This window comes from Neopsephotus bourkii, unplaced genomic scaffold (genome assembly GCF_033783945.1).
Source record: "Neopsephotus bourkii isolate Nb327-2 ecotype Australia unplaced genomic scaffold, CSIRO-AGI_Nbou_v1 NB_1615, whole genome shotgun sequence".
Taxonomy (NCBI): domain Eukaryota; kingdom Metazoa; phylum Chordata; class Aves; order Psittaciformes; family Psittacidae; genus Neopsephotus; species Neopsephotus bourkii.
In genome coordinates, this window is record NW_026902090.1 from 271,562 (window position 1) to 331,761 (window position 60,200).

Genomic DNA, 60,200 nt, shown 5'->3' on the forward strand with positions numbered 1-60,200 from the left:
TCTTCCTTATACCTAGCCTGAGCTTTCCCTGTTTAAGTCTGAACCCATATATATATGTATATAAACAAATATATAATAAATATACTAAGAGGATTCTATTAATAATTGTTTACCAACATGCAAATATTTTCATGGATTTAGTTGTGAGCAGGGGCAAATCTAACCCACACTGGTAATTTGCACTTTCTTTTCATATAACAGTGTTCTTCACAAGCAGCACACTGGTAGACAGGTATATCAAAAAATGTTAATAATAGGGGGGCTTTTTAATGCATTTTTATGTGTACAGTGTATTAGATAATCATAAATGCCAAGGTATACAGCCTATAAAAACACATATACGCATTTATACACATATATGCAACCCACATATATATTACAATCAGGAAAAAGGTATAATAATAAGTGCTTTAAAACTTCCAGACTGCAGTATAAGGAACAGGTTGCCATATCAATAACTCTTGCAATATCTGTCAGTGAAGTAACAACTCAGAAAAGTTGTTACGGTTTTCCATCAAGTGTAACAATTCTCTCATAAGGGTCATGATTTCCTCCATGTAGAAGTTTCCCTTTTTCATCAAGAGTTATTGCATAGCCAGGGTTTTCTCTTCAAGTCTTTATATGATTTTTTTAATGGCAAGTTAGGAAGAATTTGCTAAGCTGAAAATGAAGCATATCAAATATTTCCTCTGCATAATAGTTACCTGGGCAGTTGTGACTGAGCAGAGTACAGGCTATAAATATTGGGATAAATGGCAATATTCCTTCAAGGGTATGTCCTCACTTGGGAAGAGCATCCCTTGGGATCTAAATGTTTTGGACCTGGTCCATTTCTATATTCTGTCCTGCATTTACTTAAAAATGTCATCAATACCTACCACAGTTCTATCTAAAGATGTAGGAGAGATTCTCGATACATATTTGTGACCTTAGAAAGATATATATTGTTTGGCTTCTGTTGATAGCCCATGCCTTCAAAACTGTTTCTTACTGAAGCCAAACCACTTTGATCTGCAATTATACATTTTCTCATATAATCTGGAAAATTTATGCATTATTGACAAAGCTAGAAGGAGAAGCATAGCAGGAAAACAACACTTCATTATTTTTATTTTCAAATGTATTCAATGAAGTTCAGAAACAAGTATAATGTAATTCTCACTTTACAAAGTTGACAATTCAATTTTTTTTAAAGGACTTACTGCCCTTTGATAAGTAGTTTAATATGGGACATGCATGCTAATAGGAAAGTCAGTTTTGGGTGACAGTCATTTAACAGTGGAAAAGTGAGTTAGCAAGAAACTTTATCAAAATTCTTGAAAAGATGGCATGTCTTTTCATATCCCTTTATCCAAATGCAACTTCTTTCTTCTGCAACCTCCCCTCCCATATCCACTTCCTAAACTTTAAACTAATTTTATACATTAAAATATTTAAAAATACAAATAATATACCCAATATAACACATTAATTATGATGAATGATAATGGGAAAGAAAATCTGGCATAGTTGTCTATGTGGTAAGGATTCTTAACATGGAAGCAATCAAAGATACAGAAAAGTCTTTTCATTACTGACATCAGTGAAGCGTACCCACTGTGTTTACTTCCTTCCCTTTTTCTGTCAGTGTTGGTTTTGCTGCTTCTGTCTGAATTGATCTTGTTTATATTGTCAGGGGTACTGCAACTGTTAGTGACTGCTGCCAAGACTCCATTCCTCTCTTCTTCAGCCTCTTCATCATCATCCTTATAGGAAACAAAATAGCAGGTACTTAAGTGTGGGTTTCATTGCCTATTTATTTTAGATCTACAGCAAATAATAGGGGGTTTCTCATGACAACTCCTGTAGCTTGCTTCCTCATTTCAAGGGTGATCACCTGTGCACACCACAGAGCTCCTTTCAGCTTTCAAATCCTCCATTTACAGGAAAAACACTGACCTAAACAACATCTTACTGCAAAAGCTTTCCTAGGACTGTAAAGCAAAGCTAGATTTGTTCACCTATGGCCCACTAAGCTTTACTTAACTGTGCAGCAAATTCATGAAGTGCACAACATTAAGCTGTCTTCTGCTCAGGGGAAATACCAGCAAAGGCCAGTGTCTAGAACATGGGTAAAGCAAAGCCCAGTCTGGAAATGGAGAAGGTGGGATAGCTGCCAGACCACCTAGTCAAGCTGGTTGTACCCCAAATCAAGCACTCCAGAATATAAGATACTTTCCTTCTGTGCAGTTAGCTACTCTATTCCTAGGGTTTTGTGTTGAAAATCCAATCACTTAAAAAAAAAGGGGCACAAAAAAAGAGGATCATAAAGATGTAATTCAGTACTAAATAGTTCATGTATTTTCTTTCAAGCCCTGAAACCCATGATTTAAGTTCAAAGTTACATAAAGGTTAAGCATTTTAAGTGCTTCACTGCATCAAGACAGCTCTTTAGAGACTGCTGTATAAGCCTTCTGGTGAGTTTTGCTTCTTTGATTAGAAATGGCTCAGCGCCATGAAGTTCATGTATGAAATCTTCAGTCTTTGAAGTCAGCGGTTTTACTGTTACTGACTCAGAGGACACAGGATTAGACTTCAGCTGCAGCTTCAGCTCTAAACATAGACTTTCAAGAAATTTCAAGTATTTAGTTTTGTTTGGGATATTGTAGAGATACCAGCAGATCCAAAGCTACAAAGGCTGGCTCCAAGTATGTACTTAAACTAAATCTAGATTTATATAGTTGGAGGAGGGGGCATTTTAATTCAAAAAGGTGTCACATAATTTTAACTTTCTCCAAATCAGTCAGCGGTGTATAAGTAGAAAAAGGCTAAAATATTATCTGTGAAATGTGGAATGCAGAATCTCTTTCTTCTCACCAATCTGCTTTTCCATTTACATTATGAGACTAGACAAAGACAAACTTTAGAAAAGTTGAGATGTACAGCCCTATGTATAGCCACACAAAAAGCTCATTTAGAAATATCCCAGCTATTAAAGCCATAGAAAGCTCATTAAGCCACCTGAGTAATCTCCATGCCGTTGCAGAACTGCTCTTCTGCCCAGGGTACTTGTAGATGGCACAGTTCTTGAGCCTTTCATAATTTAAAATTAGCAACATCTTTGAAAATTAAAGAGGAGTCCGGACAATGCCCTCAGACTGCTCTGAATCAGTGAAACAGAACAGATGGAGCTAGAAAAATAGATTATTACTGCTTTTCACTTTCAATTTGCCAAAAAAAAACCAGTATATTTTATTTGAGAGAGATAAATGTAGCTCAACACAATGTATTATCCTAAAATTACTCTTGACTATAAAACCTTGTTCATTCTCTACCTGGCCTCCCATAGCTATGTGAGCATTTTGAAACCAAAGGCCAGGATAAAAATCTGCCTATAAAGCATTAAGAGGATCAATCCATAAAATTCCATTCTGAACCTTAAACAGTCTCCAGGGTAGTACTAAATCTCAAATTTGGAGTTTTACTTGGGGCCTACCTCTGTTACAAATACCTAGCTCTTCTGCTTCAAAAACTTCACACAGCTGAGGGAAACGCTGAGGATGGCAGAGAAGCCTTTGTCAGCAATGCCTGGCACTTGAAACAAGGCACCAGAGTGACAGCCTAATGAATGCACTCGGCGCTTCAAAAGTTAATAAAATAAAGAAACTTGACTTTTTTTCCCCCTGTTCTCATTTTTTTTAGAAAAGGAAAAAAGAGAAAAACAACATCTATATTTCAAAAACGACAGGATTTGGGGCATTATTCAGTGTAAAAGTCTATTTGTCTCTCAGGTAGGGCTGGCTAAAAGATGTACAGAATTAGTTTTACTGCAGAGCATGAAAGGACATTGCGTACGTGCCACTTTTCTTTTCACACAACCTCATGTGAACGATTCACAGGAGGCTGACCTTTATTAGGTTGTTCTTAACTCCTTTCAACTTCCCAAGAGGCAGCTAGTACTTAAGCAGAAAATACCGTACACGGTGTATATGCACTTGATTCTGCTTACAGTGATACAAGGCAGGGCTCTCGCATAACGGAGATAAATTTACAGCAAAAGTGCTGTATCACATTGTGTGAAAAGGAGAAAAGTAGTCTTGAGGAGAACTACAACTGTTAGATTATAAAAAACCTGCAGTTTTATAAACCTGGGCTATCAAGGGACTTTTCTAACTCGCTATGGAGAACTGAACGTGATAAAAAACTAGGCTGGCTTTGATTATTAAAATTAATAATAATAATTTGTGTTGCAGGTGTTCAACTGTGGCTCTAATTTGAAATGTCATACTAAGTTTTCCCTGGATTCCAGCTGACAATGAAAAACTGGGAACTGGCACTAACGAGGGTTCTGTCAGGATACCAAATCGCTAACATCCATTAAATGTACTGTACCTCACCTGAAAAGCACTATATGTGGCACCTGCAACTATGGCTGCTGTTTATAGTAACTGAAGTGTTTGCTCACATCTAACAGCCAACAGAATTGAGGAAAGTTGTCACTTCCACGGAACAATAAAGGTGCTCAAGCTTAAACATATTTCAACCTAGAGTGTTGCCCACCTGGAGCTTATGCAGTGTTCATAAAGGCTGCACATCGCTTGCACAGAAATGCCACATTGGCTGAACACTGCCCTTTATAACCTGATTTTCAGTTTTCAAACCTTTCTCCTTTCTGACCAAAATGCAGAGGTTTAGGTGAAAAACAGATGAAGTCCAAGGAGGAGTCCTCTGGTTTTTAAAAGGGCACAATTCACACAATTCACACCTTGGCAATACAAGGGAATAACTCAGGATTCTGGAGATGCAGCCTTTCTGTTTAGGCAGTCTGAAATGCATTTGATGAGAATGGAATATTCTGCCTGACCTTCCTTTCAGCAGGTGGTTCCTCTGCTTTTGCCATTAACTTTGAAGCTGTCTCTGTGGGTTCTGGTTCACATGATATGAGACACTGCAATAGTGTGGATATGATGAGCACTTTCACCAGGTTATATTAAAAACCAGAGATCCCAAGGGCTTCAAAGGGACCTGATATGCCAGAGCCCAACTGCTTTAAAGAGCAAACCGGAAAGCAAACCAGTGCAATTCCTGTATAAACCAGAGGTTACATTTATTTACATAATTCGGAGTGCAAATTCTGTATCAGTTCACATATGAGAATAACAAACTGGGAAGTGAGATTTCCAATTAACCTGCGTCTACAAGAGATTACGATAATGAGGAAAACACATGGTGATAACACACAGAAATTGTTAAGCACCTGCTAGACAATGACATGAGATTTTATATGGTACTTCTGTCCTTGTGATAGTCTGCTTTTTTACAGTGAGAAATAAGAAATGCAAGTCAGGTGTGCTCTCCATGGCACCCTGCTCAGTAAGCAATGCTTGTCCTTGGGTACAGTAGGAAAATGACATGACAGGCATTTTCCTTATTCTGCAGTGTCTGGAGTTGATCTAGGACAAACCAACTGCTCCTTCCCTTATACGCTTGTGTTTGTGTGGTCAGGGACTAGCTTGTTGACTCGTGATGCACAGCAGAAGGCAGCAAACATGCTTGAAGTAACAGACCATTCCTTCCAGTCATTAAGTCCATCACAAAAGCATAGCCTTAAGCCTTTCTTCCTTCCTCATTTTAGAGCTGTACCTCAACTTACTTCTATGCACATCTTTCAAATCCACAAGTTCCCATGTCTTCACCATCTGCAAGCACTAGCACCTGTGACCCAGATGAAAGGGAATCTGACACAGGTAGGTGAAGCAAGGACAGTTGTAAGTGCCCTTCACACATCTAAAGATGCTTAATCATCCAAGCACTTTCTTACCCAAACCTCCAATAAGCTGCCTTTTTGGGGTTTTTTTCTGCTCTATGAGCAAAATGACAATCATTTACTTCACAAGATGGATATGCTCAGAGGGAATTATCACTGATGCTTCCTTGCCAAGAAAAATTACTTTCAGGCTTTCCACACAAACCCTCATTGAGTGTTTGCCCATTTGCAGATATTCCCCCATCAAATGATGTCTTTTAAAATCCAGGGGAGTTAGCTTTGTGTTCTTTTTTCAGTACTTCTCCACACACCCAGATTTAATGACAGACCATCCAAACAGCCAAACCCCCATATTAACTGCTGAGCTACCTAGCCAGAAAAAAAAAACCCAAAACAAACAAAAAGATAAAAACCCAACAAAACAAAGGATCTTCATTGTTTTTAGGCTTCTCCACTTGGTTTGAACTTAATATCCTGTTTCTTGAACCTATTGAAGAGCTTTGCTTAGGCATTTGTGATGTTCTGTTATAGATTGGCCTAAATAGTTAACAGTCTTTCTTCTTCTGGCCATTTATCCACACAGTGCTCAACCACACTTCTTTCTGCCTTTTTTTTCCTGTTATTCTCACTTTCTATGTTTTACTTTTACCTATTCATCCAGAAATTTCATAAGCTGTTTAATTTTTTTTCCTATCATGTATACTAGATTCTGTCCCATCATTAAAGGCTGCAAGACAATCAGCTTTCAATTTGTGATTTCTTTTTCACTGCTTATGTGAAAATTAAACACTGAAGATGGAAGATGTGACAAAAATTCTTCATGAACCTGTCCTGATTATTTCAGAAGATGACAGCCACCAGGCTCAAAAATGCCTATGTTGATTTGATCCCTTTTTATTTTAAGTCTATTTCACAGTATCTCAGGGTTGTGAGAAGCTCATTAGAGCAGCAAAAAGTGCTGCTATAATAATGATGCAGAACAGAGAGTGAGTCCCAGTCTGAGCTTCAGCTGCAGATGTTGAAAGAGGAGGTGTAAGCTGAAGGCTATATACACTTAATAACTGAGGCTGACTGTTAGTAAACTGACCCATGTACCATGCATGCACAGAAGGTTTCATGAACAGAATGTGATATTGTTTTTTCTTTTTTGCTGTATTACAATAAGACTAAGTCACTAATCTCATTCTAATATTTAAACTGAAAATGTATGGCCATTGCAGGGAAGACAACAACTGCCTGTGATTTCTGAGATACATCTAGTACATCATTTGATAAATGGCCATAAAGTCCATACCCAAAGAAAAAATCATTATGGAAGTGTGTATCAGTTTGATCTCTTCTAAAAAAGTCCAGTTATACAGCTATTTTTTCTTAAGGATATTCTGATTTCACTGCCCTTATTCCAAAATAGAAAATTCCTTAAATACATTTACCATTAGTGCTAAGATAAATCATTCTGTTTAGCAGGTATCACTGAAGTCTGTTTTGCAGGATAACAATAAAAAAAATTAAAATACCTTTGGAATTTCCTTTGAACGGAGTCGATGCAAAGTGCAGAAATGAGCCACTGCATACTCTAACAGTGCTCCAAAAATGAAACTGAAGCAGATACCAAGGTAGACATCAATTGCCTTAATAAAGCAATTAGCATGTGGGAGCGAAGTTCTGGCTCCCATCATCAGTGTTGTCATAGTAAGTACTGTGGTAACACCTGTGGAATGCAAAAAATACAGGTTCTGATAAAACACAGATAGCAATGAGGGCCTCTACTGCAAGGGCCCTGTGCAAGACAGTTTTGGCTTTCTGAACGTCTAGTATGGCACAGCAATTAATGTGTCATGCTTTGGAAAGGAGACTTTCAAATGAACTTGTGATTCTCAAGTTAAATGCTTAAAAACACTTATGAGAAGTGTTTGTAAAGCTGAGAAGACTGTAAATTAAAATGAAAGATATTTTGGTGTCATACAATGTATATTTATGATTAACACATTACTACTGCAATACTGTGCAAATTCTCCTTTGAAAATATTCAGTTATGATTTTGCTCAGTGCAGTTGCCCATCTGATGTAAAATCTTTCTTTCTCCTGTATTCTGTAGGAGGGTTTTTCCCCACCCCACCTGCACTCTGATCAAAACTGATTTGCACTATTTCCCTTTCAGAATATCCTTTATTTGAAATTAATTATAATTAATCTCTTTTCATTCTCTTATTATTCATCTGTTAATTAGTATGTATCATTAAACGTCACAAAAGTCTCACATTTCTGTCTCTGCACACCATGTGGTTGCATATGTTGAAATTATTTCCAAAATGACTGAGGTTTTTTTCCTTTGCTTTTAGCAGCCTCCCCTGCCTCTAAATCTCCTGTAGTTCCTGAAGACATTTTCTTAGGAAAAGAATAGCAAGGTTTTAAGCGGAGTCTTCAGGATGTACTGAAGATGACAAACTAGAAAACTAGTTCCATAAAACTCAAGCATTTGCAACATTTGAAGTGGATGCCATGTACATGCAATAAAGAAAGCATCTTAATGATCCAACTCTTGGTTTGGTTTGCTGTGTTTTATCATCAGCTCCTCACCTATGCAGATTCTGGCTGGAACTGATGACTGGCTTATCCAAAATGATACCCAGGAGAGCACAACCAACAGGATTGATGGCACATATGTCTCTAGTATGAAATACAAGATGTTTCTCTTCAGTTCAAAGTGAAACACTAGTTTCGGGTAACGTCCTATGGAAAGAGCAGGAAAAAAAGATACTGTGAAGGTATAATTCATTAAAAGTTCTTTAAATTACCAACCTGTACTACGTTTGTGCATTACAATGCAGGAAAAGCCTAACAAACAAGCTTGAAAAAACACAGCTCTGAAAAATCCTATCATGAAGACTATAAATTGAACTGATGGATAAAACCAAAATATGTAGCACCCAGTCACCGTATCCAGAGTTTCATTAAAAACACCTTGAATTGGAAATTCAGTGAGAATTAGTGAAGGCAAAAATAAATTCACCAATGTGTGGAAAGGATGTTTCATTATATAAAACAAGGCAAGGAAATTTGAAATCACATATGTATTTAGATGTGACTATTCATAAAGAATGAGCTACTATATAAACTAGCATAAAAGTAACTGTCATTTCAAGGTAGCATGGGTCCTTACCTCACATCTCTGGTTTATTTTGCTTTTCTTTTCATTTACTATTGCTCAAGAAGTGGTTTAAAGGTACCTTCTCTGATACTGCTGACCTACCTCTTGCATTTCACTTAAAGCCAAACAATATCTTTGCATCTTCACTATCTGTTTTTTATTTTACATGAGTGCATGAGTGCATTGAAGTATTTGTGTTGGTCTGAGCAGTATCACTGTTCTGGCTTCTGAGTGAGTGATTTCCAGAAAATGAATATTTGGGCTCACAGAGTCAAATACGGAATTGGGTTTAATAAGGGGACAGCACATCGGTAAGCAAAGCCTTTGTTGTCCAGCTCAGTAACTGAGCAACATTTGGCTATGTTTGGGCAGCAGAAGCACAGGATCTGAAACTGCTACCAGTAAAACAGATCGCAGTAAGGAAAAAGCTTGCTTTGTGCTAACTTAAATGTGATTAAAAACTACTTAATCTGAAGTTCCCAGTTCAAAATCAAGTGTTAAAGTGTTTGCTTTTAATGACATCAGTTTTAACAACTTTCACAGCAGGTTATCAGCGAGAGCTTGAAAAGTTGTCGTCAGATAGGTTTGCCTTCATCTATATCAATCCAACAGATTATGGTCTCCAGGACCTATGCTCATTTCCAATGCTGCATGCTGTGAGATAGGACAGAACTATAGAATGGTGAATGCACTTTAGAAACAACAATATATGATCTGACAGCCTATTTGTGCATCCCTTAGGTGCACTGTGAGACATCAAGTCAAATAAAAGTACTTTTAAAAGCTTGAAGTGCAAGTAACAGATGTCAAGAAACATCTTATTGCTCCCAGTCTAGCAAATGGATGGTTAAATTTCCGTGTTTAAAAGTACTGTATAAATTTAATTGAGGGAACAACAAGGTTTCACAGGATTCTTAAAACCAGAATGATTTGACTATGTAGTCTGATTCTAATCACGGGCCTTTATATTTCCCCAATTGTGCCTTGCTTTGAGCTCAATCACTTTGGTTGAACAGAATTCACCTTTCACACAGACATCTAGACTTAATCTGAGGATATCCAGACATGCAGCATCCACCATTTCTCTTAGTAAACCATTCTGTGTGTTAAAAATTAATGCCTAATTACTTAGCTGACTTCAGTTTTCTGCTGCATTGACTCTGCCTCTTCACTAGTGGATTAAATAGTCCTTTGGTACTCAGTTCTTTCTCCTTCTGAATGTACAAATACCCTGTATTTAGTGTTCCTCTTTAAGTTCAACATACTGAGTTCCCCAAGTTTCTGACTGATAGAAAGATAGAAAGATGGACAGTAGACTTTATCTCCATGAGGCAGGAGGGACAAAGATGATTTACACCTTTATCATAATTTTTATGTGAAAAAAGTAACATTACATTACTGTACCTCTATCAGTACTGTGACTCTATCAATACTGTGATTTTTACCAATACAGTTGTTTCAGTAAAAGGCATTTTGCTTACCAAAACTGATTTTAAATGTAAGCAGACCGAAGTAAGGCACTCAAAATTTAGGACGTGAAAAACTTACAGTCCACTGTGCAACATTATTTCTGCTTCTGTTTGCATTCATCCTTGCACTAAATGAAGCACTACCACCGTGAAAAAAAAAACCTGTCTGTACCATGAAAGACTGTAGCATAAAGCATAATTAGGGAAAGAGAATTAGGGTTGTACAGACAATTGTAAATCTGTGGCTTCCTAGTATGGAAGAGCAATCATTTAAAACCTTATTAAAAACTGTTCAGGATTTTATGAATTTTGCTTGCAGTCTTCTGGGCTGCTATTTAACAAGAACTCAAAGCAGGTACCTTAAAATAGAAACAGAAGATTTTCTCTGCAGTGTTTGTACTGTCATTACTGCAGCATAGTATCTGCCAGCACACAGAAGGACAATGGCGCAGTCACTGCAAGTGAGGGAAGGCTGTCAACCCAGAGGTCAGGTGAGATTACAGAGGGTGCAAACCATCAACAATCCTCCACAAAAGTTGTCTTCTGTTTCTGTGCTGACCATAGGGCACGATGCGGTTCCATGTACGCAGCAAAGGGGAGTGAAGAGACTGGACTATGCTTCCTGTAGAGAATACCACAGGTACTTGGGGGTTTCTGTGGTTCAGCCTTCAAGCTTATCTTTAAGAAGGAAAACTCTGAAATAGATGATACACAATAGCCATGCAGAAATACCCTCTCCTCTTTAGCATCCTACAACTGTATCTCCATTCACCTTTGTATAAAAGCCAAGTGTGTTCATGGGAAGATAGTTCAAAATATCAAATGTTTTGCCACTTTGCTGCGATTTCCAAGTGTAGACAAGCTCTTTGAAAGTTCCTGTGCTTTTTCGTGTTATTTTTCCTGATGCCAGAAATTTCTGAAGTAATGTGAATAACAAAGAGAAACAGAGATGTAACAGCTTATAGCTGAGTGGCTTTTTGGGGAACAAAGAAAAGGCATTTCTCTAACCTTGAGGTTTTCTGCTTTCTGCAGAATCCAAAGACACATCATGGACATGACAATAATAGCACCAGCATTTCTCTAGATTTCAGAAGACCTTTTAAAATGGAAATTTTGAAGCAACCTTGTCGTGCTTTAAACCCAGACAGACAGCTCATTCACTCACTCCCCACTCCTTGCCCTCCCCCAACTCCCGAAGGGATGGAGAGGAGAATTGTAAAGAATGCAACTCCCACAGGTTGAGATAAGAACAGTTTAGTAACTAAGGTATAACACAAACCACTGCTGCTACCACCAATAACAATAATGATAAGGGAAATAACAAGGGAAGAGAATATAACACCTCACCACCCACCCAGCAACAACTTACCCCACCCCCCCCCCCCCGACCAACCGAGCACCGACCGATACCTAGTCCAACCCTGCAGAGAGCGAGCCCTTCCAGGTAACTCTCAGTTACCTCCTGGGCATGACATGCTGTGGTATTGAATACTTCTTTGGTCAGTTTGGGTCAGGTGTCCTGTCTGCTTCCCCCCAGCTTCCCCTCCTCCCTGGCAGAGCATGAGGCTCACAAAGTCCTTGGTCAGACTAAAACATCAGTGTTATCAGCTCTGTCCCCAGGTCGAAATTCAAAACACAGCACTGCACCAGCTACCAAGAAGGAGAAAAATGACTGCTACTGCTGAACTCAGGACAAACCTATATATAGAATTCATATGAACTTCTGTAATAAACTGAAGTAGTAATCAAGAAAAAGTATGCAATACATACTTAGCTTGCTAAAGAAAGGAGCAATGGGACAAAATGAACATAAGGAAGTATTACAGTCCTTTTTTCACTTACACTCAACAGGTACCAAAAGTTACCATCTTTAAAAAGAAACAAAACTGATACTCCTATTACATGAGTTGCATATGAGATAGTAATCTCATTGCCTTTGACATGCACATTTGAGACTATGCTGCCATCAGCGAGATCAAAAGTGAAACCAGTTCATGTTATCTTAGTCCTGGCTTTAATACAGTTAAGTACAGCTCAAGTTGACGCCTCAAAACTGTCAAGTTTACCCCTTGCTTGAGTCTTATTAACAGCAAAGTATCGCATAGCATCATAGAAACACAGGTTGGAAGGGACCTCAAGGATCATGTGGTCCTACCTTTCTAGGCAAATGAGAAGATGCTTTTTCCTGTAAGTTTCTGGCCTATGATGGATGTCACCTCAGTGTGCGACAGCTCTGATTTCAATTTGATAATGTGATGGAAATAATCACTGCAAATAGCTATCTATGAAGCAAAGGCATAATGTTAGCACTTACCCGCTTACAAAGTATCAAATTACTGTTTCTCAGATGAATCTGAACTTAAATGACTGATAGTATATATATGCTACACCTACTAGAAGGTAAGCTATTCTACTTATGACCTACTTAGGTCACCCCACAGCAAAAGAAGATTAAGCAGAGTTACTTGGGCTTTATAGAATTTACTAGATGGCAGAAGTACAAACCAGACAGTATCTATAGCTTGCACATAAGGAACAAATCTAGATAGCAGTCATAGTCTGCATACTTACTCCAACTCACAATACTAAAGTAGGCATGAAAGAAAGTGAATTTCAGTTGGTTCCAATTGGCTACTTTTGTTTCAGTATCATAAAAATTGTAACAGCATAGACTTTACCAGTAGCTGAGCAGGTCTAAAACAGATCTTTCTGAAAGCAAAACCTAGTGTATTCCTCTTTGTAACTTGCCTTTGAAGTTTGGATTTTGGCTTCTAAAAACAGCATTCTCATTTACAGTACTGCCTATCTGAAACTTTGTATAGATCTTGCCATAATACTGGTAACTTTATTAACACTGACTATTGCTGCACTGCCCAAGAAATTGATATAGACCTAAACAAACAGGCTTCCTTATCACCCTAGGTCATCCATTTTTTTTATTATCCCATTTTTCTATGGCGTCTCTTCCTGGCTGATGGCAGAACACTGCATCTCTGCTCTTTCCTGCTGCCCTCTGATCAGCAAATGGTCACAACAGAGGCACCTGAACAAAGGACTGATGCTGTATAAATGCTGTCAGCAGTTCCTAACTTCCACTCTAGTGTTACAGGATGGGAGCATCTTCCCCACAGTTACATCCTGTGGACTTTTTGATGAACTCTACTCCAGTAAAAGACTGCTCCATATCACTCTTTATGTAAGAAGCACTTTGGTATCCTGCACATGGATGTGCAGTCAGGCACAAAGGCACATTCTTCTCTATCATGAAATATGCATGCTAACCCCTTGGGTGCCAGATTAAATGTGCGATGTACATCTCACACAAATGCGTCAGTGTAACTCTACCAATGCATCATCATCTTCTCTTCTTAGAACTTTTAAGGGCACAGCACAGGAAAGCTTTAAATAGAATTTTACTGCTTTAACCATGTGCTGAAAATCTTGCTTTCAATATGCAATCTTTTATTGTTTGTTCATTTACAAAGGTGTGAGTAGTGTCCCACTCTTACCCGACAAATAAGTTGTGCAACTGAAATGCAATTCTCTGGGTGATGTAGTAAGATAAGTACCTTGATTGAAAAGTTTGATTATTATCTAATAAACCTCCTGAGCCTTGGGAAACTGCAGGTAGGCCTCTAGGACAAAACAAGGCAATGCCTGTATTTCAAGAGAAAGAGACTCTGACTGATGAACACACACTCTGTGTAAGAGTCTGTTATATTTATATACTTCTATACATCCTTTATAGTCTATATATATTTTGCATACTTTTTGATTTTCAGTTCACTAACTATCAGCTAGAGCAACTCACTACTGGCTTAGTACTGCCTCCACCTGAGAAGCAAATAACATGGAGTGGCCAGGGGCCAAATCAGTTTCAGCACTGCACATCTAAGCAAGGTCTGACAGCATCTAGCTCAAGGAGGCTAAAGCAGGATTTGTGACAGATGTCAAAACCCTGGCAGTGACTGCAGATAAGGAACAGCAGCCAGCTCCCTTTGCCTTTTCAAGAGGGCAAATGTCTTGTCTTTGTGCATCAAGCAGCAGAGACTGACTTTATGTTTCTGTCTCTTCTTTCCTTCTATTCTACCAAAATAATACCATCTGAATATGTCATTTTGCTGCCTTCACGCTTCTCTAAGTGGGGATGTGCACCAAGAGCCCTGACTACTTGACATAACTCTCCCTGCCTTCTGGGCTCAGGCAGAAGACAGTGTTAGACTAGACATGAGCAAGCTGAGCCTCTTCATTCCTGCTGCTGCTGAATACTTCCAGTAGTGAAAGCAAGACTTCAGGAAATTTGCAGACCAGAAGAAAAGCCATCAAGAGCCAATTAGCCTCAAGTATTAAATTACATTTTTGCTTTTTTCCCCAATTAAAAATGTTAACTGAGATTAATTAGCTATCACTTGCTTTGAACACAGGAACATTTATTGAGTGGGAATACATGGGGTCTGCCCAGTGCCCAGTACAGCTCACTGACAAACATGATGACATACCAGGGGTCTCTTAAGAGAAGAGTGTTACCACATTGGAGAACAAGATTAGAACTCAGAATTACCCCAACAACTATCAGAAACAGCCTGAGTAAAACAAGACACAATTCAACAAAAGCAAGTACAAAGTTCTACACTCAGATAGGGATTACCAGCTCCCCAAAGAGAGTACAGGGAATATGTAGCTACAGGGCAATAAAGGAGGTGCAGTATTAGAAGAAATCACGATTTGAACAAGCTAAAAAAAAATAATTTCCTGCAAGAAAGCAAATATCAACCCAGAATGGATAAAGAGGAACAGAGTTCATCAAATGCATTAAGTGAACTCTTCACACCTTGGAGGACATCTAATGGGAGCAGGGTACCCAGTTTTGGGTGCTGCATGTCAGCAAAGATAAGAGGAAAACGATAGACCAACAGCAAAGACAGGAGATCTAGAAAGCTGGTTATATATATTAAAAAGAGGGAAACTGTTGATGTGAAGATATATCTGTCTTGAAACAGTGAAAGACCTGCTGAAAAATAGCAAGAAATTTGGATTCCATATCCATATAATGGGTTTGAAATGCAGCAAGGGCGATCAAGATTAGACATGAGGAAAATATACATGTAATAATCACCAGAAAGAAAGAAAACTTCTGGGGAGGTTGTGAAGGAGACAGTTTAGAGTTTTGACTAACTTACTCCTTGAAACGTCTGTCAGGAAGTAGGCTGTAGGTATAGATGACCTTGCCTTGCAACATGAGAAAAGATTAAATGAATTCTTAGAGTGTGTTTCAGCGTTATTGCTATGATTATTTACACAAAAAGATAAACTTTAAAAGTCCTTTGTTGCTTTTATATTTTTTCAATAAGAAAGCTTTTTTATACCACTATTTATTACTCTAGGAATGCAGGTGGTGTTAGCTACACAGCTAAAATAAAAACCCGGCACCCAGTGCTCCAGTTACATGGGTTTGGGGTCCAAGAGCAAGCAGAATAAGGACTGTAGATGAAGACATGTAGAAAACGGTTCTAACAATTAATTTGCCCATGTCCAAAATGAAACTGGTCTGTACCAAAACAAAACCAACACCAAACCATAGTCAGCAACATAGCTAACATTATTCAAAGTGACTTACTATTATGTGGTTACAACAATGTGATTACCATTCTGTTGATACATGCTATTCTACAAACAAGATTAATCCACAGTGCCCTTTTCTTAAATTTACTGAAGTTACTTATGCAGGAATTTTGCTGACTACATTTTAAATTTGGCTGTCAGTGGCTGTACATGAACTTAGGTTTTGCACTGTTGTACAATATTGCACTTGCACAGCAGCTGTACTGTTTGTTCAAGTTCACAGATTATCAAACCCTGATTGCTTTTTTTGCTGCGTTAGGAAATCCTGCACACAGTTCTCTTGTATCTTTAGCTTTAGCTTTTTGAATTGCAACTGTTATAAATAACTGTTATTTATAATGTAACTTATTTATAAAGTAAGGAAATGCAAAACATCATTTTTCATTTCAAAATTGATTGTATCATTCCATAACCTGGTTGGTTTTTTCTTTTAATATAGGTTACAGTAGACACTGCTTTCATAAAAAAAATAAAATGAAAATTTAGGAAATACCACCTAATACATAATGACTCAATAGAAAATTAAAAGGATTATGAGATTTCATTTTAAAAGTACTGCACAGCACTTGAGAACATGGCATTCTTGAGCAGGAGATTTGAAATAAGCAGGTGTGGGAAATTTTAATATAATTAAGTTACATGTGTTAAAATCTATAATTACAAGGAAAAGTGGCTTTTGACTTTATACATACAATTCCTGCCAATATAAACGGAGGAAGACAGCATCATTTACTGAGCAGACAAACACAGTTCATCCTATCATGTCCTTCAGTTATAACTGGAAATGGATTTTAGTCTATTTGATAAAAAAATAATAGAAGGTCTTTTGGCTTTAGAGTCTGGACTCTGTGACAGGAGATAGTGACAATTAAGCAGGTTTTCTCTTCCTATTTTCCTGTAAGGTGAACAGGTCCTAATACCCTTCTCGGCAGAAAAGCTGTAAAAGATGATTCTCCTTTGATTGAACCTGATGTTGCTTATCCAGAAGCTGTAAAAAGGAGGAAGGCAAGAAGATGTCACTTATTTAAGGAGCAAGATACTTTGCCATCCTGGAGCCTGCTAATATGTATTTCATTTCTATTTTTATATCTATTTAGAGAACTCTGACTTTTAGCCTGAATTAATACCTGGAATTAGATCACAGAGTTTCTCTGTGTTGCATTATTAAAGCAGAATTACCCAGTAATGGAAGAGAGAAACTATATTCCTGTAATTCAGAATCAGTAACATATCCCAATGAAACTACAGGTTTTAAGGATGTGTGTGTCTTTATTTAAAGAACATCAGTTGGCTTGTTGACTTCAGCAGAAGAGAAACTGAGTAGGCAGTGAAGAGCAGCAATGAAAGACCCAAGAGTAACACAAAGAGCATGAAGCAGGTTTGGCAGGTCTCGAACTCTCTGAAAGCCCTTTTGAAATCTCTGGGAAATAAACAGAAGCAGACCTTTTCCTGAGGGTAAGTCTGCTGTTAGAGGAAACTTTCTACAGTGGTTTTCTAAGATCAGGAAAAGAACAGGTCTGAGGTAATGCTTCTGACCCTTCCCTGGGCTGAACAGAAGCTGCTGCAGATAAGGAGCAACTCCTACATGGATAGCAAGCACTATCCATGAAAACCAACTTCTTGCAGTTGTTCAAGCACCCAGCACATTCACAGAAATTTCCATGAGTGAATAGAGGCTTTTAACTTCCCTAATAAAGCCAGAATGGCTGTTTCCAGGAGGCTGGGAACTGTTCTGAACTGGGTACCCAGGGTTCCCCATCTCTCTTCAATTTAAATGACCAATTTACAGGCTCTTCTTCCTTCACAAGAACTCTGGCTTTACATAGAAACAGTAGTAAATGTCTTGTTTATCGTTCTTTAGGTAATGTGTATCCTCCAAGAAAATGCTCAAAAAATCTCAATCTCAGCTTGGTCTCTGCTGGTAGCAACTGAAAAAGTATTTACAGTTTCAAGATTACAACCTAGTAGAAAATTAAAACTGTCAAATCCTAAGAGAAAGCCATATGCTCAGTGCCATAATGCTGCTCCATTTCCAGAGCCATATTGCAAACTGTACCTAGAAAGTGTTATAAGGGTGTTCTTACCTGTCTCATATACTGCTTCAGACACAGATGTGAAGTGGTCTTCTACTGTGTATTGTGCCAGTTGGAGTGTGTCCAACCCTCGAACTGAATCATTTCCTCTAGTCCAGTAAAACATGACATCATTGATGTTATAACCCCCTGTAGTGATACACAAGCCAAAAAACGTGTTTATTTTACACAATAATTAATTTGTGTTAAGCACACTTAGGGTTCAGCTGTTTCTTATTTGTCTGCCTGAAAGTACAATTAGACATAAACAATGACGGGGTTTGGCAGAGTGTAATGCCTGTTTGCAACAAAACTCCCACTAAAATGTGAAGTCTTGTAATTTAAAAGCTGACTTTTTGGAGGTGGTCTTTTTTGTATCTTTTATTCTAGTATAAATGACAAACTAGTAAAAGAGATTAGTACCACATGGTATTCTCAAGGCAAAAGCTCTTAAGCTTTAAAGAAATAAAGCTTTCCTAAATTACAGCACTGCCAAAATTCGAACCAAACATTAAGAGTATCCTTTGTTGCTTCCCAGGATGCTGTTTCTTGATGCAGTGCATTTGGTCCCCATTCCCAAAGAAATGAAGGAGTGAGGAGAGCAGCATCACTGCTGCATGCAGGCACTGTGCTCTGAACTGGGCTTGGGTCATCACTCGGGACTTCATTTTGGCTAAGGAGCTTGGATGCTTCCCAAGGACACCAGCTTAGTTGCTTGTGTTTTTGCAGGCTCAAAAGCATGGCACACTTCAGGGGCCCCAGGAGATATCCTCTTAACCTTCAAGTAGTAATTAGAAGCTGAGACAGAACATGAATCATCTATCAGAAGGCAACTAACTGTATTTTGCACACACTTGTCAATATGCAGCACAATCATAGCTAAAATACCTCCGTAGCTTTTTCCCATTCTATTAAAAGGCAGGCAATTTTCAGACTAGTGTATATGATTAATTCAAGATTATGTTAATGTAATTTACATGTTAACAGGGAGCATTTGAACAGCTTTTCCTTTAGCTTACTTAGATCAATCATTCTTGTATTTGACAGACTTATATTGTGCAAGTGCTAAGCTTAGGAGATAGAAACATGAGCGGATGATTATTTTTAGACTTCAGTCAATTGTAAGTAAATTACAGTGAGGAAAGAATGCAATACATTGCACAAGGGTATATGCTGCAAAAGGAACAAAGCGCTAGAATCACAGAAAAGAAGATGCATTAAAATAAAAATGGCAGTTTAATATTTTCAAGTTAACAGCTTTGCTTCTTGCAGTGACAAAAAAAAAGACCTAATTTCCTACAGCTATTTAATGCAGGAAAAACAGGAGTTCAGAAATTTCATTTCAAGGAAACACTGTGCTCGTTGCCTATTAAAGTGACAATATCAACTGGAAATGCTCTCTCCCTGATGACTCTTTAAATGCACATATTGTTTTCACTATCACTGGCAGTTTTCTGAAAAGGTATCATGACCAGGAATCTGTTCACATTATCATATGTATATAGCAATTAAAGCTAAAATGCTGTTGTGTCAAAAGACTAAGCCAAAAGCATGTGTATCCAAGCTAAGTTTTCGATTCCCTAAAACCACATGCTGGGAAATCTCCCAGATTTGGGAGACAAAAAATAAAAGTAACATTTCCTACAAACAAAAGATTGCATTGTCCTCAGTCAAAACAAAAAGGTTCATAGAAGCAGTTTTTATTCATGATTTCAGGCATGGGTTCGTTTTACTTTCCCTTAGTATAAATGAACTGCAGCTCTTTAAATAAAGCCTAAAGAACTAGAGAGCACCACAGTAAATATTTATTTTACAGGATATTCAGTCTTCCAAGTTGTGTGAGATGGGAAAGGCGATAACAAGCACATCCCCAAATGGAGATTGTTTTGCTTTAATAGAGCTAATTTTGTTACAAATTATTTTGATTAGTTGAACAACAGTAGGTTTTTCCTATGAAAATTAATTGAAAATACTAATTCCAAAACTCTATTTGTGAAGGATTTTCTTGGGATAGACTTCCCAATAGTCAGTAAAGTTAAATAGCACAGTGCAAAGTTATTCTTTATTTAGGGGATTAATATTTTACTAATTATAAAATATTTTAAAAGTTAATAGAGACAAAATCCTTAAGCTGTGTTATATGGCTTTTACAAATAATCTCCATTCTCTTTACATGACGCTGAGTTTTCATTCTAACTAATTCCTCAAGCCCAAAATGTCCCATTCCTGTACTTCACTGATACAGGTACGAACAGCTAATGTCAACAGGGTTAACTACAGGAATAGTAAGTTTTGGATTAAACATTCATAGTGCCTAATACAAATGAGTTCTTTTACCTTTCTGTTGCTAATTTTAATTTTCCCTGATTGTCAAGCACAAGTTAAGTGCCTTCACATGGCTCTTCACTGAATAAATGCTAAAGGACAAGTTCAAAAAGGAAATTAAATTGCAGAGATGGGCCCAAAATATGAATATGTATTTGGACTGGAGGCTGTGTGGGGAAAAATTGAGGAAAAAGGCCTTTAGCCCAGGGTGAATGAATGGTGGTGCTCCCTAACACATGGCAGAGAGCATGAACCCCTTGGCAGCACCAACTGAGACAGGAGGCCTCCAAGTCCCCATCTGTTGCATCTGTAATACCAACAGAGTGGCAATTCTCTGTCTCCTAACATATGCCAGTACTACCTTCTAAAGTGTTGCAATAACGGGAAAAAAACAACAAACATTTTGGCTGAGATGTATTTTGCTGCATAGAAAGCGTAAGTCAACAAATATTATTAACTAGTTACAGTAGAATAGCACATTGCAAAGGCCACTAGGGTTGCTTTATTGTGTAAAGTCATTACTTGCCATGTTTGTCTTTACATTGGTAATCACTTAACAAAAAGCCTAACCTTTGTTTCTGCTCAAATATTTGCTATATATTTTACTATTTATTTATAAACCTCAGTATTTCTGTGGATGTGTAGGTGTGTTGAATTCACAATTCTTAATTCCAGGTACTGGTATTTGCAAGCAGTATTCTAGGATGATCTATAGATGATTCATCTATAAATTGACTTATCTCAAAGAAAGTACTGCAGTACACTGAAGAAAAAGGGCCACAGCTAAACGCACACTCTTTCCTTTTGTATTTGTTGCTTCTAGCTGTTTTCCTCAAAACTAAACACCAATGTCATGAGAACATTTGTGAGGACATTACCATGTTTTCCCCTTGGACAAGAGACGCTTGTGTGCTGTTGAAAAAGCAGATGGAACCATTCGGGAAAACACTTATTTTCAATAATATAGGGAATTATTTTTTTAATCCTGTCAAATAAATTTTAAGTTCCTGTGGGACATATATTTCATTCTGGAACTAGAGAAAATATTAAATGACTCACTAGGCAATGCTGTTGATGTCAACCAATATATGTTGATTTTCCAATATGCTATTCCAAAGGAAATTAGAGATAAATCCAAATTCTAATTCAAATCACTACTTATTGAACAGACCATATAAAAGTGCTGATTCTAGAGGGACTCCTGTGTGAGGAAAATTTTGGGGTTTATTTCCTTTTGTTTCCACCCAAAATGAAACTTTGCAATCTTCTAATTGTTCATTATCAACAAGAGACAAAGAATACATACACACACTTCTGAAATTATAAAGAGTAAAACTTGACAAGTACTGAAAAGCCTCCCAAAAGACTTTGAATATGTGTTGACATATATTGGAACATGCATTTTCATCTTACAAAATAGTTTATTCTTTAAGGTTATCCCATGCAAAAAAATATTTTCCTAGAGTCTTATGACTAACAGAAAAAAGCTAATTAGAAGCATGCACATTTAGGTATTTGCAAAGTAACCATGCCTCAAAAGTATTAGCAAGCATATCTTAATGAAAATTATAAGGATATGGATTGTTAAAATGAGAACTTATAAAGGTATATTTAGTTTTGGTCCATCAACCAATGACATTTTTTTCCCAGGGCACTACCACAGAGGCAATTATGTAAGTGATAGCACGATCTGTATGTATCCATCTCAAAACAGAACTGTCTATGAAATTACCTTTTTTCAGTATGAAAACAGTAAATTAATTAAACATGAACTCTATGCCTTACAAATAAGCCTTATTCCAATATCATTCTCTCCTAAAGGAACTGTACGTAGGGAGGGGAAAATACATACTAGCTGAAAGAGAAGAAAACTGTATTTTCTCAACCTGTGCTGGAAAATATCTGCTCTCAGAACTCCCCCTGAAGACCAACGGAATAACTGCAGGTTGTGCAACAAAACCAAACCTAAAATAATCTCCTGATGTTTTGTTTAATCATTAATAGCATGGCAGCATTTCAGTACACATATGCTATCTTCAGTAATGCCTCCTGCATTTATCATTTTATACAGACGCTACTACAATTCAATAGGAGCTGGTCACATACTGTGCCTTGGCTTCTTCAAAAATTCTAGCCTCTTTGGTAATAATATCTAGCAGTCCTTGAAGAAGATCACAGATCTTTTTCTAATTGTATAAAAATAATAAGGATTAAGTGTCTTACAGCTTTCCAGTTGCAAAGTACACGTCTGCTTATCCATCGGATACTTGGTCAGATCCATGCTGCATGCAACAGTTGCAGTGATCCTTGAAACAAAAGAGCATTGCTAATTATTAATGGGATTAAACTGTTTATCAGTAAAAATAAAAATAAGCTATGTATCCCTATTAAACTAATATGTTCATTCAATTATCTATTGCAAGGAGGAAAAAATCTAGTATTTACTGGTAATAGCACCCCAAACAAGAAACCACTCTCGAACAGCTGAATTTCATGGAAATCTAAAAAAGGCCACCCCTTGTTCCTTTCTCACACTGTGTATTTTTCTTTACTGGTATTTTGTAACATATTTTACAATTTTGTTATATTTATCAAAATCATTATAAATGATAATGTGCAATAAATAATGCAAATCAATAATCACAGCCTGCTTTCCTCTGATGATTTCATTGAAAAACAACTGGAATGGCAAAACACAACTCTTGCATTTGGTTTGAAAGTAAAAGGGTCTATTTAGAGAAGAAAATGAAACCTATTGTTCAATTTTGAAATTTAATCATCTGGGTCAATAGCACTGCATATTTTTAAGACTAGAAGATCATGTGTATTCTACTTTTACAAATAGATAAGTTTCTTAAGCATAAACTTACGCTAACTTGTAAAGTTTAAAATATAAGTACACATCAAATATGAAGGCTGGTATGCAGCATATACATACCGTAGAGCATACAAGACTGTTCCATTAGGGTATATTCTTATAAGACGATTCTCAACAGTGATATCATGAAGAAAAGACTTTTTTGAATCAACTATGAAGGTATCTGGTACCCAAAGCATTTCCACCAGCCGACCATCTAAGCTTAAACTTTTATTACCATCAAAACAAAGTCTCTCATCAGTCCATCGCTGCCTTAGAAATATGGTAGCCGTGTAGTCCTGAAAGAGAAAAAACAAAATTATCACACAGAGCAAGCCTGTTTTATATTCTGTTTTACAAAAGTATATGGAAACAGCTGCTAGGCACAAATAGCCCATGACTCCCCATGTCCTGTTCTTAAATGTTGGCATTCTGAAAGCAGTTGTACTGGCTCTTGCACTGCCAAATTTTCCAGCAGTTGATGTGAGGTTGACATCATTACAAAATATTATCTTAAGTACACTTTGTTCTTACAGCTATTGGAATTTTACAGTAAAAGCTGCTAGCCTAAGTCCATGCCTATAAATCAACTGAAGTCATCAGTTTTGCAAGCAGATAATCTGTCTCTGTAAATCGTTAAATCTTAGAATGATTTATATAAGTGGCTGCAAACATCATTTTGTTCACATAAACTACTAAATAATGCATTTTTTAAGAAAACTTTGGAGAAAGTTGCATAAATTCGTATAGACAAAAGGACAAAAGAAGTTAGTGGAATAAGCAGTGAATAATCTTTTAGCACAATTTATCCTTTCAGCATCACAAGGGAAACTGTACCAAATTTACAAAGACCTTGAATATAGCTCTTAGCCAAAGTCACCTCTAATTCAGATATACTTTGAAGTCTTATAGTAAAATCATGTTATTTCTTAGCACTCCTTTAATGAAATTTTGATTTTCTTATGTGCTTTTATCAGGATGATAACTTCATCTTAGATATTGACCTTACTTTCCCCTTTCTAAATACTATCTAACACTTAAGTACAGAGGGATTCTAATGTTCAATTTCTGTGGAAACCTGAGTAATGAAATGGTGAGATACTTTTATATATTCTAATTTTTATATATTTAATTTTAATATATATATTTTTTATATTTATATATGTACACGCTTCTATAGACACAAAAGCACACAAATATTTTCTAATATTGACTGATTCACTATTTTTGTCTTTTATTTCTAAGTACCAATGGAGAGTATCTTTAATTAGAAAACTCCATTTCATAGATTGTTCAAAAAAAAAAATTACACAAATTTAATGAAACACAGCTGAAATAAATTCATGTGAAATAGTAAAAGTAAAAGAAAACCAATACTTGTTCAGCTGTGCTTAATCACAAGGAAAGGGAGTGGCTTCAAAGTCACATGAATCTATAACTTTCTGAAATGCATAAAGATTTAGACATTCCATCTGGAAAGTAAAGATGGTTCTATATTCCTTTCATGACAATTAATACTCAGTAGCAAATTTCTGTTTGTATGTGAGATCTGTGATTTATATCTGCATTTCTCTACTTATTTTAATGCTATAACCACTATCTGTAGTGAAAAATAAAATTCAGTCTCCTAACACATATTGACTGCAGAAGGCGACTCAAAGTCGCATTGCCGGCAGCTGTAAACACATCAACAAGCAAAACAAAACAGATTGCAAAAGCTACAATACCATATTTATTTCTGATATCGTATCAATGCTTGCAATATCCAGACTCATTCCAACTGACACGGGACCATCTGCAAAAAAAGAGAAAGTCAGAATCTAGCACAGGGTTTTTTAATACTCAGCGCTCAGGAGAACTGGTTAGAAAATCTCCCACAACATGATCCATTTTCTCTAAATGTTCAAAGGAAATTTTTTAAAGGAAATAATCCTCAGACTTAGACTATGAGAGGTTTTTAACAATTTCATAACCAAAATACAATACTTCTAGAGTAACAGTATCTTGGCTTTAATAAACCTACTGTATTTCCTAAATATTTCCTGGTTTAGATGATTTACTTTTTTTCCAGAAACAAGATGCTGGAGGAAACACTGCACAACAAGGTGTGGAAGGTACAATCCCCAAGGAACATCACACCCTTCTGCTCCGAGATGCAGAGCAGTGGAAAGAATCCTTCCAGCTGCAACATCTGGTGCATCAGATGTTAGTGAACTAAGGGGTTGCACCTGGCAATGTCACATGGTTAACATCCAGATGGGATAGCTGAGTGACTTTATTTACTGGATGTTTAAGAATATATTGTTTATATTGTGTCACTGCATTTTAACTTACTGCTTTTGACCACTAGCAATTAACTTGTGATTTAAGCACTTGCATTTATAAAGGGAAATTTGTAATTTTATTCTCCTTTTAAGATCAGCTGAAGGTTTATTCACTGTGATTAAATACCTTAGTATTTTTATTCTCCTTTTAAGATCAGCTGAAGGTTTATTCACTGTGATTAAATACCTTACCTAAGTAGTTGTCATGTAATGTTAGTACGTTCAGATTCTTGCTTCCTTGTGAATACATTTTACAGTGTCAGAAGGAAGATCATCAGCTGTGTATTTTAAAATGCATAAATTATGCAGAGCTTTCATGGGAACATGACATTATTCCTGGTTAAATATGTGCAGAATAATTAACTAAGTACATGTACAAGGAAATTCATATTAAATAAGTGCATCTTTCCAAGTAATTGAGAAGCAGAGAATGCAGTACTGAGAAATCAGATATTTTAGATAAGATCTAGGTAGGTGATGGTGCCAGTATATCGCAGGCATGCTGCTGAAACCCTGTCTTGGCTCCTTCAAATACATTAGGTATAGATGTCCCCAAATGGGATCTAGAGGAAGACAGGGTCCAGCTTTACCCCACTGACTTGCACTAACAAAAAATGTGTCATTCTAAGTGGTGTAAGTGTATTGGTATGTTTATTTTTTCCAAAATAGTTTCCATGTGTAATGCATGTGTCAGCGCTGTTAAACATCTGGCACTTATGAAAGAATCTATAAATGCTTTGTTCTGGACTCAGTTGAAACTTCAACTATAAAACTCCAGCTTAAAGCAGAACTGTGGGCTTGCAGCACTCCCTGATAGTAATCAATGTGTTTATTATATACTATAAACTGTATGTTGGAACTGGAAAAAATTGTTCATCTATTGGAAGAAGGCTTTGGAAGTTAAGAACAAGATTGTACAACTTAAAAGTTCTCAGACCATTGACAGATTGTTCTGTTCTTTCCATTCTTTTCAGGTTTTGATATCCCAAGAATACATTTATATTTGTTCCTCAGAGATTATAAACTTGACCCTCTAGGAAACTCCACCCAACTTTCTAGCATGCAACAGCAGCAGAATTAATTGGTACTTGTGCTTACCATTGTATTATATCATTATTACAAGTGAAATACTGCCAGCCTCAAAAGACACATCAGATGCATAAAATTCTTGAATTTAAAAATAAGTGTGATTTATAGCCCATTTTCTGGGGATTTTGTTGTTTGGAGTTTTTTTCCAAGCCTTCCTGCAGATTCCCATGTATCTCATTACCAACAGTCACAAAAGAATCAGGTGGAACCTCATCATGCAAGGCATATACTTAATAACGGACCATCCTTGGGAGTGTTCAGCTGGTGATGTGGGAATTCTGATTGGGAATAATCAGACTCTTTCCTATTATATCATATTTTGTTGATAGGAACAATTAATCCTTGCCTAGTCAAAGTGATACAGATTAGGGGAAATGTTCATTAGCAACATTTAATATCATCAGTGCTATTGTTACACATCTGAGAGGAAAAGCTGACTTTCCAGAATGATTACTGAAATTAAATTAGGTTTCATTTTTCTGGAATCACAGACACAGGACTTTGTGCATTGCTTTCTTCCTTCTTTCCTGTTACAGTATTTTTCAAAACACTATTGAGTACCACTGGAATGTAGTGTAGGTGACTCCCAAAAAACATCTACCTTAGGTTCAGAGGTACTTTAGGCTCAGACTGGTTGTCCTAGCACAGACCTGCCTTGCAGTTCAAGTGCTAAAGAGTGGTACTGTAGTCAGCACAAAACCACGCAGCTCTGCTAACCATGACAGTCTCCATAACCCAATATCTTGTGCTGTGCAGCCAGCCTGTCGAGCCAAGCGCTCAGGAAAACTCAGCAGCAAATTACATCCCTTTCAGATACAGCAACATGCCAAAGAGGAATTGCGCAGGGGGCCGGAAATCATGGAAGGGCTCTTTAATAACACAATACAAGCTGTTGAGAATAGCTTTGCTTTAACAGTTAATTAAATCAGAAAACTATTAATAGTTAAATGCTGGGGTTTTTTTTGTGTGTGAGGCTAAACACAGTTTATGGTTCCTTACTAAATAAGCAGATTATTAATAACAGAATGAGTCTCCCCACAATTATTCACCAGGGTTTTCCCTGAACTTCCTCTGAAAGGTCGACGTCATGTCAGAAACAGGGCAGTAGACCAGATGGGGCAGTCAATTCCTACATTTCCATATGTTTGACAGAAATTGTATGTATAATGGCAGCTTCAGAAGAAATTGGCTGATCTTCAGAAGAAAACTAAAGTTAGTCTGTCCTGCATTAGTTAAGAGAATCTTCAAAACATGGCAAATATCCACCAAAGGGTGTGCCTTGTTACAGCAAGGGGTGCACAATTCAATTAACATATATTTTAACTTTTACTGAAATTTATGTACAAAACCTGTTACTTCATGCACTTTGCAGATATTCACAGTAACCCCATATGGGAAATTAGCCAGAACAGTGGCAGACAGCACACCTAAAAATTACGTTTGGTTCACTGCAATGATCACAGTCTGTTAATCTTTGCACCAAAAAAGTAAACCACCACTGTGTCACATAGGTATTTGTAACTTTGAAGACCAACTACTTAAATCAGTCTGCACTATTGTGACCTGCCAGTGATGAGCTATTAACAATAGCGCTTTCATTTAGTTTAAGAAAACTTAAGGTGATTTTGATATTCGGAAATATCTCAAAAGGGACAGCTTTTTGGAAGAACACCTTACACTTGCACGATATTGGACAAAATACTGTGCAACTCTAACTTAGAAGGAAAAGTATGACCAGAATAATTTACTGTAGGTTCACTAAAAACTGAGGGTTTTCTGCCTCACTGTCAGATTTGCTTTAGTTTAGAGTGTTATGGGACTTTTAGATGAAGTAGTAAATTAAGCTTGGATTTTTTTGGTGCATTTAATGTCCCACCACAAGACGTCTTTCTTAACAAGCACATGTTACATTAAGAGACTGGACAGATTAAGACAGGCCTTCTGACAGACCTCAACTGCAATTTTTGATGCAAAGACATCAGAATATAGATCCATTTATAGCAGGAATAAGCTTCAATCTTATTTGTCCACATCAGTGATCTTTAGTCAGTAATGTAGTTTCATTGGTACAGTTAGTGAATAAGACAAAGATTGGTAGGGAATGTAATAACAGCTTGTTAAATCATTTGTCAAAAAACCCCACTTTAATATAGCCAAATGCCAGCAATTAATGTGGTGACAAATAATGCAGGCAATATGTACAGGATAGGAACCTATCCTGGCAAACAGCACCATTGAGAAGGATTTAGAGGTTGTCACAGATAATCATTTCAACATGATCTTTCCGCATTACGCTTTGGCAGAAGCACTATTGCAATGGGGAGTAATACATAGAATAAAGTTATCTTGCAATCTAGACTGTACTGGCAAGACTGTTACGAGATTACTGTGACATGATTTGTTTTCCACATTTGAATTTAAAAAATTGTGCAAACAGCAGACAGAGTTCAACTGAGAGAGAGAGAAATATTCCAGAGAGAGAAGACAAAAACCTCTGGAAGCTTAGTATCAAAGCTTGTAACATGGAAATTAAGGAACAGCATTTATTCAGCTCCTCAAGAAGACAGAGAGGTGACTTGCCCAGTGTCAGTAAGTGCACAGAAACACTATCCAGTAGGTAAGCTGTACACATTCTTTGACTAAGCAAAGCAAGATCCCAGTTTATGGAAGCCATAGGCAACATAAAACTTCAAATAAATTGATCTTTGTCTAACTGAACTTAATCACTGTCCATCGTTTAGAGGCTCTAGAACTCAGCATTTAGGGGCAGGGGAGAAAAATAAACATACAAACACAAACCTACATGCAGGAAGCTGGGTTTGGTGGCAATGATTGTCTCGTAGTGTCTCTTATTTCCATGGGAAAGGAAGGAAAATATACATTAACATCTGTATGCTGAAGTTTATAGCTTTGCAGTCACTGATTTATTAAGTCACAATTTCAAGGATTCAGTAGGGATTCAAAAGATATTTTTCCCAAATATACAACTGGCTGGACACATTCTGGGCTTTTTGCCTTTCTCTGAAGGAGAATTGATACAGAAAATAGTCTTTAGATTATGATCATTTGGTGTTTCATGTACTCTGTGAGGTAGTCTCACTAAATCAAAGGGTCTTAGACACAGCTAATATTCTGACATCTCCTGGTCTCTTTTGGGTGTATACTGTAAAATTCTGAGGGCTAAAATGCCTTCATCTAATTAAACTCATAAAACCCAATATAAACAACATTTGAGGAAAAAAAAAAAAAACTATGACTGGTCTTGCATAGAAGGTTGGGCTCAAATTTAATTTACTTTCTTGAATTAAAACCTTAAGAACATGAAATGTATTACTCATTACAAGGCTAAGGAAAATAAACTTTTAAATATAGTTTAGAATAACTAATTTGAGCATGACACTTTCCTATACCACTTGAAAGCAGCTTCCATATTCAAATATACTTAGCTGTGACCTTTTCCTCGTCTCTCACTTTTTAATGAGAACACTTAAATTATCACATTCAATCACAGAACAAAATCTATTCGTATAAAATTATTTACAAGATTTAATGCATCCCTTAACACCTCCATGTGCCTGATCCAAGGCTCACTGAAGTCAGCAGGAATTGCTCATTAATTCAGAGAGGTTTGGCACAGCACCTAACGTTACAAAATTGGCCTACACAGTTTCAGCAGAAAACCTGGTGTTGAAATCAGCTCGTATTACTGAGATAAAGTTTCAGGGTTATGTAGCACATTTAAGGGAAATAACTATGCATTTTTAAATCCCTTATCTCAGCTCTTCGTTAGAAGACTTTCACATCTACTTACAGTCTAAGATGGTTATTATTACGATAAGTGGTACTATCTACTAACACTACTACAGAAGTATTTCATACTCCAGTACAAGTAACGGTTAAAGTCATTCTAGAATAGGTAATTTTTTTAATTCATTAATGGAACTGCCTGGTTTTAGCTGTTCAGTTTATAAATACTGAGCTGGTTCATCAAGCAAAAGGGGAATATAAAAATGCTATAGTTAAGGAAAAAGAACATTCTTAATATTTGGATGAGGGCAGAGGCAAATAACCATTTCAGCTGGGATTTCTCTGTACTAAACATTGTGTAAAAGTAACCAAAGGTTTGGTAATTGGTAAATGTCACCCACCAAACAAAAAATTGTCTGCAAACCTTTGACATACTAAGACTGTTTTCAACTGATCTAATTTTAAGCACCTAATTTATGTGCCTAGAGATGGAAATGACGTTTTGTATTGGGCATAAATGGCAGCCTTTAAGCAACAAGGGTCTGGAGGGGTGGTCTGAGGGGAGGAGATGATTTAAGGCAAGGTTAATCCAGGCTTAAAATCTAGAAATCTATTAGTTCCCATCAACGTAAGGGGAGAAGCCAATTTCTGTGTTGTTATACAGCTACTGGATTCAAAGGAAAAATATAATGTCCTTGTTAATGACACTAGCTGAGTTGTATCCTCTTAGGTAATTGCCAGTCACCTGCCAGTCCCAGCACAAGGACCAAGCATGAACAAATAAGCAAATGGAGGCTTATTAAACTAAAGTTATGAGCTGCCGTAAGATTTCCTTGACTGGTAAATATTTGTGTTCCTCCTGGCTTTAGGAAAAAGGGAACCCTATTTTATGATCATTTGTTTATACCTAACGCTTTCTTTTCAGGACTAACAAAATCCAACATTTTGCTAAATATTAAGGAGTTCGGTGTCATTGGTTTTTTTAAGAGTATGATTGTATCTTGGCAGCAAGCATCCTTCAAAAATCCATATTTCCCGCTTGAAGAAAAATTTCAAGGACAAATAACTTTGAGGTGACTTTGAATTATGTTATTCTACATTCAAGCTAACCTCTGGCCCACTCACACTTGATATAAATCACATTTCAGTGTTCCATTATGACTAGCTAACATTAAGCTCAAAGCATTTTAGATGCCAACAAATAATACCAACTAGTTTTATGACAAATTTCTTTACAGATATTTATGAGTGCATATCTAACTGACCACACAAATAAACAAATATGCATGCTTTCAAAAGCAAAGGAATTTTGGCACAAAAAAAAAGGGGAGCCAAATGACTTAGAAGGGTGGCTGACTTTAGGATATTATTTTTAGATAGTTCCATGTATCGACATACACATACTAGGTTCCCATTTTATGCAAATCGTTTCATGCACTTCAGACAGTAAACACAGGGTTAATATGCACATACATCCTTTTCTGTGCACATTTCTAGAAAAACAAGTTTATAAGTTTCCTTCTCAGAGTAAATCAGCACTGATGGGTTGACACAGAGCTATATCATATTCAAGAAAGTAAGGATTTTCAGGGAAAAAGGATGGTAAAAATAAAAAGGCACGTAAGAGGTATAAATTACTAAATTACTGTAGCCATTGATGTAATTCTGAGTAAAGCCAGTTATACTGAAATCTTTCTCACAAAGAACAGATACAAGGTACACCAGCTGCAGGCAGATAATATCCCTAGGAATAAGGAAATTATTAAATAGAACAAAGCTAGGATAGCTGTGGTCACACATAAACTGATTTGTTAAAGTGAAGATTCAGGTGGTTTACTAGCTCTGCTTCTGAGGACAGGAATAGCTCCTCCCAGATCTACATCTCATCCAAGCTGCAGCCCACTTCATCAGCAACAGAGAGGGGTCAGGGCTGCAAAGACACCATTCCCCAACCCAAGCATACATGTCTCTTTTACGTGGAAAACGGTCCCAAATGATCTTGCCAAAAGCTACAGGTCCAAAAATCACAGAATCATAGAATTGTAGAATAGTTAGGATAAACACTTCCTAGATCATCCTAACCTAAATTATTCCTTTAAAAAGTAATTTCTCACAGAATTACCACGCCTGACAGCACCAATAAAATGCATTTTTCAGATTCTTATCCCATTCCTTCAGTAGTAGGTCTAATATAGATCCTGACACACAGTGTTTGTACGCCTGAGCTCTAGCGAGCATATGCAGCAACAGTGGCACTGTCTGGAAATGCTAGACTGTCTCTGCATATGACAGAATATCTGCACTTGAGCTCCTCTGGGATTTGTAAGCAAACACAGAAAGTCCTTAGCATCCCTCGAAACAAAATTCACAGGCAGAAAATGAGCTACAGCTCTGCTGCATTGTTACAGCCGAGAAAAAAAAATAAGCTCACATTAGGAAAGGGAGATTTGTAACTCAAAAGTGCTTTACTGCTGGTCTTGAATACAATCATAGGATTTTGCAATTAAGTTCTGTTTGTGTCCACCAAAGCACATCCATCATGGCAGTGCCAAAGGCTAGTACTAGCCTTAAGCAATGAATGAAATACATTAATGGCCACTGATCATATAATTATTTTCCATTATGCATCATCTCCAATGCAAAGGTGTTAGTTTATTAGCATTACTTCTATTTTGTAAAAAATCTTAAGACTATGTAAATACTTTATAGCGGTTTTTATCAGCAGCTGAGACAAACATAATCATATCAAACAGACTAAATAGGTTTCCCTTTCTCCTAAACCTAAAATACAGATTTATCTTATTAATTTTATGAAATGGATTCAGAAATTGCACAATGTGGAGCGCCCTTATTGAACAGGCTGATACTCTCACCAGGTATTTGGATGGCAAGAGGTAACAGTATGGTCTGAGAAACACTCTAGCCAACCATTAAGAAGGACATGAAGGCATACCAAAGTCATTTGAAACCTTTAATGATTCTGAATATTTAAGTTAAGAACTATTGTCTAGCATTCACTGTGCAAATTAATTTTTTGACAGATGTGGTGCTGAGCATCTTTTCAGCATGCAGAGTATTTTCTTTTTCAGGGTTCTGCAGTTACTCCAGCCAGATATCTTTATCCTTCTTCATAACTCCTCAGTATTTCTGATACATGGAATAGTCTGATTCGAGCAATGAAGATGTCTGTCATTGAGACTTAAGGTGCCTAACATTCACTGTACTGCAGGGCAGTAAAATCTGGCTTTGTGCAGTGGACTATGGGGGTCTTCCAATCTGGTGACCATGAACTTCTAATGCAAGCAACTCACATTTTTGTTTTATTTTTCCTCACAGTTCTGCAGTGAACCAGTTCAGTGACCTTTATGACCCAAGGCAAGAAGCATTTATGAAATAATTCTCTTGCATTCTTACAGTAGGTGCACTTAATACTTGATAAAGTAACAAGATTTGCCTGTGCTTTTATGAGCATTTTGATATATAAAACTTTCCCATCCTTAATCAAAACTTTCTATATTTATTATTTAGGAAATTAGAGGAAATTGTGCTTTTAAATAGTCAAGGCACGACAGCTTATTTCACAGAGGACACATTAACATCGACAGTCAAGTCTCTAAGAGAGACTGGAAGTTTTGTTTGTGAATGCCTGGAATATATATATTTCACCTTGGGCCACAAAAGCTATTATGCTACATCTTATTATATCATAGTACATCATGTACAATCAGATCAGCCACTGTCAAACACTGGAGGAAAAAGTACAGAAAAAAACACACTTGCTCTCATTGCTAAGTTTCAGACACTGCATTACATTGTGGCTCAATCTTATGGAAACAGCTTTTCTACTTACTATCAAAAAATGGACGTAGATACTTGTTGTATCCTTTTATTATTTTTTGTATAGTTGGAGGCAGAATTTCACCTTTTCCTTCAGCTTTGGAAATTTGCATTGACCTAAATGGAATTAAAATGGTGAGAATGTTTTAAAAGAACATCATCAATTATAGTAAATAACGACATTGCAGGAAAATACTGTACTAGTTTCAAGGTTACTGATGATTACTGCCCATCAAATAACATTCGGAAACATTTGTACATATGCATTTCACAGCACAGATTTTATAATGTGCATTAGTCTCTTACTGGAAGAAAAATAACACTTTTTTACCTTAAAGCATACAATTCCTTAGCACCTCACCTTAGAAAACAGTTCAGTCTCCTTTAATACCTTCTCTGTAAATAGGACATTACTATTATAATCTAGGAACGTGGGAAAAGTGTTGGCTGTTTATGTTAGCATTTAAAATTAAGCTTCTTTTTACATAATGAAATACATTCAATTTAGCTCTTGGAGAGAGGCAGAAACCAGCCTCAGAGATTAGTGCATAAAACCGCTTTTAAAATCCTGCTTTTATAACACAGTTTTTAAACAGGCTACAGAAATAACCCTGTTGGGCAAAACTGGTGAAGCATAGTGAGAATGCAAACCACTGCTTTGTTTGAAAGTAATTACAAATATGAAACACAGAAGCTAAATGGAAATAAGTAAGCAATTTTAAAACCCTGGGGCCCCTGCAACAGCCTCACTGGGTGAGTGAAGGCACTAGAGAAGATGCACACCATAATTGCAGTGTTTTGGTTAGACTACATCCAGATTAATTTTTATATGTTCCCACTTTGTCTTTTATAGGTCTTTATGGCTAGCAGCTGTGGATAGGCACCTGGGGTAATTACACAGACAGTAACTGTTCCATAGCAAAGGATAGCTTTGATCTTAGTTTCTGCCTAACCCCTAAGGTGAGCACTTAAGTGCAAGCAAGGTGTGCTCACCCATCACAGATTCAGGCTGTGCTCTTCGTAAATTAAAACACAAGTGTTACTGACTGCTCATTGCCAGTGATTTCAGGAAAGTGGGGATGTGACTTTAACTATGAAGGTGAGAAGTAAGTAATTAATTGACTCAAGGAAGCCCAGCTGGCTGCAGGCAGAGGCATTGTGTGCTGATGGAGAACAGCCACTACATATTCACCAGGAGAGGGTCTCTCTGCTTCTTACTACACACATCAGAAGTGGCTGGTTACTAGAAGCAACCAGTTTTACTCCTTAGCTCCTATACAGAAGGTATGAACTGTAGATGTGGTGGCTCAGTGCTGGGGAGAAGGGTGTAAGTACAAATTGATGGTCAAAGGGTCTTTCCCTTTTTGTGTTCTTTCCTAGTCATGCCCAATCCTCACTGAATTTCTTCTTTCCAGTTCTACTTGTGCTGCTCCTGAGAACTCTGTTTGCTCTTCCTAATGATGTTTCAAGGTCTCCTGTAGCTTTCTAAAGCTTGTGCCTTTGATTTTAATTTTACCATATTTCTGAGGGAGCTTGAGCTGTTCTGTCAGGAATCTGTGGCTTTCATCCACTAGGAACAATCCAGTATCTCAGATTAGCAAAATTTAAATGCTGAGATGATCTCACCAAGTACATGTGGCCAAATCACACTGTGATTTGTGATGTGGTGTCTGCTGTCCTGAAATACTGCTGTGTGATTTTTCTGTTCAACAAGCCATATTCCCATATAAGTAGGTGTTTTTCATTAGTAGTCTTGCAACTCGTGTAGCTTGGGTTTTTGAACGGTCCTATTTACTTTTCTTATTTTGTTCCTGTTTTTTTATTGTTGCTAGAGAGTTATGTTATTACTTAATGTAGGTGTGGTCTTGAGTAATGCCATCATTGAAATAACAAATATTTCTTCTCTAAATTGTGTACTAAAGAAGCAAGCATGGTCACATTACGTTAAAATGTGAATATAAATAAAAGGGTCGGTTTTATGTTGTACAAAAGTCTTGGAATTCAAAATGTACTTGAATTTAACTTTTAAATACTGTACTTGCAGTGGATATTTCTGCTTTTGAAATTTGCATGCAACTTTAGCTAAGTGTTCGATGAGCTGCGTGAGTTTAATTTCATAGTTTTATTGGATTCTTCCTGAACAGTTTTCACAACCTGTGAAACAATAAAATAAAACTTGTCCCTTTTCCACTACAAGGACATAATACTGTTGTGCTGACCAATATGCATCTACCAAGTGGTCTGCTGCATTATCATTGACCGTTATTTTCTAAAAGATATCTTAAATTTTTGCCATTGCTGTGTGGAAGTTCTTTCCTTAAATCACGTGTGGAAATAGTTCTTTATTTCCTTCAGTAATATGCAATGTGTAGTCTTTGGTCTTTGACTTTTATGGGTAAGAACCTGCTGGCATGGAAAAGCAGTTGTGCAGTACCTGAGGCAGTGAATTAATGGGGTACTGTCCCTTGTATGCTATTTTGCCCAGCAATCTTTAGAAGTGTTATCACATTAAGCCAATATATGAGAGGAATCTGATGCCTCATATGTGAGTGTGTGGTGGTACCATCTTGGTAACTTTGGGGATACTTAGAAGCAGCTTGTCAGTGTTGAAAGGTAAGGAATCTATAAATGTTATGTACCTTACATGGATTTGCTTATCAGCATTTCAAGTGAGGATGCCCTGTTTCATTTAAAGTGCTCTTCAATTCATGTGCCCCATTCATCACTAAACAGCTGAACACATTCCTATACTCTGTCATATAGCCTCACAAAGGAATCACAAAGGATTAAAGTAAAAGCTGAGTCTCAATCCTCATATGCATGTACATCTTCTCATCGATGCATCTAAGCTTCTCTTTTACTCTGTATTCTTCTTGTTATGTTTAACTAACTGCATATGTTTTAGTTCCCCCATTTTCTTAATATATTTGAAATACAAAGGCATGCGTGTAAGTATGGAATTGCCTTGAAACAGCTGTTCCAACCACTGAGAAGAGAATAGGCTTTTATAGAAGAAAACTGAGTATGTATTTGACAGCTGGGAGTATCTATGTGTTCTGGGCTGTCAATGTATAATACATGTTTAATCTCTTCAGGTTAAGTGATGCATTCTTGCTTTTCTAAAAGGTGAATTATAATTATTTAATTTCCTTAGTTGTATTATGGCTTAAAAATGTAATATTTTTACAGGCTAGGCTGAACGTGATAGGTACAACAACTGCTTGTTATTGAAGATACTCTTAAGTCAGTGTCTTAACAGAATTGAGTAACTGGAGGAGGAAGAGGGCATGTCTGCCCTGAACAATAGTATACATCACCACTTAAAATGTAAGTACAGTCAAGACACATGTACAGGAATATTTTTCCTGGGTATTTTTTGTCACAAGTTATGTATCACGAAAGAGGCATAAACACTTTAGAACCAAAAGAAGGGAGAAAGAAAATGCCAAATACAGTCTCTAAGCAACACCCCCCTCAGGAAAATCTAGGGGAAAATAGCTGTTTTCAGGCAAACCACTGACAGGCGAAGGGTTTACTGATGTAAACAAAGAGGTTACTTCTTGTTCCATGCCCAGGTTGCTCAAGGGTACAGGGTTTTGTATAGTCTCTGTAGATAAACTGCAGAAGAATCACCTACATCACTGACTAATTCTCTGCTTCAAAACCTCCGATACCCCTACTGATTTTTTTGGTTAATTGCTGAGGCTGAAACACTAGCATTATATTACCATTTACCAGATACAGGAACAAATACTTAAATAATGTAAGTGCCCCGAAACTCAGCCAGAAAACAAAAGACTAAAAATCCCACAAAATAAATGGGAGCCCTTCTTCGGATCAAGCAGCAGATACTTAAGCTAATCCCTGATAATGCATCTATTCATTACTTTGATAAATTTGCCTCAATTTTTTTCATTTCTACTTTTTTAATAAAAATATTTCGGGGAAACTGATCCAGGCAGTGCCCTGGATATAGACTTTAGTATGTGTGCCTATAATGTAATCATGATGTAATTTAATTCAACTGAAATTAAGAAATGTCATTCAGGAAGGGAGAGCTAGAAAGCAAGGTGAAACTAGTAGTCTTGTGTGACATAGCATGTGTGTTGTGACAGATCATGTCCTCTCTATGAATATGAAAGGAAGATGAGTCTCTAAACTTAAAATAAAAAACCATCACCAAACAACATTATTGGCTATAAAATACTCTGTAGAGGAAAGCCTCTTCACTCATTAGTCAGAGTTTGTACATGTGGGTTGCCTAAGGGGTCAGCTACAGAGCAATCCTTGCCCTTGCTTCAGTATACCTCAGTCCTTGGATACTGCTTAGAATTGTTTCTCTGTTTCAGCACCAAACAGCTATTTTTTTATTTTAAACACCACTTTCACTATACCTTCCTGATGTGTGTGCTGCAAAAAAAAGCATTTGCTTGCCTAAGCATCACCTTGGCTTTGAAACAGGCAAGGGGCAGAGCTGCATCTTAGCCTACGTTTGGATTTGGATACTACATCAGCTCAATACTGTGTACTTCTGTCCAAGCTAAACAGGTGCTATGCATGCACATGATTCCCATGGATGCTGTACAGGAGTTAACTGTCTGTGATTCTGGATACTCTTAGCTATGTGAAGCTGTAAGAAGATCTGAGAAGTCTGCCTGATAATAATGAAGGCAATTATACACTGCAGGCTGAACTTCTCAAGGAAATTTGCCTCCTTGTTACTTAGATGCTTCTGAAATTTTGTTGGTCTCTTAGCAGTGTTTTATTACTGCAAAGCCATGAATCATGCAGTGATTATAGAGTGTGACAAATCGCAGCTGACGAGGAAGGAAGGTGGAATTAGAGCAAGTGTGTGCTCTGAACAAAGATCTCTTTATAGCACTGGAGAAGGTGTGGGAGAAGAATGCCTTAAGCTCCCTTTCAGGGGACTCTTTCACCTGCCCTCACAAGTGGAGGCTTTATCTAAACATACATTTTCACACCCACTTGAACCAAAACTCAGGCAGGATCTTACCTTAAGGATTTTACTGGGAAACCAAATAGGTTAGGTAATTCTACACAGAATTGGCTAATAGACTTTAAATACTTCAGTTAAAGGTGGTCGTGACTATGTCCATGCTTCTTTTCTTATTTGAATTACTTACAAAGAATAGGTTTTCCCCGTTTTTATATAAGGAATATATTTTCAGTGCTCTGTTCCTATCTTAAGGGGTGGTGATTTTTTTTTTTTGTCATGGCAACTGCACTGTTAGCAGGGTTACTGGTACACAGAAGGAATCGGTTTCACCTTCCAGCTTAACACAACTAAGCTTTCCTAAAGACTTCATGATATCATCACAGAGAATAAGAAGACAACATTTTAATCAGGTAAATCTTTTTAAGACACTCTCCTTTAGTAATGAATGCACAGTGATGACTCTACTACCTCAAGCTTACAGAACATTTAGGTGGACTGTGTGCTTCTGTCCTTGGGCAAGGTACTGTGCTCCAGGCAAGGACCCATCTAAATTTGTGTCCTTCTAAATCTGCTAAGTGTCTGATGATATTCACACTCCTTACACAGTAATCCTTTATTTGAAGGATCATTTGCTTAAATTAAGTTTTTTGAGGTTATTTTTTTTCCCTTTCCCATCAGTCTTCTCAATGAAAAACAACTGTAACTCAGTTAAGGTAACCAAGATGATTCATGGAGTTCAGTCCTGTATTTCTGTTAATATTCAGGTGTTTTTATCTTTTTAAGAGACAAGATTCAACTGTCGAGATTTGGCTCTGTTACCTGGTCAGATATATTTCTAATTAAAAGCAAACTGATTATAAACCAACTGATACTACTGTATGTTTAAGAGATAATACTTTAGCAAATATTTCTTACCTACACATCATCAACAGAAAAAGGGCTCTGAGACTCCAGCATTTAAGACTGCACATTATCAGGTGTGGTTTCAGAAGCTCTTGTAGCCCCTAAAAAAAAAAAAGTGCAGAGGCAATGTTTTACAGTACATTTGCATTTCAAATACACAAATTTCACAAGGTTTTCAACCCTACTGTATCTTGAATAGCTGCTGTTATAAATCTATTAGTAAATATTGATAACAACAAAAACCCTCAAAACATAAAAAGACATCAGCAATAATTTAACTTACCAAATGAAGCTGCATTCCGGTGTACTACAGCTCTTTCATTTTTGCATCTGTCCTTTAAATATTAGGAAAAGTAATTGTTTTGAAAAATCATGCATTCATGCAGAAGAGTCATAAACAGTTTTGTGTCTGCTATTCATGCTTGTAAATGAGTGTCTCTGGTACATCAGTGCACTCTGAATGGAAAATATGTAACTCCATCTTATAACACAGCTGTTCAAGAGCAGCATCTTTGGCGTGGGGGTAGCAACAATACCTGTGATGCTTATCTTTGGCAAGCTTTTGGTTAATGAATTAAATCAAAATGATATGTTTCTGCCTCTAGCTATTAATAAAAGGTCCTTTGACTGTATATAAATAATCATATATAAGCATCCACATCCATCAAAATGCTTGGCTGAGGCAAGATGTTTTCTTCTGAATGAGATTTCTTTGCCTTTGTCAGTATGATTCACATCCATAATGGTTATTTTAAGTAATCTGTCAGCACTGTAATCCGTTTCTGGATGAAAAGAGTATCAGTCTATATTTTAATGCATTTGTGCAACAGATCTGAAATTCATGGGCTAAGCATACTTTTGCTATACTTCATCACGGCACATAAATGTTATTTTAAGACTCGCTTCAAAATGAAAAAAAAAAATAAAAAACCCTACATGACAGGAACATTACCCAGAATCTGCAAAACAACTGTTAAACGTTAATATATGCAAACGGAATATCTGTTGTAGGTTTTAGAAAGGGACAATCAAACAATACTATTTTTGGTGTCCAAAACATATTTTGCAGGAGTCTCTTGCACTTCAGTTTCACAATAAATTATAAGCAGTAAAGAATTTGAAGCTTCACAACTTGAAGCTTTGTTTCACCATCCTTTCATTTCCAATGCAAAATTCTAGTGAACTTTTTTTACCCCAAAGTAATTTTTATTTCGGTCTATAGTTCTAGTAAGAGCAACACAAGTGGTGTTTACTTAATGCAGCGCAAATGGTATCTGACTTGAATGTAACAGTGGTGAAGTGACTAAGTTAATGTCTCCACAGAAAAAAGCCAACTCAATGGCTTTTTAAACTAGTAAAAAATTCTCAGCATCTTGGATACTTTAAGCATACATCAGCCTGGTAAATATTAATGTCAAAATAAATCATACACTCCTACTGACTTCCACAGAAAATCATGCATGAGACATTAAGAGAGCCTGTAATAGGAAGATACAGCACAAATGAGCAGATGGTGTTGTCAGAACATTGCTCTCAAAATGCTGATTCTGGAACACTCCTGGTGCATATCGTGGGATTTCTTTTGCGTATCTCACTTTGGGTTTGGATACTTTCTACATTCACTATCTTTATCTCAAAGGAAAATATGCTAAAAATAAGGATTATCTTTCTGGTTTCCCAGAAAACCTCTTACTGACTTCATAAGTACTTCATAAAGCTGCTTTTATATTTAGCTTTTGAATTGCTACTATGAGCTCCTAATGTGTCTGAAGATCCTTTGTAAACAGATTAAGGAAACCTATGGATATTTCTGTACTTATTTGGTTTTAGTTTTTACAGTACTGAAGATCAAAATGAATGGACTGATTACTGATCTCTTTCTAAAGCAACTGGTTTACCTTTAGATCTTAACCAACATTCAATGTAGCGATTTTATGGGGGATGGGGTGGAGAATTATTCTCTAACACCTGAAAGGTCAAATCCATTCTATGGTAGATGGATTAATTTTGTGTGCTCAAGAAGGGAGAGCGTGGAAATAACAAGAAGGAAAAGGTCTTTTATTTCTGGATAAGACTATTAATCAAGAGATCAAATTGCCATGGCAATTGGCAGCTCATCGCTGCAAAGGGACACTGCATGTCAGCCAAGTAATAGAAATGGGTAGCTACTGAAGTCTTCAGCAGTTCCACAAATAATACTTAAGCTGGATATATAAATCATTGCTGCATGTGCATACATGCCTGCATACACGCATTTTCTCTGATGTCCTTACTGAGCCGGTTTGTTCCATTGAAAGCTTACTGAGCTGGTTTGTTCCATTGAAAAGCCTGCCTCTTGGCATGTTTGCACATCTGGAACTTTCCTCTTTCATGCATTCCTTTATCAAATGGATTCCTTCCTATATATGTAGACCCAATTAAATACTGGTATTTAAAACTAGCTTAGCAGGAATCAGAATATTTTCCTCTTTCCCAGAACCTATAAAAATATACATAATCTGTTTTCTGCATGGAATATCAAGCCTTTCAATTTTACCAGACAGGCTACATGTTGTCCAGATTATTGTGCATATGCTAACACGTCTTTGTGTTCTAAATATACTGTTAGTAATTGAGCTGAAGGTAACAGGTATCTGCCCCAGTTCCCCATATGATAGGACAGCACTACTTTCTACTTTGAATTAGACTAGATTAGGACTGTGAAATAGCATGTAATGGTTTGGAATTTCTCCTGGGAATCCACTATGGGTTAACTTCAGCATGAGAGGAAAAGTGAATTATGCAAGTTTAACAAGCCTCTGACACCGAAATAGAATGAGCAGAGAGCTGGCAGAGGTTGTAGCAGTATCTTGAAATTTCACTTGAAGTGAATTTTGTGTGAATGAATCAAGGAATGAAATACGTATTATACCAAAGAAGGACATGGAGCTGTTGGAGCAAGTCCAGAGGAGTGCCATGAGGATGATAAGGGGGCTTGAGCACCTTCTCTATGAAGACAGGGTAGAAAAGTTGGGGCTGTTCAGCCTGAAGAAGAGAAGGCTGAGTGGAGACCTCAGAGCAGCCTTCCAGTATCTGAAGGGGGCCTACAAGGATTCTGGAGACTCTTCATCAGGGACTGCAGTGATAGGGCAAGGAGTAAGGGGTTCAGACTTGAACAGGAGAATTTCAGGTTAGATGTAAAGAAGAAGTTCTTTACTGTAAGGGTGGTGAGGCACTGAAACAGGTTGTCCAAAGATGTGGTAAATACTCCATCCCTGGCAGTGTTCAAGGCTGGACAGAGCTCTTGGGCAGCATTGTCTAGGATGAGGCATCCACGCTCATGGCATGAGAGTTGGAACTTGATGATCTTAAGTATTATACCCTAAGTATAATACCCTAAGTATTCTCTGATTCTATGATCTTATCCACAGGTGGATGCATGAAAAGACTAAAAATTATTAGATAAAGAAACCTTGGCATATGGTATGCCATGTGCCTGAATTCCCATGGCTGCTATTGCAGGCATCTAAAACTGAATGGAGTTGTCTCAAAATAAAAATTCAATAGCAGTTTTATAGATTGAAGTCACATTTGATTTCTGTATCCAAACTGTTTAATGGCAGTGCCTTTAAGTGCTTCACTGAAAAGTAGCTGGAAATTCAGGAGGCATGCAGTAAGTGCCAAAGTGTAACTATCTCCCTTGCCCTGTGTTGTCCTACTTGCAATGTCCACTGCAACTGCTGTGTGGCCCATGAGAGTGTATATGTGTATACATATATATATGTCACTCTATCCTCTGTTAGATCAACATGAAACAATTAGAGGGAAAACAATGTAAGGCTGAAAATACTAAACGCTTGGTGGAAGAAAGGGAGTGAATATATGCAAGGCAGTCACAAGGTAAAAGAAATGAAAAGGAAAAGCTCCTACAGGATATGGCCCCAGAATGCCACTGTCACTTCCATATTCTTTAGTCATTCTTCACTCCTGCCCTTGCAAATTGGTACCTGACCCTCTACTGTCATTATCAGTGGCTTCTCCCATTTTTCTGGGTCATCTTCCTCCCTCTTCTTATTTTCAAGTTGCATAGGAAATATTTTTATCTTCAGCTGTGCACAAGCAATAAGTTAAAAGTAAGGGACAGAGTAAATTTTGCTTGTCACTTGGAAAAGCCAACTCCACTTATTGAGAGTAGTTGCAGATATTTTGGTTAATAAAGTGACATGCTATCTGCCTACGTATTAACCTGAAAGCCTCTCTAATAGTCCTAGCTTTAAGATACTTTTTAAGTCTCCCTAAACTACATAGCTCATGGAAGAAAATGAAAATTTTTCACATTTCAGGTTATTTTTCATGTTAAGGTTGATTAATGCTGCAAACAGCATGGCTTGAATAGTAGAAATAAATCCTTTTTAATGGGGTAAATCAGAAAGAAGGAATAAAACCCAGAAGCAGCAAAACTCTGCATCTGACTGGTGAATTGACTGATGAAAGTAGATCAATGCGTATGTCTGCATCCTCTTATAAGGGCACCCTCTTATTTGCATGACAAGCTGGCTCCTGGCATACCAGCTAGCTCACTTCTAAACCCTAGGCACATCTATCTTGTCTAGCATGAACATAAACCATGCCCCAGTCTCCTTGGGCAAGTAAGCAAAGTTAGATTTACTTGGTCCATGGGAAATAGCTGTCTTGTCAAGTTTTCTTTGCAGAAAAGTAGTATCAGGGGCCATCTGTTTGACAGTGCTGTGTTAACAATCTGGTGGATGTTAAGTTTCTCCTGTTGCTGTATCTAGCAATAGGCCAAAGTGAAATACTGAAGTCCAGTTATGCTCTGATGTTCTGATCAGTAGAGTTGTCACATATGCCAGGTGATATGAATAACAGCTGAAAATGTCACTTTCTCACTGAAATACTCAGGAAGTTGCTTCAATCTGTACCTCTTTCTCAAGTTTTGTGCTCTGAGATGTTTTTGTCAAAGGTACTGTTCAACATCAGAAGCTCATATTCTTAATAAAAGTAGAATGAATTTAAAATTTACCAGAAATGAAGATTTGCTTCTCTGGTGTAGCAAAATGAGCTGCAAGAGAAATGTCACAATTAAACATTGCTTAGATATGTATAGAACATTGTACAAGAGTCTTTCAAATTATCCTGAATAAATTGGTATGACAAACATACGAGATTTCATTTATTTAAAAATATATATATATGAATTAGCATTGCAAGATTTCAGACTGGAGCAGCAACAACTCAGTGACAGATTGCAATGTCCTGAATTATACACAAATTAACATGTAAAATCACTGCTCTCAAAAGACACTGGAAGGTCATAAACTAGGTCAAAGAAATGCTGTTGCAGCCATTTTAGTATTTTTATTTTCTTTATACCAGTACTTCTAACCACAAAAGGAGTAAAGACTAGCCAGTATGCTGCTAATACTGTATTAAGTATATGAATACTGTCTGACTGTTAGGGGTATTTTCAGTTCTAGACTAAGATCTGTATTTCTCACCAAGTTTTCTGCCTCAAAGGCACATTAACAAAGGTTTTGACTTTGCAGGAAAGTGCAAACAACTTTCATGTGCCTAACACTGATGGCTCAGGTGGTCTCCCATCTCACGGCTGCCTGGGTGAGCACTTCAGGTGACCAACTTTTTAAAGGGCACCCACAACTGGGGGTTGAAAGCAGATACAGTGCTACTACAGCATCAATACCACACTTCACTAGTTACAGGGACCAGGCTAACTTGTTTTTATAGCCTGCAGCAAAATGGAGCCGCAGTTTGGGCTGGACACTATCAAAATAGATATGATTGATATAAATAGTTGAAAATCCATAAAGTTGGACAGAATATGATGGTTCAGATTAAGAAAGTAACAACTTGATTTGAAAAGACAAGTGAAATCATATCTTTCTGACGCCAGTTTAAATTATTGTTCCTCATGAAAGTTAGAGAGCTAGAACCTTCTAGGTCTTAACCTGGAGGGGAGTCTCCCCATATAGACACTGATAACTGTAAGCTTTGCTCAAGTGTTCTAATATTGTAGAAACCATACAGGACCCAAGTAATCTGCCTGCAGCTTCCCTCCATATAGCCTCTGACATGGGAGAATGAAAGAGACATCTCCCTATATGTCACTGAATACATGCTTGAGGCTCTAAGGAGGAAAATAATAGCCCTGTGGTATCTGATTAGGCCTAATCACATCAGTCTTCCATCCTTCTTATAGATTTTGCAATGTGCCCCTGAGATTTATGACAGAGAATCAGCCCCTTGGTTTGTAATTAATTTTGTTTGCAGTTGCAAAGGCTTGCTTGTTTGATAGGGGTAGAAGGAGAAGGGAGGGCATGTGCCCCAGTGACACCTTGTTTCCCAAGGAAATTATGAATTTGAACCACGGATTTTTCCTGTTTTGAATGTTCTTATTCATACCTGTAAACCTCCAGAGAAAGCTTATTTTTCTTGGGACACTCAGTCACCAAGCAGCTACTTGTCAGTTTAAGTGCAAGGTCTGTATTTTCATGCTGGCTCAGGGAATGTCCTGGCTACAGGATACTTACAAACTAACCATTTTGAGCCGTGCAACAGGATGAAAGACTAAGAAGGAGAAAATCGGTCTCCAAAGTAGTTCAGAGGTTTTACAATTTAGGAAGCTTTTGCATGCAAAATGAACTGGCACAAATTAGTTAAAATCACTCAGTAAAAACACACACATTATCAAATGACAATCACAGGAAGAAATGCTTTAAATTGTACAGCCATGCAAAAATGTGAATGTTCTTGAAGTTCTGTGTCCTGAGCTCAGCTGCACGCGTCTGTACCTGCCAAGGCTGAAGTCAGAGGAATTACTCTGACTGAGATGTGGAACTGGGGTCAAAGTAAGCAGGAGTTCACCCAACGAGGAAATCACAAGAGGAGCTTTAAAAGCATGTGGCATGTTTTAATAAAAGATGTATTTCAGATTATTTTCATTTCTTTTTTACACTAATGCAGATTTACCTCATCTTCCCATGTGGTAAGCGTGTGGCTGTTTCAGGAGCTTCCTTTAAGGGCATACTGCTTTAGCTTTATTCTAAGTCAGTCATTGCAACTGCCTAGAGTTGTGTCATGGCAAAGAGCAACCTTTAAGAAGCCTATTTATAAAGATTGAATAGACATTGGAATTATGTACACAGGCACGTGATTCTTTTATAATTGGAAAAAAAAAGCCTGCTAGAGGAAATAAAATGCTCTCATTTAATTCAAATATTTCCTTTCATCATGACTCAATGCCCAACAACAGGTTTAATCAACATGATCTATTTTCATTCGAATATTGTACCCCTTTTTAAGTACTGGCTCATTGTTCATCTATGTTTTCATTTGAGGTGAGATGTACAGATTTGATAGGGAGTTGGAAAAAAATGGAAGCTGGCTCTTAAATTGTGTTTCTGGGAGAAGTTTCTCCATATGCCATTCACTGCTTTTAAAAACAAGTTTTTGCAGGCTTTTGTGGTGAAACTCGCTTCTCAGATTTGATTTATTAATGGCAATTTAAGTTGTTCCGTGACATTGTAATCCAGCAGAATGTGTCTTAGTAATACCTCAGAGGGAAAGCTAAGTATTTTAGAGAAAAACACTCGGGCAGAGAGGGGGAGGAATGAGAAGGGAAGGCAGGAGTACCCCGAGGAAGGGACCAGCGCTTGGACAGGCTCCCGGCGGGAGGGTGCCGCGTTCCCCGAGGACCACCGCGCCTTACCTGGGCCGGGGCCGCGGCCCCTCCGCGGCGACAGCGGGCGGAACGCGGCGGCCGCCTCCGTGCACCCTCGCAGCCGGCCGGGGACTGGAGGGGACCGCGGGTTCGAGCCCGCCCACGGCTGCGGTGGGCGGCAGCAGGAGAAGGCCCCCCCGCTACTCCTAGCTTAAGCCCCCATAGGTGCCTCTAAGCAGAATTGTCCCTTCCCTCCCACTCCTCCTTTACTTCCTAACACCCCTTTTCAGTGTCTGGTGTGTTTGAGGGAAACAACGATGGAGGGAGAAGTGGTGTGGGATGCTGGCCAGACAAAAATCAGTGGCAGTGCTTCCCACCCTTTCTGCTTTGCCGTGCCTCTGTAGCAGAGCTTGCATAAAACTTCCTGCTTACTGCTGTGTTTTCCTTCTTGCAATTATCACATCCCAGCTACCCTGGGTAGAAACGTCCACCCTTGCTCTCTGTTTGATGTGTAAATATTCTGGATGTCTTTAGGTAACACCACTCAAGTCTTCCTAGGAATGATGAGAAGAAAAATGTTAGTTTTACAGATGTTACTTTCCTGTGTGACCTTTCACTTCAGGAGCTGTCTACAGCCTGCAGATAGACAAAAGAACAGCTTTCTCTGGGGAAATGCCGTTCCACACAAGATGAAGGAAATCACTTGGGGAATGTGATTCCCAACCCAGGCTGTGTTAGGGGAACCAGCTTCTGACAGAGCTTCAGATTTGCTGTCATTATTGTCTGTAGCTAGGATATGAGAGCAAGGGGAGGAATCCTTCCTGACAGTCACTATCACCACTACTAAAATACGGTATTCCTGACCCAATATGTAGAGGAGGAGGAAGGATTATTTTGACTACTTCAGTTTCAACTACTAGCTGCTTCCAGGGATGAAAGTTGATAATTTGTTGTGGTTTAACACAGCTGGCAACTAGGCACCACAGAGCCACTGTCTTTGATAATCATTTGAAATGAGAAGAGTAAGTGTGCATAGAGAAGGGAGATGGGCAAGTTAGCAAAGCAAAGCAGCAGCTAAATGCAGTAATCTAGGGTGGGACATGACTAAACCCGTTATCTCTGCATTGTGCCCAGGTCCTTGGGAGCTGCAGGACAAATCAGAGCAATTGACAGGTTTCTCTGACTTGTGCTACGGGGCATCCATATGTGTTTCAGGACTACAGAACAGATGGCAGTACTGAATGCTTCCAAGTTATAACCAGAATCTAGCTTGGACATGTTATTTTATGTTACCTTCTACCACATCTTTTGACTTTGCTTTTGCCACAGAAAAAAAAAAAAAAAAGCTCTGAAAACAGTGTTTACTACTTAAATGAGAGAAGGAACTGGTATTCCCTTACAGTTTTTAATTTCTGAAGGCCTTGAAGGAGCAGTAAGGTTGGACAATATACAGCTGAAGCTTAAAGAACAGACTTTAAGCAGCTAAAGCTTTGCCTCTTGCGAAACTATAGTTTGTGTGGTTAATGGTTAAAGTGCAGGAGCTTTCCATGTATAGTAGCAATACCCAGGAGAAAGCATCTCTGCTTTGAATAAGAGCATGAAATCTTATTTTTATATAATCTAAAGAAATAGATTATATTATCTCAATTTAGATAGATCTCTTCACAAAAGCAGCACCTTCCCATTTTAATCACAAAGTAAACAAAAAAGCATATGAAGAGGTCGGGCTGTCTGACTGCATGAAAGAAAGGGAGAATCTGCATGAAGCCATCCTTTCTTGTGATTAATAATGACAAATGAACCTGTCTTTGAAGGGCTATGGAGTCTCCCTCTCTGGAGACATTCAAACCCACTGTCCCGGGTTCAGCAGTAGCAGTCATTTTTTCTCCCTAGTAGCTGGTGCAGTGCTGTGTTTTTGACTTTCGGCCTGGGAGCAGAGCTGGTAATGCTCAAATGTTTGGTTTGGCCAAGGACTTTTCTGAGTCTCATGCTCCGCCAGGGAGGAGGGGAAGCCAGGAGGAAGCAGAGGCAGGACACCTGACCCAAACTGACCAAAGTATTCCATACCACAGCATGTTATGCCCAGGAGGTAACGGAGAGTTACCTGGAAGGGCTTGGGCTCTGCAGGGTTGGACTAGGTATCGGTCAGTGCTTGGTTGGTCGGGGGGGGGGGGGGGGGGATTTATCAATCAGCAGGTGGTGAGGTGTTGTATTCTCTTCCCTTGTTATTTCCTTTATCATTATTGTTATTGGTGGTAGCAGCAGTGGTTTGTGTTATACCTAAATTACTGAACTGTTCTTATCTCAACCTGTGGGATTTGCATTCTTTTCAATTCTCCTCTCCGTCCCTCTGGGAGCAGGGGAAGGGAAAGAAGGGGGGAGTCAGTGAACGAGCTGCCTGACTGGTTTTAAACCACAACACCCACCTAGATGTGTTCTTGTGTAACCTGCTCTAGGTGGCCCTGCCTTGGCAGGGGGTTGGACTGGATGATCTCCAGAGGTTCCTTCCAAACCTGATGATTCTGTGATTCTATGAATGTTCCCAGAGATGGGGCATCTATCACCTCTCTGGGCAATCTCATCCAGAATTTCACCACCCTTTTTGTAAAAAAAATTCTTTATCTAGTCTGAATCTACTGTCTTTTAGTTTAAACCCATTACAACCTATCCCTTTTCTTTAGTTACCAATGTGTTGTTACAATAGGCTGTTTTGACACCACATGCCTGCCGTGACTGCACTGGAAGCTCCCCCAAGCTACACTACATAGGAAGGTCTGACTGAAGCTCAAAATGGGAGAGTATAAACACCTCTCTGATTAAAAAATGGAACACGTTTCCCTGCTGTTGTGTGCCTTTCTGCTACTGTTATTGCCTGAAGCTCTTATTTGTTACTGCATCTGTGGGCAGGAGAAACCAGAGAAATGTAAAATCCCATATTCTATGTAAATGCTGATCCAATTAGAAGTCAAGAATACATGCTGAGTGTGCCTGCTCTGAGGGTACTTACCCCCCCATATCTCATTTGAACCGTCTGTGTAACATGCATAGTGTTTATCTTCCCTTCATCCGTCAAGCAGAAAGAAGCTTGAAATCCAGTGGAAAAAGAATCCCTGATTGTTTCTATTGCAGAACAGCTGCAAGTGGGAGAATCAGCAAGTTTGGTCTCGTGGTATTTCATAGCATCGGAACTGAGAAAACAGCTTTACAGTCAATTCTATTAGCAACTGACATAGAAAAAATGCTGATGTTTCTTGCTCCGAATTGTACTCCAAGCACAGGTTATATCTTACGGACAGTATCAGAAATTCTTCAATTTTTAGGGATATCTTTCTGCCTACTTCTTGAAACCTATTTCAAGTTCCCACTGACTGCAAGTCATAATTTCAATAGAATGAGAATATCCTGCTGAAAACTCAAAGAAAACATCAATGTGCTGTTGGTTGTTTCAGTTCACAGTGCCTAATGGAAAACTCTGAAAAGTTTCTGAAGAAAGCGGGAATTCAGCAGCTGTCTGAATTCCAACGCTCTAAGGGAGCTGAGATGCATTTGAAAATCCAGGGCAGTGCACATCCTTCTCTCCATACAAAAGTCTTGAGCAGTGGCAGTCACTGGAATCACACAAAGCAGCACCTGGGCCATGAGCACTCTTACAGTGTCTGTTGAAGACAAGCAAGTAAACAATTACCATGGCCTAAAATACTAAAGCTGGCAGTAAAACCTGTTAATATCAACCTAAAACTTAGGCTGGTTTCTTCTAAGGCTTACACTGGTCCTTCAGAGAGTGCCTATGGGTTTCAGTTTATTAATTTTATGTAGGAGTTATTGCACCTACAGCAAGGGCTGTACTTAGGAGCAACTGGTTAACAGGAGCAACTGGTAAACCTGAGTCTGTGCACAGAAGCAGACCTGCTCTATCACCTCAAGACCCAGTTCCTGCCAAACCCTTGTCCCCCCTGTGCTCCCTGCAGCAATGGGACCTCTGAGACACTGAACCCACCACATGTGTTTGAGCTAGTCCCAGAAGGGGAGAGCTCAATTATTAACCCAAAGCTTAAGTCTTTGAATAGAGCCATTCATCGGCTGGGAGAATCAGCTGACTCCATCCTCAGGCTGGTAAGGAGCATTGAAATTGTTTCAGAGAACAACTTGCAGAAAAAGCTTCTTCAACACAAAAAACTGGATGCCTGAAATAAGAAAGCATTTAACTCTTCTGTACATTTTGCCCTCTGCATCTGTACTGGAGCCTGTGCTGGGTAAGTTAGATATTTGGGGTGGTTTTAGTAGGTTTTCTTTTTATGGTTGTAAGGACCAACCTCAGAGGGTTGTTGTAACATCCACAGCACTGATTAAACAATGTTGTAATCTCTCATGGTTTTCAATAGCTGTAATGCCAAGAATAATAGAAAACATGGTGAACTTCTATCCTAAGGATTCTTAGACATATTTTAAATTCTGACCAGCAGGCTGTGATATTTTAGGTGCTTGAATTGCTTGCCCAATAACACACAACCCACTTAAGTAAGCCAATATTAACATTATCACTTCAGTATCCTATTGATACATAAAATACTTGGCAGTGTGGTGTATCATAAATAAAACTGTCCCCATTTTTAATTTTATTACATTGATATTTTATGGAAATTATTTTGGACATATTAATGTAAGTGCAAATTCTTGAAATAATGACCAGTGAGTTCTGAATAAATGGAGCATGAGAACTTGAAAATGAGACCAAATAATACAACTATAAGCTAAATGCAAAACAAAAAGTGAGAAAATACCCATGGCTCTCTAGATTTGATTTAAGTCTTTTAATATTAATGAGGTAACAGGTAATTCCAATGTTGAGGACTTTCAAAATTTGCTAATAAGAGAGAATAGATTTGAATTTACTATAAACAATTATATTTCATTATTCAATGTCCCAGGGAATGTAATTGAAAGGATGAAAATAACACCATAAAAATGTGCTCCATCTTTAGGATTCTTAAGCAAAACATTTTTCTGCTTACTATAAATTATGTGGGAAGTAAAGGATGAGTCAGTTAATGTTCTAATACCTGGTGAGTCCTACTCTCTAATAGGAATGCTAGTCTATGAAAGTTTACATTCTTACACCTACATTCAGGCTCCACAAATAGTTGCATTTTAAACTATTGTAATAATACCCAGTAATCTGCACCTATCCCTATCTGAGGGAAAAATAATGAAAATATGGAATGTCGCAGATTGAAGAGTTCATATATTCCCTTTTTTTATCTTTTTGCCCAGTTACATGTGAATCCTTTGAATGTTACCTGTAGCAACAGTCACATAAAACACATTTTTTTTTATTAAATATTGGATGTTTCAATTTTTTTCCAGATCATCATGGGTCGAAACTTCTCCACTCTTGATAAACCTTTACTTGTCAAGTCACTTCTTATTTCACTACTTGCTACTTTTTTCACAGAAGTCACTGGTGTTATTTTAAGCCTGAATTATTTTAATGTTCAACTGACCTCTTACAGGACTACTCAGTGCTGAAATCAAACCATGTTCTTACTCAAATTGGGGTCTCCCATGTCTCAGTCTGGAGCATGATGGCTCTCTGTTACCTTGAGATGCTGTTACAGGCAGCCAGGATGCATCTTGCACCTGAACATCTTCAGGTCAGATCATGGCTTTCAGGCACTATGCAAATCTTTACCACTCCTAGGTAGTGATAAAGCACTCCAGGGTGAAACCTCCCGGGAGCAAGGCACCTCTGTCTGAAACCACTGCTTCTTTAAAGGTTGTTTTGAGAAGCACATATTTTTGATTTTATCACTTGTCAGTTGATTCATAACAGCAAGGCTGCATTTGTTATAGCTTTGTTGGCTTTTGCTATGCTGTTGAGTATGTCCAGGTGCTGGCTTTAATGAAGTACTTATGTTTCCATTATGCCTGGAATAATGTCAATATTCAAGAATTAGATTAAATGAATGAGAAAGCTGAGAGGAAGACAGTGGATTTGATTATCTCAGGTAATTGATTTTCTTTGTATGATGCTGTCAATGCCTGAAAGGCCAGGTGGATTAAGTGATTCTGTTAAGAACAGGCAGGCTTGTGCTAGTCTTGCATCATATACAATTTTAATTTTCCAGTTTATCAGTAAGACAATGGAAATGTATAAGCTTATGGCTGGGATGTCTTCCTCCTGTTCTGAAAGACTTATTTTGACAGGGTTTGGGGGTTTTGGTTTGGTTGGTTGTTTTTGGTTTGGTTTTGTTGGGGATTTGTTGTTTTTTTTTTCTTTTACTGGCCTGAAATGCTCACTTTTCATCTTGCACATGTTCAGCTATCAGTAAAAAAAAGCCTCCAAGTGTGACACTGAGAATCAAGCACTAGTTTCGCAGTCCGCATTACCACAGAGAGCTATACGGACATTAATGATGTGCATTATGAGTTCTCTGGCCTGTCTATAACATGGGGTAAGATAAATACATTGGAGTGTAATTAGCAAGAGTTGTAAGTAGGACCAGGAAAAGCTATGGAGGACCAGGCTCACCCTGACTGTCCAACCAGACAAATTTTGAGTTGTGGTTGTGTACTCCTGAAGATAAAGCCGAACTGCTGGGAGAAGGGTGACTTCTCTTCCCCAAAGAGAATCTGGAGTGGTTGCTTAATCTTTTTTATGCTTCTTCATGAAAGCAGTGGTCGTTAGAGATGTGCCACTTTGTCCTGTTCATACTCAGTTTACCTGAAGATGCTACCAATGTCCATAAATTTAATGATCATCTTTTCATTATCAACTCTGCATGAGATATAGTAAAACCAGTCAGAATTAATATATTAAAATTTTGTTTCTTAAGCCATATCTGCTGTGTAATTTGAGCAAGACTAAAGAACTTGATGACATAACACTGAAACACTCCTTTGACAGAAAAGTATTTTTCCAGCAAAATGGGATTACACTGTGCTGTGAACATGCACCGCATGGCTTCATGTTCTTATGGCTTGGTTTATTCTGCTGTACTCTATACCATATATTGCATAACATTAGAGAGCCAAAGCTTAGGGAGACCTTGTCAAGCAAAACAAACTACTTTTCGTGTAAAAGGAAATAACTTACTTGCTGCTTCCTTTATTTTCAGCACTGTATTTTACACAAAAGAGTTCCTACTACTAATGTACTCTTTTTAAAACACACTGTGGAAAGTAGTAAGACAAATTTTGTTTCTGTAGTTGGTTGTGCACTACCCCAGAATCTAACTCCTACTTGTATTAAATGTAGACTTCAATGTGCTATTTATTAAGGCTTAGTAGTTACTTATAAACATGAAAAGGATTTGCCAGCATTTCTTTCAAAAGTTAGTTAGCAACATGGAGAAAGTATTTCTAACAGGCCTTGCCAGGCTTTCACTTACTGTAAAATTATGCAAGGAGAATAATAGCAAGGCATAATAGCATCTTAAATGTCACTTGGATTATATCTTAAATTTATCAAATTAATATTTAATATTTATCAATTTAATATTAATATTTAATATTTATGCAGAAACCCTGCTATTTATGTTATTCTGGGAGGTAAAGAGTTTTAAACTGCAGAAAAATCACACGAGAAGCTTGCAGTTATGCTCAAATTGTTTTTCATTTTCCTCAGTAGTGCAGGGGGAGTTGCTTTAATTTAAAAGATGTCATATCTGTCTGTTCTATTAAACTACAAGAAAAAATAATTTCGAGAACAGAAAATGCCAAAGGCAGTTGAAGAGGTTATAGATACACATGACATACAAAAATCTCCCCGTGACAGTTAATGCAAATGAACATCTATAGTGGTCTTAAATGCCACATTGATTCAAAATCACACAGTGATTTGATGAAACAGAAATTAATTATCTTCAGTGTCTCTTTAATGAAATCTATGAAGAATTCAATTCAAGCTTCCTAACCAGACAGCCCTTGGGATGCAAAGTGCTGAGGCTCAGAGCCTCAAAATAACACTTTTTCAAAAAATTTTGTGTACTTTTAGTGTATTCCAAATGCTAATCCTTCTTTAGCTTGATTTTTATTTTGGCTTTTGTTCTGCTTCTATGCTGCTTGCTTCTTCTCTCTTGTTCTTTAAGTGTATTATAATGAAGGGCTGGAATTTAGATTAGAAATAATTCTTTAATACTTCAGTTATGTAATTTTTACCAGTCTCCTGGTCCGATTTACATTACTTTGTGATCAGGCAGAGTAATAAAGTTCTATACAGTCCATCTTAAACTCTAATTCCCAGGCTGTAGGAATACTATGGTTCTGTATTGAAGGGGAAGCATGGAAAATAGACATAGTTGGGCAAAGTGTTCAACCCTTGGGTCTGGGCTGACAGTAAGCAGCTGGAAAATAGGAATTTTCTGTAATATTTAACTTATGAGGAGCAAGATTATGAAAAAACAGTTCCTGTATTTGGCCCATGACTGCAATCTCTGGGGTCTAAAAAGGTGTCTGTGCTGCTGCTTTTACCTGTGACTGAGGAGTCTGATTAGAAAACTTCAGACTGCAAGAAGGAAAGGGGGATCTGGGCTTGAAACAAGTGAAAGCTGTTACTTAATGTTTCTGAAATTGCAGGGTTTGTACTTCTTTACGGATCTTGGCGCATATTTAAGTGAATGAGAAATCACAGATGATTCAAAGATGAGTATTTTAATTATAATGTGCTCTGCTGAACTGACTGAAGAGTTATCTTAAAAGTAATATTATATATAGTATTTAGAGCACACAGGGTAATGACTTCTAAAGTGTACGTTGTCAACAAAACGTGGTGTAATATTTTGACCTCAAATACATACTATGGAATATTGGTATGTATGTGTTTCCATATATTTATACAATGGAAGGAGAAGAAACAGATAGTTCTGGCTCACCATTAATGATTGTGTATCTATGTAAAAGACATAACAAAGTTGTTTATTACTAATTAAGACAGACTACTTATCACTGCTCATCAGTTCATCAGTACCTACTGTAGTCCCGTATTCAAGAGGAGCCTGAGCAGAAAAAAGCAAACTTTACTGGTGCAGGTACTTCATCTTTTTATTTCCTCAAAATGCAATGCTGCTTATGGTAGTGACACACACAGTGGATGGGAGATGGGTTTATTACTCACTGGAAGTGAATTCAAGATCATGTGAATCCCTTTCAAAAGGAGGGAAATATTTGTATTAATGCTGATATGCTGTTCTTGCTGAGGGTGGCAGTGTGGTACCATCCTCAAACCCAGGGAAATCCTCTTCTGCTTCAGCACCCTGTTTGATTTTTGCAGGACAAACATGCATTCGTCCTGCAGACTGCTAGCCTAGGACGTGGGTTAACACTGACTACAGACCAATATCACAAGGCTTGATTCAGGTGAGGTGTACACAGCAGTATTTGTAAATGACAATTTAAAGTTATTGATGAGAGAGGTTGGCCAAGGCAAATTGTGTGGGGATTATCATTACCAAGGTTGGTAATTCCAAACCCAAGTAAGGATCAGTTGGTTTAGTTTTTAGGAAAAATGTCTGTCCTGAGCAGCTGGTGGATATAATGGGCTTGCTGACTTGGTAGCCATGAAAAGTGTGAGGTCAGTGTGCTGGCACACATAACCAGCTCATGTAATGAATATGACTTACATAAAACACTGCCACACCTCTGTTTAAAATGGTTGATATATCTGCAGGAGCAGGACAGATGATGAGCTACTGACAAAACCGTGTTTAATAACTATGGCCTGAGGTTAAAAATATGTGGAGTAATGTAAAATTTGAGTCTTTGCTTACAGTATTGACTGCTGATGAGTTCAGTTCATAGCCAATGTTATTACAGGTGCAATGGCTTATTTCAGTTAGGAGCCTTATTTAACTGTATTTCCTTGTAGCTGTGTTTCTGCATCCCTTATCTAACCAGCTCTATATTATGTGATTAATTCTGCTTTTCTGAATGTTGATGTGTGTTCAGGTAGTTTGGAATGGGATTTCTATCTTTGTAAACGTTATAGGAAACTCTTGCTAAGTTGTGCAGAACAAGTGGTTAACATTAAAGTTTTAACTTGGAAAAATTGAAATCAGCCTTTTTGCCTGTGTTAATGAAAATGCACGCTACGTAAGCAAAGTGGTGTAAGTGTCAATGCTGTTTATGCTGTTTAAGCATTGGTATTATTAATATATGACATGAATTTAAAACACTAAACATCTGAAATCCTTTCTATTATGGTACTGATCATATTGTGCCCAGCGTCACCATACTGAAAGAGCTCTCTACTGGAGGTTGAAGGGTTCCTATCACATCAGGAACAAGGCTATAAGATTACTTGCTAGAGCAAATGTTTTGATAAAATATCATGTTTAAACTAACATATAGGTGGAAAAATTAAAATTTTTAAGCCAAAAAAAATATGGCTGAAAAAATATTCATTTTTAACTGACATGCACAATGTCACCATGGCACATTCAATCATTGCCTCAGTATTGATAGACTTATGTGAACATTTCTGGACACTCTTCCTTTAAGTGAGCTATGTTATTGTGTTCAATCTGCAATATTCATACTCTAGTCTCTCAAATGAAAAAAACCCCACCTGTGAACACTTACATTCCTGTTTCTGCAGTGTGCTGTAAAGTCACATTATTCATTTTCACTACTTTTTTCATGGAGAATTAGTAATTTGGCATAGTGCACATCAAAGTTAGCATTCAACTACCAACATGTACTTAAAAACCTCAAAATACTGAGTTTCACTCTTACTTAGAAATGCTTAATTTGGAAATGTTTCTGCTACCCACCTCTCTGAGCCTTAAGTCTCCCCAGACATTTAAGCTTGAAACTGCTTCCTGACCTAAGTACCTGCAACAGCTTTTTTTTGTTTAGCATCATCTCCTTAAACAAAATTAAGATCATATGTGCAGTAAACTTCTTGAAATATTTCTAATTTGTTTGCATCTGCAGCTATATTTTTTTTATTTTCCATTTGCTGTGGGAACCAACTACCACTCAGTTTCCTTTCAACTCGGTGAAACTATAAGCTGAAATAGTAATTATATTTTTATGTGATACTTGAGGATAATACAGTAAATAAGTAATTCCCGGTTTGTAACATAAATGAAATAGGCCTTTCAGGAGCTATCAAATGCAGTTTTAAAATGTTATGATAATAGTGGGAAATCCTATTGCAAATAAAAAGGTTTTTCGTGGTAAAGCAAATGCCATGTAATCCATGTAGGTTGTGTTCCATGTGTAAGATGGAGAAGCTCAAGGAAGTTTGCATTTTCATTTCCTTTCATTATACTGCTTAAATTTCACATTGGGAAAACACCAAACCCAATAGCACCCCTCTAGTTGACCAGTTTTAACCTGCATCAACTTTAAACATTAAATTTCATTGCAGGTTGTTGAAGTGAACTAGACTGAAGCAGCAGCAGACCCATTGTGTTTCCATAGCTTCCATAGGGCCAGGTTTAACTCAGAAGAAGCACCTTAAGGGGCAAGAGTGTTGTTTCATCCCCAGTGCTGCTGTGCTGGTGCTGATTGTGGTGATCAGCACAGAGGAAACTTGCTGCTTTTCTGTGGGACTTAGAGCAGGACCACACCAGATAGTGTCTACACATCAAAACATGTAGAGAATATTTATATGGGTCAGTTCCTTTGGAAGCAGTCAGTGGCACAGACTAAACCAGACAAAATGTCTGGATAGATCTCTCCCACGTGTTGCATTTCTGATCATTTGCATTGCTCACTTGGCCATCCCTGGGCAGCCTGCAGGGCAGCCCTCAGCTCAGGAGGGTTTTGCAACTTGGAGCTGTACAAGGACACAGATGAAACTACTCCTGGGATGCTTCATGCTATGCAAAGTTTAGGACTAGACTCACACTGTAGTAAAACAGTGAACTGCAATTTTTTGTTATCTATGGATGGCATGGATGCCCAAAGATGAGGTTTGGCTAGAGTCATCTGTTAGTGAGGGATACAGTGCTTGCACTGGGTGAGCTGTACAACACTTCCATACCCTCAGCAGTATAGCTGATACAGGTATAATGCATAGTTGTGCTTGCAGCTCTTTCATGCAGATACATGCACAGCCTTGGGAAAGCGCTTGTCTCTGAGTTTCCCTGAGAAGTGATTTAATTTTTGAAGGGACACATGTTTCTTTCCAAGAAATGACAAAATTGCCATTCTGATAAGAATATTTTAGTGATGGCAAGGCTTTAATCAGCTGTGACAACTAACGGAGGAACATGCAATCCTGGAAAACACTACGCTTTGGAGATGCCTTCTCAGATACCATCCCACCTCCTCAGTCTGTAAAAGACCATAGGTCTGATAAAGGCTTGCAGTTATGTCACAAGAAATGACAATATTCCACTGCACCATCTGGGCAACGCTTTTTGTTGTCTTCTATCTTTTCTGCAGAAGAAATAAAAAAGGCCTATGAACACCCTGAAGAAA

The 60,200-nt window shown here is 37.7% G+C and overlaps 1 protein-coding gene across 3 annotated transcripts; it reads right to left on the minus strand.

Annotated features, from left to right (window-relative positions):
• Positions 1-778: 778 nt before the first annotated feature.
• Positions 779-47,941, minus strand: LOC133222598 (gamma-aminobutyric acid receptor subunit pi-like). 3 transcript variants are annotated; one of them, XM_061372395.1, is made up of 10 exons: positions 47,823-47,941; positions 40,112-40,200; positions 34,253-34,356; positions 24,970-25,037; positions 23,324-23,541; positions 22,609-22,691; positions 18,073-18,210; positions 8,327-8,479; positions 7,264-7,457; positions 779-1,745 (listed from the first exon to the last, which is right to left on the minus strand). In XM_061372395.1, exons 2-10 carry the CDS (start codon positions 40,165-40,167, stop codon positions 1,434-1,436), a joined length of 1,326 nt encoding a protein of 441 aa, XP_061228379.1. In that variant the 5' UTR covers positions 40,168-40,200; positions 47,823-47,941; the 3' UTR covers positions 779-1,433. The 3 variants fall into 3 exon arrangements, with proteins under 3 accessions (XP_061228379.1, XP_061228378.1, XP_061228380.1); XM_061372394.1 differs by lacking the exon at positions 47,823-47,941 and adding an exon at positions 40,383-40,526; XM_061372396.1 differs by lacking the exons at positions 40,112-40,200; positions 47,823-47,941 and adding an exon at positions 34,601-34,728.
• Positions 47,942-60,200: the final 12,259 nt, after the last annotated feature.

Coding starts and splice junctions, on each gene's coding strand:
- LOC133222598 (XM_061372394.1), bottom strand. Junction 34,357..40,111: donor TTTCTGTTGATGATGTGTAG/GTAAGAAATATT, acceptor AATTCCATTTAG/GTCAATGCAAATTTCCAAAG. Junction 18,211..22,608: donor TACTTTGCAACTGGAAAGCT/GTAAGACACTTA, acceptor GTATCACTACAG/GGGGTTATAACATCAATGAT.